The sequence below is a fragment of the Macrotis lagotis genome, chromosome 1, assembly GCF_037893015.1.
Source record: "Macrotis lagotis isolate mMagLag1 chromosome 1, bilby.v1.9.chrom.fasta, whole genome shotgun sequence".
Lineage (NCBI taxonomy): Eukaryota > Metazoa > Chordata > Mammalia > Peramelemorphia > Peramelidae > Macrotis > Macrotis lagotis.
This window is the reverse complement of record NC_133658.1, coordinates 79162901-79234989: the sequence shown is the minus strand read 5'-3', so window position 1 is coordinate 79234989 and position 72089 is coordinate 79162901. Positions and strand designations below refer to the sequence as shown.

Here is a 72089-nt window from a genome sequence, read left to right as displayed (position 1 = left end):
ACTGTTTGGTATTGGCTAAGAAATAGAGTGGTGGACCAGGGGAATAGACTAGGTGTAAAAGCAGGAGATGATTATAATAATCTGCTGTTTGATAAACCCAAAGAGTCTGGCCATTGGGATAAAAACTCCGCCTTTGATAAAATTTGCTGGGATAATTGGAAGTTAGTATGGAAGAAACTGAGATTAGACCAACACCTCATACCCTTAACCAAGATAAGATCCAAATGGTTACAGGACATAGACATAAAAAACAATGCTATAAGCAAATTAGAAGATAAAGGACTAGTCTACCTGTCAGATCTATGGAAAGGGGAGCAGTTTATGACTAAGGAAGAATTGGAGAACATCACTAAAAACCAATTAGATGATTTCAATTGCATTAAATTTAAAAGCTTTTGCACAGATAAAACCAATATAACCAAGATCAAAAGAAATGTAGTAAATTGGGAAACAATCTTTACAACTAATGATTCTGACAAAGGACTCATTTCTAAAATATACAGAGAACTGAGTCATATTTTTAAAACAAAAAGCCATTCCCCAATTGACAAATGGTCAAAGGATATGCAAAGGCAATTTACAGATTAGGAAATCAGTGATCCATAGTCATATGAAAAATTACTCTAAATCATTACTTATTAGAGAAATGCAAATTAAAGGTTCTCTGAGGTATCACCTCACACCTCTCAGATTGGCCAATATGACTAGGAAGGATAATGATCATTGTTGGAAGGGTTGTGGGAAATCTTGTACACTACTACACTGTTGGTGGAGCTGTGAACTCATCCAGCCTTTCTGGAGAGCTATTTGGTATTATGCCCAAAGGGCAACAAAAATGTGCATACCCTTTGACCCAGCAATACCACTACTGGGTCTATACCCTGAAGAGATGATGAAAAAGGGTGAAAACATTACTTGTACAAAAATATTTATAGCTACCCTGTTTGTGGTGGCAAAGAATTGGAAATCAAGTAAATGTCCTTCAATTGTGGAATGGCTTAGCAAACTGTGGTATATGTATGTCATGGAACACTATTGTTCTATTAGAAATCAGGAGGGATGGGATTTCAGTGAAGCCTGCAGGGATTTGCATGAACTGATGCTGAGTGAGATGAGCAGAACCAGAAAAACACTGTACACCCTTATAGCAACATGGGAGTGATGTTCAACCTTGAAGGACTTGTTCATTCCATCAGTGCAACAATCGGGAACAATTTTGGGCTGTCTGCATAGGAGAGTGCCATCTGTATCCAGATAAGGAGCTGTGGAGTTTGAAGAAAGTGCAAGTACTATTCCCTTTAATTTACGAAAACACAGATATCTTATTGTCTGATCTTGTTGCCTCTTAGACTTCTCTTCTCTTCTTTAAGGATATGATTTCTCTCTCATCACACCCAATTTGGATCAAGGTACAACATGGAAACAAATTATAGACTGACAGAGTGCTTTCTGTGGGGGTGGGGTGGGGGGGAGGGAAGCAAGATTTGGGGGAAAATTGTAAAATTCAAATAATATCTTTAATAAAAATAAATTAAAAAAAGAAAATTATAAACCAAATCATTTTAACACATTCTCCAACTGATAAGCATCTACTCTATTTCTAATTTATCACTACAAAAAAGAGCTGATACAATGAATTTTGACTTTTGAGTTTTTTTAAATCATTTTTGGGGAAAAAACGAATTGCTAAATGTAAGGGTATGAAAAGTTTTATGGCCGTTGGAGCATAGTTCAAAATTGATTTTCAGAATATTTGGAATGATTCACAACTTCACCAATATGACAGTGAGTGTCCCATTTTTTCCACACACTCAACATTTGTCTTTTTTCCTTTTCTATCATATTAATGAATATGATAGGTGTAAAGTAGTACCTCAAAGATGCTTCCATTTTCATGTTCCTATTCAGTAGTAATTTAGAGTATATTTCATATGACTAGTGTTAACTAGTAATAATCTTCCTATATCCTTTGATCATTTATCAATTGGAAAATGACTTGATTCTTATAGATTTGGTTCAGTTCTCTATATACTTGAGAAGTGATGCCTTTAACAAAGAAATGTAAGGTGATTAACTCCATACCCCCACTTTTTTGATTTCCTTTAAATCTTAATGGCATTGAATATGTTTGTGCAAAGTTCTTTTAATTTAATGTAAGAAAGATTATCCATTTTACTTTTGAAATGCTCTCTTTCTGTTCTAAATGCCTTTCTCATTCATAGATCTAATAGTAAGATATTCTATGCCCTCCTAATTTGCTTATTATATATTTTTTTGTCTAAATCATTTGCGCATTTTGCCCTTAATCTCGCTATGTGGTGTGAGATGTTGATCTATAGTTACTTTCTGCCAAAATACTTTTCTAGTATTCCCATTTTCCCAGTAACTTTTGTGATATAATGAATTGTTCTCAAAGGTATAGTTGGATTTCTCAAACACTAGATGATAATGAACATTTACCAGGCTATATCATATATCTAACCTATTTCCTTGGTTCACCACTGTATTTTTTACCTCAATATCAGATAGTTTCGATGATTACTGCTGTGTAATAGAAATTGAAATATGGAGCTGCTAGGCTACTTTCCTTCTCATTAATTTTTGTTGATTCTGTTGATATATTTGATCATTTTTTCTTTCCAAGTGAATTTTGTTATTATTTTTTCTTGTTCTATAAAATATTTTCTTGGTATTTTGAATAAATAAATTATGCTGAATAAATAAATTAATTTAGATAAAATTGCCAATTTTTTAAATTGTCTCAACTTAATCATAAACAATTCATATTTTTCCAATTTTTCATGCCTGATTCTATTTTTGTAAAAAATGTCTTACACTTGTACTCATTTAGGTTTTGAGTTTGTCTTGAGTAGGTGACTCACAAGTACTTTATATTGTTTATGCTTATTTGAAATGGAATTTCTCTTTCTACATCTTCCTGATAGATTTTGTTGAGCATATAGTAATATAGTAATATATTGATTATTTTGTTGTTTTATTTTATATGGTTTGATGCAATTAAGAATTTCAACTAGTTTTTGAATTGATGCTGTAGGGGTTCTCTCTGTATTCAAAGTCTGTACAAATATCTACAAAGAATAATAGCTTTTTTTCTCATTGCATATTCAAATTTAATTTCTTTTTTCCTAATTCTATAGCTATTGTTTCTAGTATAAATTTAGTAATGGTTCTCATAATGGCATCCTTCCATCTCCCTGATCCTATTGAGAAGATTTTTAAAGTTACTCCAAGAGCTTGTTGTGGCATTAGATAGATAATACTAATAATTTTAAGTTTACCTTTATTTTATATGTTTTACAGTATTTTTAATAGGAATAAGTATTGTAATTTGTCAAAACTTTTTTCTTCATCTACAGTGATATGATACCTATAATTACTGTTTGTTTTATTATTAATATGATCAATTTTGTTGACAGTTTCCCTAATATTGACTCAGTCCTGCATTCCTGGTATAAATTTTTCCTGGTCATAGTGTATGATCTTTGTGATATATTGCATGATTTCCATCTTAGCATTTTATTTAAACATTTTGAAACAATATTTTTTGAGGAACTTAGTCCGTAGTTTTGTTTCTGTGCTTTTTGCTCTTCCTGTTTTAGTATGAGCTTCACATTTGTGTTGTAAAAGTAATTTGGTAGGATTTTTTTCTTTGCCTATTTTTAAAAATAGTTTGCATGTTAACAGAATTAATTGTTCTTTATGTGTTTAGTAGAATGGATTTGTGAGTTCATCTAGTTCTGGCTATTTTTTCTTTTGGAGATCATTTATTGCTCATTCAATTGTACCTCCTAAAATTTTCTTATTTCCTCTTCTATAAATCTAGATATAGAGTTATTAATTTGTAACTATTCATCAATTTTACTTATTTTTTCAGTTTCACTGGCATATAACTGGACAAAATTGCTCCTAATTGATTGTTTAAGATCCTGTTCATTAGTGGTGAATTCCCCTTTTTCAGTTTTGAAACTGGCAATTTGTTTTTTTCTTGAATTGTACAATTGTTTAGCTATTTTATTATTTCCCCCCCATAAAACCAACTCTATATTTTATTTAATGTTTTTAAATTTTCAATATTATCAATCTTTTCTTTGATTTTCAAAATGTTTTAATTTAGTGATCAATTAAATATATTCTTTTAATTTTTTCCTTTTTACTCCCAAGTCATTGAACTACTCTTTATTTTATTCATCTAAGCATTTAGACATATACATTTTCAATTAAATACAGCTTTGGCTGCATCCCATAGTCTTTATGTGTTTCTGAATTATTATTTTCTTTAGGAAACTATTGATTATGTTTAATTTTTGTAATTTCGGATTAGATAATTTAATTTCCAATTACTTAAAAATTATTTTTTTATTTAAGACAATGAGGGGTGTCTAAGTGGCACAGTAGTTAGAGCACCAACCCTGGAGTCAGGAGTACCTGAGTTCAAATCCAGCCTCAGATACTTAATAATTACCTAGCTGTGTGGCCTTGGGCAAGCCATCCCATTGCCTTGAAAAAAATCTAAAAAAAAAGACACTGGGGTTAAGTAACTTACAGAAGGTCACACAGCTAAGTAATTATTAAGTGCCTGAGACCAAATTTGAACTCTGGTTCTCCTGTTTCCAGGGCTGTTGCCTATCCACTGCACCATCTAACTGCCCCACCCCATTACTTTTTAATCTATGTTTCTAAAGCTTTATATTAAATGTAAATTTTATTGCATTATAATTCAAAAAATTCATTTAACATTTCTGCTTATCTACATTTGGTTGTGGGATTTCTATATCCTAACAAATAACAATTTTTTTGTGCTGATATATACAACTAAGAAAGTGATATATTCATTTTTTCAGTCAGTTTCTTCCAACTCTATCAGATCTAAGTTTTCTAAAATTATATTCATTTACTTACCTTCTTTCTTATGTTTTTTTGTGGTTAACTTTATCTAGTTCTGAGAAAGGAAATTTAAGTTTCCCCAAAAGTATAGTTTTATTATTTCCTCCAATAACTCATTTAACTTTTTCTTTAAGAATTCAGAGGCTATACATTTTGATGTATGTATATATATATATATGTATATATATATATATACATATATATATATAGTTTATTATTGATATTACTGCATTAACTCTGGTATATTTAGCTAAATGCCCTCCTTTGTTTATCTCTCTTAAGTAGATCTATTTTTTGCTTTGTTTTGTCTGAGATAAATCTATTTTTGTTTTTAAGTCATTTCATTTATGTCTGACTCTGTTACCCGATTTGGAAATTTTCTTTTCAAAGATATAATAGTGATTTGCTATTTCCTATTCCAGATAATTTTACAGATGAGGAATGGAAGCAAACATGCTATTTACTCAAGGTAAAATAACAAGTAAATATCTGCCTATTTCTTGACTTTTAATTTTATCTTAGAGTTGGACTCAACTCCTGAGGTACATAAACTATAATCTTGAATTTCAGTTTTTTCATGCTACTAGGTTTTAGGGGTAATTTTGTACACCTTAAAATTTTCCATTTCTCCAAGGCAGTTTGGAGAGTTGTGTTCACTGCTCTTCTAACCTGTGATTGACCACAAATAATCTTTCCTTTCTAAAACCTATGGCCTGCCTCCCTGAGGGGGTGGGAGGGTGAGGGTGTCTGTTTCTGTTAGTTCTCCTCTTCACCCTGGGCTTCACACCATCTATGATCTGGATCCCCTTTGAGTCAATGCAACCAATGCTGTAAGAGAGCTCCCGGTAATCTTTTTTTCTTACCAGTTGTCTGACCCCTTAATTTTCTGTGGTCTAAGATATCTATGAGTTACTAGAGCTGATTCATGTTCCCCAAGGTTTACAATGTCTGACTAGGTGGGGACTGATTCTGATGACCCTGAGTTTTGGAACTTCATTGTTGGGTTCCTGGGCTGCAGCCTGCTGCTGACTTGCCCAGTCCACCTGCCCTGCAATGTGTTCCACCATTATCTCAGTGAAACAGACCTCATTTGTAAAAATTTTGAGTTGTGTTGTATGAGAAAATTGTTCCATCCTGTACTTCTCTTGGTTCTGATGCTCCAGAATTCATTTTGAGGTGTTATTTTATAGTTGTTTGGGGGGAATTTGGGAGTTTAGATGACTTTCTACCTTACTAGTAAGGTGATGAGAGAGAAATTATATCCGTAAGGAAAAAATAAATAAAGTATAAGAGATAGCAAAATTATACAATAAGATAACTTTTTTTTTAAATTAAAGCTAATAGTCCATGTTCTTATCTTCATACTCCACAATTCTTTCTCTGGAATCAGATGGTGTTCACAGATACCACAAAATAGTGCCGAGCTATTCCAAAGTGGCAGCAATGATTCATCTCATTCATGAATTCCCTCTACAGAATCTTTTATGAATACTTACAATAATTAATTGACTTCTATATTGTGTTCTCAGAGACAACTAGGTAGCATAGTGTGTAGATTCTTGGACTTGGAATTAATAAGTATTCTCTTCATGAGTTCAAATCTGGTCTCAGATACTTAGTTACACAGTGACTAAGGTAAGTTACTTATATATGCTTGCTTGCTTTCCATATATGTAAAATGAACTTCAGAAGGCAATAACAAACCACACCACTATCTTTGCCAAGAAAAGCTCAAATGAGGTCAAGAAGAGAGTGAAATGATTGAACAACATATTAGTGCCGTAAAGTCTGCAAAGCAGTTTATATCTATATCTATATTGATATATCTATAGATATATATGTTTATACGTTTATACACACAAACACATGCACGCACACACATTATATATATATATATATATATATATATATACATATATATGATTATAACTATAAAATACGATAAGGTGCTAATTCAATCATTATTAGCCCTATTTTACAATTAAGGAAACAAACTTAAAGATGTGGATAGCTAGGTAAAACTTTAGATCTAGACTGATTCTGGAGTTAGGGAAACGCGAATTCAAATTTTGTCTCAGAAACTAATAGTTATGTGACCATGGGCAAAGTTACTTAACTTTCATCTGCCGCAGTATCCTCATCTGTAAATTGTATTAATAGCTATAAATAAAAACAAAATGTAAATAACAAATGGGATAGTATTTATGAAGTGCTTAGCACAGTGTCTGGTTCATACTAATCACTTAATAATGATTGTTTACTTTCTCTCTCTTTAAATCTGTACTCTGATGCTTATTAATTATGTGATTTTGGTTAAGTTATTTACCTTCATGTTGCCTCAGGTTCCTTATATGTAAAGTCATGTGCCTGGTGATTCTTCTTGCTTTAGATCAATAAGAAACTATGACTTGTCCATGGTCACATGATAATTAAGTGTCAGAGGCACGTCTAGCATCCCCTATATGGCTAGGTGGGATAGTGAATGCAGCACAGGATTTGGAATCAGGAAGAGTAGGGATTAGAGCTAGCTCCCATATTTCCCTGAAAATAAAACTGTATCTTATATTAATTTTTCCTCCAAAAGACATGTTGGGGCTTAATTTTAGTCTATTTCTGTCTATTCAAGTCTTATTATATTTTTTCATATACAGCAATCTACTTTTTCATTTATTCATGCATAAAAATATGCATTTATTCATGTACAAAAGTCTACAGTTATCCAAATACAGTCTTATCATCAACTTTTCGAATGGCATCATAAATCTCAAAACCTCAAATCCCTGCCTAAATTTCTTGTGACTCAATTTCCTGTAGAAGCATTGACCCAATATAAAATGTTCAGCAATAGAGTTTTCCTTGAATGAGCATTGGCATTGGCAACACAACTGTCAGGGATTTCATCCCATGAATTCATCACCCAAGTCATCACTGCTTGCAGGTTCAGGTTCATTAAGTTTCCGTGCTGATTTTCTCTGTTATATTTTCAATGCAGACATTGATTTCCACGTGTAAATGGTTCTTGAATGGCTTGCTTAATGAAACATCAAGAGCCTGGAGATAGGCAGTCATTCCTGCAGGAATTATTGTTTGATCTATTCCTCTCTCTGCAAGGAAGTTCTTCATGTTTTTAGCAGGATGAGAGCCAGATGAATCCCAGACTAGCAGACCTCATTGGCTCCCTTGCAAAAAATGTGGCAACATTTAATTGACTCACTTTCATTTAATTGCTTGTATGTAATAGGTTTTTCCAGTTTCAAGAACATAAATACCTGAAACATGTTCAATCTTAGCTTTTTTGCCCTTAGTGATTAGACTTGGGATTTCATTTTCATTCAGATTTTATCAAGTATGCATGTTATTCCTGCATTGTGTCTGTTCTCCAATTGGTCATTTGACAATAAGTTTGAGTTCATCTTTTTACATAGGTATTTACTTCTCATCCAAAGGCATTGGTTTGGTTATTTACAAATACTTAATTGTACTTTATGTTATAATTTATTTTAAGTAACAATGTTAAAAAATTCCTACTTATCCTTAAGTACATATTAATATTATTACTTTAAAATTCCATGCCTTTCTCATTTTTTGTAATGGATATACTAAATGTGTACATGTAATGATCTTAACTGGAGCTTATTTTGGGGATAGAGATTATATTACAAGCATCCTGAAAAATCATGTTAGGCTTATTTTCCCATTAGGTCTTATTTTGGGGGAATGTAGGGTAGGTAGGGCAATGATCTTGAGTCAGGAAAATCTGAGTTCAAATCTTAACTGAGGCATTGATGTGTCTTTGAGCAACTCACTTCAGCTCTTAACTCAGTTTCTTCAATTGTAAAATACTAGTAATATAAGCACTGCTTATACATCCTGTGAGGGTAAAATGAGATATTTGAGAAGCACATTATAAATCATAAAGCACAAAATACATGCTAACTAATGATGTTATTAACCTTCCTCAGATTTTCATTACCTGTGACACTCTGGATCCAATACTGTAGCAATAGATCTTCATTAAATAGCATTTATAACTTGTTAGTATACTGTTGATACAAAAATTGGTAAAAGGAGCTTACAATCTCATGGGGGAGACACATAAATAATTCTGTACAAATGATCTATGTACAGAATAATTTGGAAATAATATAGTGGAATGGTACTAGAAACAAGAGGAAATAGAAAAGTCTTGTATAAAAGGTGGGATTTTGGCAAGGACTAGAAAGAAGACAGGGAAATCAGGTGACATAAAATATTAAAGAGTAAATGTCATGCATGAGAGACAACAATGAAAATTTCTGGAATTGAGAAATGGAGTATCTTGTTTGAGAAACACTGAAAACAGTAAAAAGGCCAGTGTTGTTAGATTGCAGGATACATTCCAGCACTCTTTCTGTGAAGATAAAGTTATCAATCATTGCTTGTGTGAAATTCCTGCTATCTTCTGCCTCTCTTGTACTGATATATAACAGGAAGAGTTTAACACATAGATTCTTTGTGTTTTCGTTCTTCTGTGCCCAGTCATATTCTTCACTTTCTCCCATAGCCACATCATCAACATTGTCCTTTGAGCTTGCTCTGTCCAGGGACAGTAAAACATTTTCCACTTGTGCTACTAACCTTTTTGTTGTCATCCTACTTTTGGTTACTGCAAGGTCTCTTTACATGAGGCTAAGTCCATGTACTCTCCAGAGAGGGGCAAGATCATCACTTGTTTTTATTTTGCCTTCACAACTAACTTGAATACCCTCATCTATATCCTGAGGAATAAGGAGGTTGAAATAGCACCAAGGAAACTCCTGGGGAAAACAAGGAACACATAAGACATGTCCTACATTGAAGATCATTTGGTAGAAAAAGGGACTACATATGTATAATGCCACCTCAATTTTCTCATCTCCATTATTTTTATTACTTGTGAAGGAAACGCCAAATTGCTGCCCAGCTGCCTTTCTCATAATCTTCATGAACCTGTTTTATAGTGTTTTATATCTTTCCTGTCAACTTTTATGTTAGAGCTTGTATCCTCACCCCCAGAATTAGTCACACATATATTTAGTATTTACTTATATGTCAACATTTTTGCCTTAGGTAGAACGTAATCTCCTGGAGAGAAAGGATTTTTTATTCTATATTTCTATCTCTAGGACATAGACCCATGACTTGCTCATAATAGAATAATAATAAATACTTTGAATTGAAGAAATGACCTCAGAGATCTCTCTTTCTAATAACTCTGTCTCACAAAACTGAGTTTGTGCAAATGGTTTGCTTTGAAGCTATAAAAGCACAATGGCAAACACAAGTGATTATACTCCAAATTCTTTACTCTTTTGTAAACCATGCTATTGTTTCAAAGAAAAAAAGTCATATATATTTTTTAGTTCTGGAAGGGTTCTCTTTGCAAGCATATTCCTCATGATTTGAGTCTGGATACTCTTTTCTTTCTTTTTACTCAATCCCCTTAGAGTTAATGATACCTCCATTCAGATGACTCCTAGATTTATACTTCCTGTCATGATCCCTTTTCTGAATTTCAGTTCAGCTGGTTACTTAGGCAGTTCAAACTAAATAATTTATGGACAAAAAATCTAAAGCATTAACAAATCCAAAATAGAATTCCTTATTATTTACCTTAAGCTCACCCTTCTTCCTAATTTCTCAATTTCTGTTGATGAGACAACCTTCTTCCATTCAATAAAGTTTTCAGCCTTGGACTCAAATTCAATGAGTCAATCTTTCTCTAAATTCAATGGCCATAAGTTGTCAAATCTTTACAGTTGTACAGACACAATGAATATCATATTTATTCCTTCCTCTCTCCTTACAGAATCACTATCAAGTTCATATTCTCATCACCTGTCACCTAGGCTACTGTAAATTAATTATTCCCAGTCATTGTTCTTATTCACCCAGTCTCTATAAAACTGCCAAAATGATATTCCTAAAGTATAGGTTTGAGTATGTCATTCCCCTGTTCAAGAAAAAGCCAATTCTTAGAAATGGGGGGTGGTGGTGGAGCCAAGATGGCAGCAAGAGAACAGCCTTTCCAAGGAGCTCTCTCCAAAATATTCCAAAAACTTTAAAATTATGAATCCAACTAAATTTATGAGAGTCAGAACACACGCAAAGATCCAGTGAGGAAATTCTCCAGCCCAAGATAGCATGGAAGATCATAGGAAGGCTTTGTTCCATGGGTTTGGAGGGGGTGGCAGCACACTAGAGGAAAGGAAATCCAGTCTTCCAGGGACAACCTGTGGGGTACCTGGGTCCCTGGTCCAAGGGTCCCTGGGAGCTCTGCTTCCTTGCCCCTGAAATAATTTCCTGACCTGCCAACCCAAGGAACTCCAAGAACAACTTGGAAGATCAGTGGGGAAACATCTGCCAGAGTGACCTCAGAATGCCAGGCCCCTAGCATGGATCTTGGTGCAGCCCAGATACCAGGAAATGGAAGCAGGCCTGTAGAGCCACCCAGCAGGGAACCACTGGCCAGCTAATTCCAGATCCCTCGACCCAAGGTGGGTAAGGGGGTGGGGGAAACTGTTCAGGTCTCTCCTCTGTCTCTGGGACATGACTCTGGTGCTTTGTCAATATTCAGACCCTGGTCACATCCTGGGCCACCATGCTGTCATAGAAAGGGAACCTCCTCACAGCCCCGGGACAGAGGCATGTGCTTGTTGGTCATTCACAGAGCAGGGCACAGGCATGAGAGCAGTCAGAGCCTCTCATAAGACCTTGAAGGCCCTGAGGTGCTTTGTGTGTGTCCCAATAATACTCAAAAGATTAGAAAGCCCTCCAAATCCAGGGCACTGACTGGGGAAATGAGCAAACAGAAAAAAAGGAACCTGACTTTAGACAATTACTTTGGTCTCATGAAGGATCAAAACATGCACTCTAAAGATGAAAAAGTCCAATCTTCTGCATTTAAAGACTCCAAGTAATATAGAAGTTGGGCTCAGGCTATAACAGAGCTCAAAAAAGATTTTGAAAGTCAAGAAGGGGAGGTAGAGGATAAATTGAGAAGAGAAATGAGATAGATGTAGGAAAAACATAAAAACCAAGTTAGCATTAGTGAAGGAGATTCAAAAAAATTCTGAAGTAAACATGTTAAAAACCAGTTCAGGTCAAAAGGATAAAGCAATCCAAAGAGTTAATGAGGAGAAGAATGTCTTAAAAAGCAGAATATTGGCCAGATGAAAAGGAGATAATAAAGTTCTCTTAGGAAAACAACTCCTTGAAATGTAGAATGGAGCTAAAGGAATCTGATGACTTTGTGAGGAATCAAGATACAATTATTCAATACCAAAAGAATGAAAAACTAGAAGAAAATGAGAAATATCTCATGGGAAAAAACAACTGATATGTAAAAACAGATCCAGGAGAGACAATTTAAAAATTATTGGGCTATCTGAAATCATGATCAGGAAAAGAGCCTTGATTTCATTTTTAAAAAATTTCTAAAGGAAAATTGCCCTGATATCCTAGAAAGAAAGGGTAAAATAGAAATTGAGGGAATCCATCGATCTTCTTCTGAAAGAGATACACCCCCCTAAAAAAATAACCCCCAGGAATATGATATCCAAGTTCCAGAACTCCCAAGTCAAAGAGAAAAAATTATAAGTAGCCAGAAGGAAACAATGCAAATATTGTGGAACTACAGTCAGGATTACACAGGATTTAGCAGCATGCAAATTGAGGGCTCACAGAGCATGTAATATGATATTCTGGAAGGCAAAGGAACCTGGAATACAACTGAGAATAAACTACTTGTAGAGGACCACAGGTGGGTAGAACTCTGACCCTGATGGTTGAACAGACGCTCTCAGTGGAATGAGCCTGTTCTCTGGCGTGGATGGGTTCCCCACTCCCCAGGAAGCTAAGTGGTTATGATGCATGATATGCCAGAACTAACAATACAGTCTGGGAACAAGGAAATATTTAATGTTCTTAGGGGATCAGATAAGGAAGGGATCAATAAAGCAGACTGTCTTTCCCATCTCTTCAGAGTCCAGTCTCTTCATTTATTATTCAGCCTTCAGTCACATAACTCTTTCCTAGATCCACTTCTGGTTAGTGGGGCCCCCAAAAACTACCCAGCAAAACTGAACATCCTCTTCCAGGAGAAAAGATGGGCTTTCAATGAAACGGGAACTTAAAATATTCCTGTTGGAATGACCAGAGCTGAACAGAAAGTTTGATTTTCAAGTACAGGACTCAGGTGAATCATAGAGAGAGTAGAAGAGAAGGGTAAATTGTGAAGGATTTAATGATGATGATGAACTGCGTATGTATTCCTGCATGGGAAGGTGATATTGATGATACTCATATGAACCTTCTCATTTATTAGAGAGGTTAGAGGGAGGGAGCTGAATTTTAAGGTATAATATATTGTAAAAATGGAGTGAATGGGTGAAAAGGAAATGTACTGGGAGAAAGAGAAAGGAGAGGGAAAATAGGCATAGATATTTCATGTAAAAGAGTCTAGAAATAGCTTTTTCAATGGTATGGAAGGGGGGAAGGTGAGGGGGAATGGGCGAGCCTTCATTCTCATCAGAAATGGCTCAGAGAGGAAACTGCATACATACTCAATAGGGTACAGAAATCTAGAAAAAAAAGGAGAGAAAGGGACCAAGGAGAGGGCAAGGGATATATAGGTAATAGAGGAGAGGGTAGATCATGGAAGAGGATAGTCAGATATAGCACATTTTCTTTTTTTACTTTTTGTAAGGTGGTGGGATTGGGTGTCCTGTCCAGGACCACAGGGCTGGGTGTTGCTGGGTCCCTGAGATGGGATGTAGATTTGGAGTCTGCTGGTCGCAGGTGGGTGCACTGTCTGCTGTGCCACTTGGCTGCCCCACAGCACATTTTTGAAGAGGGACATAGTGTAAGTAGAGAGAAAATATAATACATGGTAGTAGGGGGGCATGGATGGAGGGAATAACAATCAGCAGAAGCAACAGTGGAAAAATATGGAAATAAATTCTCTGATGAATTTGTGATAAAGAATGCAATCCACCCCAGAGACAGATTTGATGGCATCAGAACACAGACTGAAGCACATTTTTTTCCACTTTCTTTCACTTTTTTCTCATGAGGTTTTTTCCTTATTTTTATAGGAGGAGGGGGGGATTATGTTTACTCTTACAACGAGAATAATTCAGTAATGTGAAAATAACTAAATAATTAAATAAACAAATAAAAAAATTTAAAAAAGAAGCCAAATTCGTGCTTGCCTCCAAGATATAATAATTTTTTTTTTGTTTTTTATTGTTTTTTTCCTTCTTTTACAATCTGGTTCCAGCCTCCCATTATAGTTAAACAAACAAACAAACAAAACAATACTCATCTTCATCCACCCTTCTTTTCAGCTAAATTGACCTTTTTGTTTGTTTCCTATTTCCACATTCCATAGGACATTCTTTCTACATTCTCCCTGTAATTAACTCTCTGATCCCTTCTATCTTATAGAATCCTGTTCCTCTCTGGAGTTTTCATCTGCTTGAAGTTTATACTGATACGCTTAATTACTGATGTCCTACTCCTCAGAAATTACTTTACAGCAATTAATCAAGTTATTAAAATCATTTAAGTGCCTGCTATGTGCCAGAAATTTATGTGAATAGGCATTGGTCAAGTTTGTTTAGGCTAGAACACTAAATGTGTACTTGTAATCTGCCACCAAGAACTGGAATGAATTATGACTTCTTTGACTATAATCCAAGAATGAGATAGCATCATTGCACTGATAACATCATTCTGTTTTACTGAGTAAAGAAACTCTACATAAGGCTTTGGAGGATTTGTTAACTCTTCTTTTGATGATGACTGGGCCATGAATTCTGATAAGATTCAGAGGCCTGTTCAATACTTCAAACACTAGGGGAGGGGGTGCTGTGAGACATCTTCATCAATGTGAGGGAAAAGCCATCCCATTACTAAGAAATACTACTTAGAAGCAAGTTATCAGTCTCTGCTGGCTTATAGAGAAAACACTGTGCTCCACTCTTTGCCCTGTACCTGAGACATCATCTTGCTCATCCTCTACATGGGAATTGATGGCTATATAGGCAGTTTCAGTGGAACTCAAACAAGTTGACTTCCAAGTCACCCAAAGTACAATTGGGATTCCCTCTTCCTGGAATCTCAGATCTAGATACTACTGCATTACAAATGACTGCCATCACTTATGATGCTAATGGAGTCTTTGGCAGAAAGATTTGAGATTTTGGATATCCACCTTTGGTGGAGTCATGGTTAGTTACATTACTTTTACTGCTTTGCTCAATGATTGAGGTAAAGTTCCTGGAAGTAGCATTCCAATCATTCTGTATATGCTCATATTATAGTGAAAATTGTCCAGGAAGTTAATCATGATCAGTCACACTTGGGAAACCTCTTATCATTAAGGGGAAATGGTGTAACTAATCCCATGCCAAGCATGGCATGAGAGGATTCAGTTAACTACCTGAAGCCATTGCTACTAGTCCACCTCAGAGTTCTCCATTGGACTTGAAGTCCCACTTATATAATCACTTTTAATGTGGGGATTCCACCTCACAGATACCCCTAAAGGAGTTGGGATATGGTTTACCTATATTTCCTTTTGAATAAAAAAGTGGCATTCTCTAACTCCACCAAATATGCATGCCTGGTAAAGGTGGTCCCTCAAAAGGGATGGGTCATTTGTGCTTCTGGAAGGTGAATGGCATTATCCTTTTACCTCTCCAATGAGGCCTAAGATTCATCCTGATCGCTGCAGTCACATACACTGGATACAAAGTCACTACCTTGAACCTTTTCTTGTTTTTAAATTAATGATAACTATCATTTACTTTCAGGGCAGCTTCTTTGACCACATTTCTAATGGCAATGATAACTGGTTCACTTCAATAGTTACTCAGAGATGGATACAGGAGCACTAGAACTCCCTATGGTCCTTAATCTACAGACATAGTGGAAAGATGGAATGAACTCCAGAACTCTGAAAACTCAAAACTAGGTGCTCAATTTCTTGGATAAACTCCTTGAGAAGGTCCTATACAATTGGTTTCTTCCCTTTCCTTTTTCTTATTCTCTTCTTAATTCTGTGCTATCTGACTTTCAATTTCATCATTCTAGTGAAACTGCTGTTTTCAAAATTACTGGTGATCTCTTACTGTCAAATTTAATGGCCTTTTCTCAGTCTTTATTATTCTTAAAGCCTCAATAGCCTTTGAATATTTTCTCCTTGATACCCCTTTTTTCTCTTTTCCCAAGATTCTACTTTCTCCTGGTTCTTCTATTCCTCTGTCTTTTTCTTGTTGTATCTTCATCTAAGCCAAGACCATCAACATCAACCCTTTAAGGCTTTGTCTTAGACCTTCTTCTTTCTCTATATTTATTTCCTTGGTGATGTTATTAGCTCTTATAGAGTTGAATATCTTTATTATGCAGATCATTCACAAATCTATTTATTCTAGTCTCTGTACCTCCAGTCTCACATAGCCAGATACTTATTAAACATCTTGAATTGCATGTCTCATAGATATCTCAAACTCAGTAAGACTAAAACAGAACTCATGGGATGATCTTTCTTTCCTTTCAATTCTTAAGTTTAGTGACACTCACATTTGTGTGACTTCAGTGTCAAAAAGCACTCTTTGTCTTTGCTAATTGTGTCATCAAGTACATAGAAATCTTATATAATGGACATATTATATATATGATAAAGGTGATGTATTCATATGTAGTTGTCTGAATATACTAATAACTTGACTTGTGAGTGGCATACATATATTTCTGATATGTCATGTGGTCCATAATTCTCCAAGGAAGATGAACATTTCTACATTTTGGGGTGTCAGAATTAAATTAGGACTAGATACTTATAGGGCTATAACTATATGTAGCCATGCAATTCAAGTATTGGTAATCTAGAATTGCAATACTTTGAGGTCAAGGATTAATGAATATTACTCTCAATTGAAGGGGAATACTTAGCTTACTACCTTCCATTTTACTCCTTTAATCCACATTCTGGTGACACACTCAAAAATATCTGAAATAATTAGTTAATCAAAGTAAACATTAAGTAGGTATTAAATAGATTTCAGAAGAACACAGAAAACACAAAAGGAAATGATCTCTTTCTTAAGGAATGAGATAAGATCTTAGCTCCTGTTAGAAAAAAAAGAGAGAGATAATAATCTCCCCAGGTTGAGGGAGTCTGTTTTTTTTTTTTTTTTTTTAAATAGTTGATAGAATTGATAGTGCTGGAAGCAATGGGACATTTTGGATGGTGGACATCCCCTACATATCTGTGTCTCAGAGAGTTATTGGTAGTCAGTCAAAAGTCTGTGCTTGTCTTCCTTGACAACCTTTTCCCCAACATTCTGTCACTCAAAATTGAGTCAAGGGGCAGCTAGGTGGCACAGTGGATAAAGCACTGGCCCTGGAGTCAGGAGCACGTGGGTTCAAATATGGTTTCAGACACTTAATAATTACCTAGCTGTGTGGCCTTGGGCAAGCCACTTAACACCATTTGCCTTGCAAAAACCAAAAAAAAATGAGTCAAATTCTCTTTCATATACATAGGATAGTGTTGTCCCCTGGTTCTTTCAGGGAACTGCCAAATTGAGTGGGCAGAGGTATAACATTATTTCTACTGACTGACCAGAGCATCACACACTAGAAGGTACACTACAACCAAAGAAACTTTTTTGAGAAATTAAGCAAGAGAAAATGGACTTCCAACCACCTGAAATTTTTGCCACATGTACCTTTAAACATGTACCAAGATTTCTCCGAGCTCTATGTGGATGAATGGGAAAATTTCTTCCAGACTTTGTGGAAAGTTTTATTAATTGACCCTTTTTAGTACAATACTTAGTAATTACCCCTTCCTAAAGTATAATTAAGTCTGTTTATTAATTTACATCAATTAATAATAATGAAAGGAATGCCTTGAAATAGGGACTTATGTTATAGATTATGAAGACATATATGAGCCCTCCAACCTTATGGGAAGGTCGATTTTTGCTCTGGAGGGCTCAGTTTGCCAGTTCCAGAAGAATAGAATTCATAAAGGCTACACATAGAAGAGAACAAGAAAATCCAAAAAGAATCAGAATGGCAGCATATTTTGAAAAGCTACATGTTGACTTTAGTTATTTAAAAAAAATGAAAGGTATACATAATAAACTCTTTCAGCTCCATGTAAAAATTTATTCTATTATGATATGTATAGTGATATACCTAATTAAATTCAGAATTTCAAAAAAAGAAATTTAAGGGGAAAGCCAGTTTCATTGCTACTTTAATAAATTATTATCATTAAATATGCATTTTGGCAAACATCAAGAAATATTAATATTTCATTATACAAAGAAATGAAGAAAATGGAAATGAAGTTATTAATTTCTATTAAGTATAATTTGTTTCTTTTCCATCTCTATTAATTTCAACACTTTAGAAACAAGCTGGACCTTGAAATATAGATAAGAATTCTAAAAGTTAGAGAAGATTGGAAATGCCTCTCCTGAAAGAGGGAACAGTAATCTAAGAAAAGATCCAAAGTGAGAATGAATGAATTTGACACGTATGAGGGAGACAATGAGATAAACAATTATGACTCAACAATTCAGAATGGTCATTGGAGATAAAATTGGATGTCTCATGACAACAAAGGGGAAAAGAAACAATATACAGGTAAATAATCAGGGCTTAACATCTAAAAATTCTTTGTGGGGAAAGAAATACTGCTAAGAAGGCATAAAGACAGTCAGGCTTGAATCTTCAGTAAAGACTGAAGTTATTCCAAGAGGAAGAGGCATTACATGAACCTGGGCAAGATAGAAAGGAATTGTATGACTCCAGGGATTGTCTTAATCAGATATCTCTGAATGAATCCCCTGAGGAAATCCAAAGATTCCAGTTATAAAATGCTCAGAAGATATATCCCCTTTTTCCTTAGTTGGGACATATGATTCATGTGGATAAGGAGAGAGAGAGAGAGAGAGAGAGAGAGAGAGAGAGAGAGAGAGAGAGAGAGAGACAGAGAGACAGAGAGACAGAGAGACAGAGACAGACAGAGAGCAAGGGAGAGAAGAAAATTAATCTCATATTACAAATGAGGAATTAAAGGTATCAGATCCCAAAGGCTCCTTAGAGGAGTAAATGCTGCTTTTCCCCTCCCATCTCTGGTCTCAGAATGTGCATAATGCCTTTATCAAAAACTGATGGCTTTCTTCAAAAAAATATCCTAGTCTAAATATTTCTGGGGATAAGATTCTGTACTTAACTTCTGTACTTAAGAACCTCTGGTTCTTACAAGTTGAAATGCCCTGGAAAAACCGTTTAACCTCTTTGTGATTCAGTTTTCCAGTTGTAAAAGCAATAGGTTGAACTTAATGACATTAAAGATCTCTTCTACCAATCAAGTTAAAATTTTCTGATACTCTAATTTTTTTTATAAACTACTGCCAGGCAAAGTGAGGTGAGAGTTAATGGTGCTACTGTGTTGGTCCCTAATTGTATTGTCAAATATTATAATTTACCTCCCCTAATCTACTTCTTGCTCCTGGATACAAGCCCATGTGCTAGAAGTCTAAGCATGGAATAAATGCATATCTAGGTAAAGGGATGCAACTCCTTTTCTACTTTGTTTCCACAGTCTTCCAATGGATTGAGTCATTGTGGTCTAAAGAAGACCAGGGGCACCAACAATGTAGATGTTACTGCTGTGTCATATCCACCAAAAAGAGGTAGGAATCTTCTATAATTTTGCAATGGAATTGGGGATTTACTGAAGCAGCACATAATAATTCATTCTTTCTTGTTGCCAGGGCTCAGATCTCCAAGTATCAGGTTGTTGTTGTTTTGGGGATATTTGCAAGACTAGTATAACTAAACATATCCTTAAAGTGTAATGGGCACTTTTCTTTTAAAGGAAAATCCCTTTTAATTATCTGAAGACTAGTATTGGAATGAACTCTGTGATGAATTGATGTAATCAAATATTCTTTTTCTTCAAATTTCTATTTTTTCATGTATTCATTTGATTTACAAAATCTATGAATTACAGTTCACTTAATTCATTTCAGTCACCCCTTCCCACTCAGAATTCCTTCAACAATATTCCTTAGAGGTGGTAATAATAATAATAATATAATATATATAATAATAATATATAATAATAGTAGTAATAAAATGAAGTGATTTTTACTTAGTGTCTCATTTAGACTTTACCACAAGCCAATGATAGAGGAACTAAAGTTATGATCTCTGTTACATATGGAAAAACAGCCTTGGTGTTCAAATGACCTACCCATGGTCATATAGTTATTGTCAAAGTATCCAATTTCAGACTCTTTTGATCCTCTTGTTCATATTATATAGTAGAAAGAACACTGAATCTGGAGTTAGAAAGACCTGTGCATCAATTTTGCCTCAGCAAATAAATAACTGGGCTACCTTGATACAAATGCCTAACTACTTAGAACAGGAGATCTAAGTTTGACATGAGGACTGTGAAATATGCATGAAAAACTTCATGGTAGTTAAAGGCTCATACAATTCCTCCAAGAAAAACTCTCACAACTCCATAAACTCAAAGTGATTGTCAGTGCTGTGTTGACTAATGTAAGTTTTAATGAAGTATTACACATTTTAAGTGTTCAAAGTCAATTGTTATGAAAATATGATATGTATTTGCATGGGGAGTACAACTAATCCTGTGAGAAACAGAGTTGTCATATTTAATTTATCCTTATTCCCAGTCACTATATTCTGTAAATCCAATCACCCAATCCAATAAACATTCATTAAATGCCTAACAAGTGTAAATGACATAGTGTGGTTGAAAGTATGGCTGTTTCAGTCATCCATTCCTTTATCAGTGATTGACCCAGACCCAAACAGACTAAAGTGATTTTTGTCTTGTTTATTGTAGAAATAAATAAATGGAAGCTTCTGATCATAAATATTAAGTGGAAGTCTGAGGGAATAGATCAGGCAGCTCAAGTAGATGAAAGATTTCAGAAACAAAACAAATGACTAAGAGATGAATTATCATGTGATGAGGAAGATCAGAACAGGGAACAAATATTTCAATATTGGCTGCTATATTTCAGACCCCATGTTAAGTGTTTTACAAATAGTTTGCCATTTGCTCTTGACAACTCTGAGAGGTATATTCTGTTATCCCCATTTTTAGATGAGGAAAAGAAAGCAAATAATCCTTAAGTGACTTTCCAAGTGCTACTTAGGTAGTTAGCATCTGAGGTTGGATTTTAACTCAGGTTTTCCTGAATCTGTGCTAATGCACTATATAAGATTCCACTTAGTTACCAGAGGGATTCTTAAAATATATAAAATGTGTGTATATATATATATATATATATATATATATATATATGTATGTATGTATTATTTTCACTCTATAGAAAAGTACTTAGATACCTATATATTGGCATATTATTTTTTGTAATCCAGAGATATTGTTATTTGAACATTATTGATATTCTTTTCAATGTTATTCTCTTCCTTTCTCCTCCAATAATTATATCTGCCAAGTTAGTGCTGTCTTCAATCACAGATCTTTTAGTTCCATTTCATAGCGGCAGCTCCAGAGGATCCCATATGATCTCAGTTTATAACAATCCATACTGGTGTCAAATGCATTGTTATTTTCTTTTTTTCTCTCATCTTTCCTCTATAGCCTGATACAGTTGAACTTTGTTGTATTTTGTTGCCATATATAGCCTTGGATTTGGGGAAGAGGAGAGTCTATGCATAGAGACACTTAGATTTCAAGTATCAAGTTCATGAATGGAAACTAAATTGATGAGTAAATTTTTTCCATCTTCATTTATATTTATGAGAGGGTATTCATCTATAGAGATTCACCACTAATTGGTTATATTGATTTCTAGGGCTTGAATGTTAGTCTTATTTTAGGTAAATATGGTGATTCTGATTACCAAAGGCCTAAATGCATTTCTAGCATGAGTATTCAGAAAGAGAAATTCAACATATGTGTAAAGAGATTTTAATTTTGTTCCATAAATAGTAGGATTTTTTGGAAAGATTTGAAGATTTATTTGTATTGGATATATGAATGATAAATATGGAAGCAATATGAAGGTTAGATTAATAACAGGATAAGACCATAGGAGGCATGAGAATTCTCTAAGAGACTTGGGGAGTTTTTCAAATAATTGGTAATGTACTGGGGTGAGGACAATTTGAAATTGAATGAAAGGAACGAATTGAGACGAATTTTGGCAGGAAATCTGAGAATAAGTGATTATTCATTATAATGATAGTTTGAGGCAGACAGAAAATATGCAGATAAATTTTAAATACAGGATAGTGTATTTTGTTGCAAAAATGGGAAAGTCAGAAGAGGAAGCAGGTTTTGAGTAGAAAGATTATAAACTTGTTTTAAGACATATTGAGCATGATATACTAGTGGATATACATTCAGAAAACAATATGTTATAGGTAGTTTGAAGTTTATGTTTGAAGTTTATGAGGAATGTCAGGAGTAGAATTATTGAATAGAGAACTGTTTCTCAAAGAATTTTACTTGAAGGAAGATAAGTGATTGGAACAGTTGGAAAGAAACTAATGCAGAGAGCAGATGAGACAGAAGTAGGAAGAGATGAAGACAGAGAGAAAGACCAAGACAATTATATAGAGAAAGAGACAAAAGGGAGAGACAAAGGAGGGAAAGTGTGAAAAAACAGAAATAGAGGGGAGAGACAGAGACAGACAGAGACAGACAGAAGAGAGGGAGAGAAGGAGAGAGAGAGAGAGAGAGAGAGAGAGAGAGAGAGAGAGAGAGAGAGAGAGAAAGAGACACAGAGATAGAGACAGAGAGACAGAGTCAGAAAGATAGACACAAAGAGTCAAAGAGATGAGAGAGAGACAGAGACAGAGAAAGAAAGAATCAGAGACAGAATGAGAGGAGGAACCTAGGCCCAGACTTTGAATAATACAAACAATAAGAGATCAGGATAAATGTGAAGAAATGCCAAAAGAAGTAAAGAAGGAGCACTAAGAAAGGCAGGAGTCAAATAAGGAAAGAGTAATGTTTTAGAAATCAAAAGAATTGTCTAAAGAAGGGTTGGACAATGTCATTAAAAACCACAGATGGAGGCCCTTTGGTTGAGTGCTAAAGTCTTCAACTGGTGAGTTTTGAGAGTCCAGTTTTAGTAGAGTGAATATAAATCATACATCAATGGGTTGAGGAATGAATAGGGAAGTCAAGACAATGAATTTAGACTTTTTAAAAAGAAATTTGTGGAAGGAAAGAGAAGAGTTTATGGTAACTACAAAAATTGGAAAGGTTTATAGTGAGTCTGGGTTTTTTTTTGGTTCTAAGTTATTTATAGGGTTTTTTTTTTTTTTAGAATTAAGGAAATCTATGCCTGGAAATCCAAGGTTTTGAATCATGGAGAGGGGAAGACTGAAGATGCATGCTAATTGAAGAGATAGACAGAATAATGAAGTAAGGAGATAATAATTCATATTTATCACTTTAAAGTTTATCAAATTTATCTTCTCAAAAACCCTGTGAGAAATCTAAGGTGAAAGTCCTAAATAGGCAAGGACCTAATCACTGATAAGACATCAATAATTTGGTTTTAAACTGACTGTAAAAATGGAAGTGTGACAGATCACCCCTATATGTTTCAAATAAATTCATTAGCACTATACTTAGCACATAGTGAGGACTTAAAGAGTATTGAATGACTGAAATACAAAGGGTACAAGTTATGACAAAAATTAATCTGTTGAAAAGTAGAAGTAGACAATGCATCCAGAAGATATTTGCAGTTGGAGAAGGGGAAGTTGAAAGAAGCCACTAGGGCTTGGGAAAACAGATGCATGATCAGAAGACCCTTTCACAAGCATAGGGGGAAGACAGTGGTATCAAGGCTCTTTGAGTCATGAATGAAGAGTATTGGGAAAGGGGCTATGATGTTGAATCTCCTTTTCTTTTTCTGTCCCTCCTGTCATCCTAACCCCCAACAACAGACTATGATTTTAGTAAAATAAGAGTCTAGATCATCTGTTCTTAATGTAGAGAACAAACTGAAATTTAGGAACAAGAACTTGAGAGAGTCAAATGGCCATATTTGTCACCTATTGGCCATGTTGCGATAACTAAGTGCTTAAACTTTCTAAGGCTCAGTTTCCTCATCTACAAAACTGAGAAATAATATTTATCCTGACTACCTCACTGTGATTAAGGTTAAGATCATATTATATGATGAATTTAAAGATCTTTGTAACCATAAAGTCCTATATAAAGAAGATCTAATGCTCTTTCAACATTCCTTCTGGAGATCCATAATCAAGATGGAGAGCAGCAACCTCACCTCAGTAACTGAGTTCATCCTCCTTGGCCTCTCCAGCAGACCAGAGCTCCAGATGTATCTCTTCCTATTCTTCCTCCTTGTCTACCTGCTGATCTTGCTGGGGAACCTGCTCATTGTGCTGTTGATATTATTGGATACATGTCTCCACACGCCTATGTACTTCTTTCTTGCCAATCTGTCCATTATGGAAACCTCTTACACATCCTGTGTGATTCCTCAGATGCTGGGGCATTTCTTGTCAGAAAGGAAGTCTATCTCTTTCTCTCGTTGTGTCACACAGTTTTTTACATTCCTGTTTTTTGGCATTGCAGAGTGCTATATTCTTTCAGTGATGGCCTATGATCGCTATATAGCCATCAGGGATCCCTTACGGTACTCAGTCATAATGAACTGGGGGTTCTGTGGAGGATTGGCTGCTGGGTGCTGGGTGGGTGGCTTTATAGCATCTACAGTGGACACAGTAGCCACTTTCCAACTTTATTTCTGCCGGGAAAATGTTATCAATCATTTCTTGTGTGAAATGCCTGCTCTGCTGCATCTTTCCTATACAGATACATCCCATGTAGAGAAGGTCATGAATGTCCTCTGTATCTTCACCCTATTATGTCCTGTCACATTCATCACCTTCTCATATGCTCACATTATTAATGTAGTTCTACACATTCCATCTGCCCAGGGACGCAGAAAAGCCTTTTCCACTTGTTCTTCCCACCTCATGGTTGTCATGCTTTTCTATGGTGCTGCAATCTCACTCTATATTAGACCTCGATCAGTCTCTTCCCCAAAGTATGATAAAAACATTTCTGTATTTTATGTTGCCTTCACACCCATCTTTAATCCTCTTATCTACAGTCTGAGGAATAAGGAGGTAAAAATGGCCCTAAGAAAACTCCTAGGGAAAAAGAGAGACATATAGCACAATAGCATACGTTTAAAAAAAAAACCTATCTTCCTTCAGTGACCCAGCTTGAGACCACTGTCCTAGATCATTTCTCTCTTTTTCTAATGTGGGTTGTCTGTATAATGAAAAAAAAGCTTGACCAGTACTGTTTATGCCCTTCTTCACTTACTTTTTCCCCTTTTTACCTCTCCAAGTCTTGTGCTACCCAGAAGAATCTCCATTCCCAGGATTTTTTTTTATAAAAATCATTGAAATAATAATTTCATGAAAGAAAATAATAATATTGAAGCAAGATGCTAAAGTTTCTAGGATGAAGTAAAAGATGTCCTAAAGTAAAAAAGTGCATTCCTACAAACATACTTTAATAGCATAGGAAAAGGGAAGATTAGCAAACTGAATATAGATTTAATACAATTTGAAGGCAAAAGAATCTTGCTTAAGCATAAAAGATGAGATATTAAATTTCAGAGGAGAAATAGATAAACTATAAACAAAAAATGCTATTGGAATGATAAATTACATTAAAGATCAATTTTACAAGACTATCAAAATTCATAATCATTTAGTCAATTTGATTTAAAATAGTATTAAATGAAATAAAATTAGTTAGCAAAAACAGCAAAACAGATCAGAATCTACTATACAATTATTGCCTAGAAAAATTGAAAACACAAAAGCAATAGGGTATTATCCTCAAAAATATGAAATTCTCAAAATTTTAGAAGACCATGTAAAGGTCTTAAATAACCAAAACTCAGAAAAGGAAACAAATTCATTATAGAGGAACTACTAAAGAAAAAAAACTTTATGTTTATTAGTACACAGAAGTATTATATCATACTTTAAAGAACAATTAACATTCATACTTCACAAATTATTTATAAAAATTAAGAAAGAAAGCATCCTATCAGATTCCTTTTGTAAGAAAAATATAGTCTTGTTGCTTAAACCAGAGAAGGATAAAGCATATAGAAGAAATAAGACAATATCATTTAATAAAAATAATTAAAAAATTTTAAAGAACATCTTTTAAAACAGATTATAGAAATTCATCCAGGAAATCATTCATCTTGAGCAAATCATATTTCCACAAGGATGGCAATGAGAATCCAATACTCTAAAATAATCAGAATAATTAATTATATTAAAATAATGATTCCAAGTTATATGAAAAAGGAGTTAAGATAATACAGTAACATTTATACTTAAAAACCTCAAAAAGTTTGGGTATACAGGAATCTTTTCAATATCACTAAAGTATGTATCTAAAAAATGAAAAGTAAGCATCTTTTATAACTGGTAAAACTAGAACCTGTTCAAGTGAATATGGAAGTAAAAACAAGGATGCTCATGCTCTCCAGTGTTATTTTTACATAATTCTGGAATTTCTACCCATATCAAATAGAGAGGCTAAAGAAATTAATTGCATAAGGATAGATAAAATTACCCCTACATGCTGATGATATTAAAGTTTATTTAGAAAATCCCAGAAATCAGCAAAGAAACCAACTGAAATAATAGCTATAATAAAATTACAAAAATATCTGGGATTCATTCTTTGAAAGCAAAGCAGAGATTTATAAAGATTAAGTTACAAAGGGCTTCTTGAAGTAATTAAGAAAACCTCACTGGACAAATATTCAGTTCTCATGAATGGGCTATATCAAAGTAATGAAAATGAAGATAAAACCAAAGTTAATTTGTAATTTAATGCTTTTCCATAGAAATTATCAAAAGTAATTTCCAAATTTGACAAAATAAATAAAATTTACTTAGAAAATATCTAGAACATCAAGGAAAATTATAAAAAGAGATAGAGATGAGCTGGGAATAATACAGAATTCAATATTACAAAGCAGCACTCATTAAAAGTACCTAGTACTGTTTTTAAAAAGCAAGAATCAGATCTATGCTATTGATTAGACAAGGTAAATAAAACACAATGGAGCTAAATAGCACATTTTTAATAAAGTGGAAAAGAGAAATTACATTTCAATGAACTTCCTAGATAACACAAGGTGTTGAAAAAACTGGAAAATAGCATGGCAGAAATTCCAGTATTTATTTTTATTTTTTTTATTTTATTTTTAAATTTGTATACCCAGGTCTTAAATAACCAAATCTCGGAAAAGGAAATAGAATTCATTGTAAAGGAAGTACTAAAGGGCAAAAAATTCTTTGTGTTGCTTGGTACAAGTTTCAACATTTACTTCCAAAACCTTGAATTCCAAAATTTCTCCCTTCCTCCTATCCCATTCCCTCTATTGAGAAAGCAAGTTACTTTGTCTAGGTTAAAAATGTGTAGTCATGAAAAACATTATTACAATAATTAAATTGTTAAAGTAAACATAACTCCCTCCTCAAAAAAAATGGGGAAAAAAATGCTTCAATATGTTTTCAGATACCATCAGCTTTGTCTTTGGGATGGATAGAATTATTTATCATTAGTCCATCAGGGAAGTGGATGCAAATTTTTTTCCCACAGTTGCTGTTAGTTGTATTTTTCCTCCATTAAATTCTCGCTACTCCCATTTATTCTATTCTCGCTTTTCTTTTACCCTGTCCTTCCTCAAAAGTGTGCTGCATCTGATTATCCTCTTCCATGATCTTTGCTCTCATCTATCACCTACACCCACTCTTCCCCACCCTCTGTCCCTTTCTCCAAACCTTTCCTCTCCTATTTTCCTCTAGGGTAAGATAGATTTCTGTATCCAATTGAGTGTGTATATTATTCCCTCTGAGCTGGATTTTATGAGAGTAAAGTTCATTCATTCTCCCTCACTTTCCCCCTCTGCCACTCCACTGTAAAAGCTTTTACTTGCCTCTTTTATGTAAAATAACTTACCCATTCTGCCTCTTCTTTCCCTTATACCAAGTACATTCCTTTATGCCCCCATTAATTCCATCTTTTTAATTTTTTATAGCTTCAAATTCAATTCCCTCCTGCACTTTTACTATATATCCTACTTCTAACTGCCCTAATAAATGACAGGATTGATAAGTGTTATCAGTATCATTTTCCTATGTAGGAAAGTAGTTCGACTTCAAGTCCCTCACAATTTTCCCTTCCTGGCCACCCTCTCTAAACTTCACCTGAGTCTTGTACTTGAAGATTAAACTTTCTATTAAACTGTGGTGGTTTCATACAGAAAGCATGAAAATTCCCTATTTCATTGAATGTCCATCTTTTCCCCATAAGAGTATGTTCATCTTTGCTAGGTAGTTGATTCTTGGTCATAATTCAATTTCCTTTGCCATCTGGCATATATTTTAAGCTCTGCAAGTCCCCAAAATAGAAGTTGTTAAATCCTGTGCTATCCTGACTTACCTACACAATACTCAATGTCCTTTTCTTTCTGACTGCTTATAACATCCTCTCCCTTTCCTGGGAGATCTGAAATTTGACTTCTATATTCCTGACAGTTTTCATTCTGGTATTTCTTTCAGGAGGTAATTGGTGGATTTTTTCAATTGCACCTATAACCCTGCTTCTAGAATATAGGGCAGTTTTCCTGAAGAATTTCTTGAAAACTGGCATCAAGGTTCTCTTTTTGATCATGACTTTCAGGTAGTCCAATGATTTTTAATTTATGTCTTCTGTATCTGTTTTCCAGCTCAGTTGTTTTTAACATTTTATTTTATTTGTTTTTACCCCAGCATCATACAAAAGCAAGTTTTAACATTTATTTCCAAATCCTTGAGTTTAAAATTCTCTCCCTCCCATCCCACTTCCCCCATTGAGAAATTAAGTCACTTGTATAACTTAAAAATATGCACCCATGAAACATCAAATGTTTTTCCAGTGAGAAATTTCATATTTTCTTCTAATTTTTCATTCTTTTGTCTCTGTTTTATTGTTTATTTTAGTTTATATTTTAAGGAATTATTTTCTTCAGAACCTTTTTTAAATCTCTTTTTTTTCATCTGATAAATTCTGCTTTCAAAGACATTCTTCTCCTCATTGGCCTTTTGGATTGCTTCTTCCATTTGACACAAACTGTCAAATTTAAGTTCTTATTTTCTTCAGTACTTTTTTTGTATCTCCTTCACCAAGTTGCTGACTTGATTTTCACTATTTTCCTACTTCACTTTCATTTCTCTTTCCAAATTTTTCCTCTACCTACCTTACTTGATTTTCAAAATATTTTTGAGCTTTTTCAAAGGCTCAGACCAATTCATATTTTTCTTGGAGGCTTTGTATTCAGAGGCTTTGACTTTGTTATATTGTTTGCTCATTTCCCAAGTTTTTGACTTCATTTCAATTCCCTGTTAAGGTAGGTTTCTGCTGCCAGGGTACATGATGCATTCCCATGTTTTTGAGGGTTTTTACAGTTGTTTTCAGGGACCCCCCCCCCCCTCATCGGACCCACCAGTTCTCAATTACTTTAAGGTCTTGGAGAGATTATGACTGTTTTTTTGGTCTATTCTGTGGTCTGTGCATGACTTCAAATCCTCCTTTCTGCCTTATGACGAAGAGGAGAGTCCCTGCTCCACTCTAGGCAGTAAGCTCTGTTGTGCTTCTACACCTTATCCTGAGACTGAGGCCCTAGACTCCAGCATGCATCTGAGTACAGTCAAAACTAGAGAGGCCTGTCTTTTGGATAGCAAAGAGAACTCTTCCCTGGACCAATTTTCCCATCTGCCTGCTGAGAACTCTGGAAACAGCTGCTGGGTGGCACCTCAGTTCTACTGCTGTTACCTGGGGAGCTGGGTTTGTACTGAGGTCCGTGCTAGACTGGTCTCCAAACTCACTTTGTTGTCCTGCTGATTTCCCGCTGACCTTCCAAGTTGTCCTTGGTAATCCTTGGACTGAGAGATCTGACACCTGCCACTGCTTCCTTTGACCCAAGTGCCCCACTCTCCTGGACCCAGATGCCCCAATGTCTGTTTTTGGATGGCTGCAATCAATTTGTTTCAGCACAATTGGGACTGTATTGCAGGTCCTTTCTAAATCCAGTGTAACACCCTCTTTTTGAAAATCTTTCAAATTGTTTTTGGCTAGGAAAATTGTTTCACTCACTCCTTTTGTGGGTATTGCCATTTTAGAATTTGGTTAGAATCATTATTTAAAGGTCATTGGAGTGGTTTAGGGGAGAGATCGCAAGTCCCTGTATTCACTTGCCATCTTGGTTCTGCCTCCCTAGTGATACTTTAAAAGAAATTATTTCCTATTTGGCCTATATATAGCTTTGCTTTCTATATATTTGCTTACACACCATCTCTCCTTTAGATTACAACCTCTTTAAGAGACCTTTGTCTTTCAGTTTTTCTTTTATCCCAAGTACTTAGCACAAAACCTTGCAAATTGTGTAAATGCTTATTTTATGAATGAAAATCACTAAACCATGCTTACTCTTTGATTTATTAATGCCACTACAAGTTATAGATCACAAAGATTTGATGAGAGAAAAAAGACTTATACTGCATGTTCACAAATATTTGTTGCAAAACTTTATGTTGCAGCAAGAATTGAAAAGAAAATGAGTATCCCTTATTTGGCGAATAGCTAAATAAATTATGATATAAGAATGTGATGGATTGCTATTGTAATATAGCAAATGTTGAAAACCTGGGAAGATTAATGTAAACTTATACAGAATGAAGTTTGCAGGACCAGGAAAAAAATAGATATAATTGATGAAGACAGTATTTTAAAAAAAGCAACTTTTTTTATTTATTTAAAGCAATGGGATTAAGTCACTTGCCAAAGGTCACATAGTTAAGTTATTATTATGTCTGAGGTTGGATTTGAACTCAGGTCCTCCTGACTAGGGTTGGTGTTCTATCCACTGTTGCACCTAACTGCCCTATGAAAGCAACTTCAAAAAATGTAAGAGCTGGGATCAATTTAATCACCAGTCATAAGTCCTGAAGAAAATGGTTAAATCATGTTTCTTGGCAAAGTGGTGGTTGATCACCAATTAAATAAGGCATTCATTTTCATAAACAGACAATATATGAATGTCATTTTCTTAGTTATGCATAACTGTTGTAAGGATCTGTTTTTGTTGCTGTATGGAATATTTAGGGGAGGACTACATGAGCACAGTGATTGTGACACAAAAAAGGAAAGGAGGGAAGTAGAGAACAAACATTAAGCATCTAGTGTGTACCACAAACTGTGTTAAGTACTTTGCAAATATTATTTCATTTTATCTCCATAGGGAGTAGGTGTTATTCCCATTTTACATGTTAGGAAACGAGGTAGACAAAGGTGAAGTGACTTCCCCAGTGTCAAAAAGCTAGGAAATGTCTGAGAGCAGATTGGAGATCAGATTCTTGACTCCAGAAGCAGAATTTTTGATACACAGAAGAAAAGAAAAAAGGGCACAAAAGAACTCAGAAGAAGAAGGTAATACTATAATGCTCAACATATCTAAAACACTGACTCTATATAATAAATTCATTCTTTCGTATATGTGTGTGTATATGTGTCTATATATAGACACATACACATGCATATATAGTATTCTTTGAATAAGGAATATTGTGTTTGTACTTTTCAAATTCTTAGTTGTTTTTAATTTTCAAAAGAAATTGATTTTTATGTCTCAAAATTTATATCCATAAACAATAAACTTCTGTAGAACAACTAGTCCCTATCCTCAAGAAGTTTGAGTTTTAGAACTGTACATAAGAAAAGACAATGAATAATACTAAATTTTGTGCTAAAGACAAAATGACTTGTTGCAAATATAAGTGCCAGAGATTAATGGAGAGGACTGGGTGAATGCTAGATATCAGGGTAGTCTATTTTGACTTGGATATAGTTGGATGAAATGATAGAAGTCAGAAAGTTTCTCTCGGCAGAGAAGTCAAAGAAGAGTCAAAGAAAAAACTTCAAAAATGAAGTAGGCTTGGTATATGTTAGATATAGAAAAAATGACCTATCTGGTGTAGGAATAAAGAGCCATCATAGTAGCATAAATCCTGGAGGTCTTATGACACAAAGTGCTAACAGAAATATTACATATGGAATAGACAAAGAGTAATACAAATAGATATTCAAATACTTTAGGGGAAAGAAGGGATATTATGATATCAAGGCAGTTAACCTGACTTGTTATCTGCCATTTTATATCTTGACTAAGAGGAAGGAGATTCAAGGATAAAGTGAGAATAATCTAAGTAGACTCTGAAGCAGATGTCTCTGAACTGTATATACTTTTTAGAGGAACCTCTATGATGACAGCCATAAATTCCCAGGATATCAAACACATTAGCTACTACTCTCTTTCTAGTCGGAGCATAGGAATCAGGAGCCTAAGTGATAGGAAGAGTTATTGAATAATTACTCTCTTTTTCTCAAATGAGGAGTCATGGGGATCAACTAAGCCCCCCCAAGATAATTGATTATTTCTACATGGAACTGGACTCCCATCTTTTCACCTCTAGAGACAAAGAAAGCAGGCACTAATCTTTCATGCCCATGAACTCCACTAGGAAATTCTTATAGCTTATGATAATCTCAACTTAAAAGAAAAAATGATGTCTGTTTTGTAGACTTTTGGACTTGTATTTGGTCTCATCAAAAGCAGAAAAGTAGATAGAAATGATAAAAATTATCTGAGAATATCACTGACAAGAAGGTAAGAATTAGGGATGTACACAATGAAGTATTAGAATGATTTTAGGAACATCATTAATGAATGACTCTAATTTTACATTTGAGGAAACTGAGACGTAACAAGGTGGGCAGTTAGGTGGTACACAGTGAATACAACAGTGGTAAGAGTCAGGCAGGCCTTATTTCATATCTGGTCTCAGATATTTAAAGTTATGTGACCATGGGCAAGTTACTTAACTTCTGTCTGCCTCATTCACTTCAACTGTAAAATGCCAATTATAATCGCATTTACTATTCTGGAATTAGTGACGATCAAATAAAATAATATTTATAAAGTTTTTATTTTGGTTCCTGGTTCATAGTATGCACTTAAAAAATGTTCCCTTTCCCTCACTGTCTTTCAATCTGTACTCTGATTGTTATTACATATCTGACCTTGGGTAAGTTACCTAACCTCATGATACCTCAGTTTCCATATGAAGTCATACCCCTGATGTCTCTTCCTGCTTTAGATCACAGTAAGGACCTATGGCTTTACCATGGTCACATTATAATTGTCAGGTGCAGTCCTTTCTGATTCCAAACCCAGCATCCCTTCTATATTTAGGTGGATAGTGAATAAAGCATTGGATTGAGAATCAGGAAGAATAGGATTATAGGAGCCTAGGTGTGGCAATGGATAGAGACCCTAATCTTGATTTGGGCAGACCAGAGTTCAAATCTTAGTTCAGACAACATGTGTCCTTGAGCACTTCACTTCAAATAGTATTCACCTCTCCATATTGTTTTGAAGGTAAAATGAAATATTTGAAAGGTATATTATTAACCTTAAAGCACTATGTAAATGCTACATAATGATATTATTTCGTCTTCCTCAGACCCTCATTAACTGTGACACCCTGGACCAGGCCTTCAATTTGGTAAACCTTTAATACATATGACTTAGTACATATTAAGCACCATGAATACAAAGAAACTTGAGAGGTAGTATCTGCCCTTAAGGAGCTCACAATCTAATGGGAGAGACATGAAAATAGCTATATACAAATGACTTATGTATAGATTAACTTGGAAATCACATAATGGAAAGGCACTATAAACAAGAAGGAGTAGGAAATACTTCCTGTGCAAAAGGGGATTTTAGCTAGGACTCTAAAGATGTCAGAGAAGCCAGGAAGCATAAATGAGTAGAGAGAATATTTCATGTATGAGGAACAAACAGTGAAGATGCCTGGAGTTAGGAAATAGAGTATCTCATTTGAGAAACTTTGTAACAGTTTCAGCAGGGCTGATACCCCCATGTTCTGTTCAGTGATTATCCCTGGTTTCTCCACCTTGGCTCTGTAGCCTGAATGGGTACACGTCAGAAATATGACAACTTTAAAAGATATTACCAGCAAATTTAAATAATCAAAAGCATCCAGAAAATTACCAAGTCTATGAAGGTGGCAGCTGTAAAGTAAGCTCGAGCTGAGGGAGACCTGAAACTAGCCAGAACATATGGAGTTGGATCTTTGGCTCTTATAAAAAAAATCGATATTAAGACTTTGGAAGACATGACAAAGCACCTCATTATTGGAGTATCCTCAGATTGAGGATCTATCCATTCCTGAGTTTTTTAAACTAATAAAAAATGAGGTTGCTACCCTCTCAGCTGCTGGCAAGGAAATTAGGATTGTTGGAGTTGATGACAAACTTAGAGGCACACTTAATAGAGCTCTGAGCACTTTTTAGTCACATTTAAAGGAGTGAGGAGGATGCCTCCTACTTTTGGAGATGCATCTGTCATTGCCCTTGGTCAACTAAATTCTGGATATGACTTTCATGAAACATCTATAATCTTTAATTGATTCAAGTCTGTTAGCTCTTATAAGACTGAGGAAATACCCATCTATTAGGAAATATCATTTCAAGTGCTGAGAGTAGGAGTATTTATGATGACATTGATGCTGATATGTTGTAAAATTATCAAGTGTATAGTCTGAAAACATCATCTGTTGCACTCTAAAGGAGTTCATCAGCAGTGAGCAGACTGTAACAATGACAGCTATGGACAGTGCCACCAAGAATGCCTCAAATGATTGATAAGTTGACTGACATTTACCCATACTCTTCAAGTTGTCATCACAAAGTAATTGATTGAAATCATCTTTGGTGCTGTAGCTCTGAATTAACAGATCCAAGTTTTATCTAAATTCAAAAGGTAAAGACAGAAAATATGAAGTAAAGTAATTTACCCTACTTTGGTCTGTTAGAAAAATTCTTATTTTGTAAATTGTGTACAAGGAAGACAAAATATTTTTAAATTATCTTACATAATAAATTATGTGGGGAAAAAGAAGCATTGGAAAAGTGAAAAGGTCATTGTCACATATTTCATTCATGGTGAATGGTTAAATGACAGAAACCTGGAAAAGCTGTTGTATGGAGGGGAGGAGTAGATGGTATTGAAGACTGAATTTCAAACAGAGGATTTTGTATTTATCTTGGATGTGTTAGGGAGCTACAAGAGGCTCCAGAGAAGGGTAGCCAGATGTGCACTTTGTAACCTCTCTCAATCTAAGATACTCAATTATTAAAAAAAGATGAGTAATAGTTGTAACATTTGCCTCACAAAGATGTCATGAAGATAAGATGATATAATGTATGTAAAGGAAACTCTGTAAATGAGGAAACAGTAGTTAGATATAATTAAATATAATTATAATTATCACATTGATTCTCATTGGGTCTCTGAGCATTTCCTTCAATCGAGAGTTCATGCTTTCAAGTGGCAGTTCATACTATTTTAATATTTTCTTCATATTTATCTGATAATAATAAATGTCAAATCTCAGAAATGCCCCTAATTTTTTGAGCCACACACTATAATAGGAACTTCAATGTACCTACTTTAAATGAGTGTAGTAAGAATCTGATGAAATAGATAATACAAAGCACTTTGTAATCATAAAGCTCCATGTTTCCTCAGTAGATTCATGAACAATAGAGAGAGCAATACCCTCATTTTGGCTTGTCCTTCTTGTCCTTTCCAGACAGACTGAGCTCTAGGTTTAGCTCTTCCTCCTCTTCCTCATGATCTACCTAATAATCTTTCTGGGAAACCTGCTTATAGTATTGTTGATAGTAGTAAACACATTCCTCCATACTCTGTATAATTTTTTTCTCATGAATCTGTCCATAATTGCAGTGTCTTATACATCCTGTGTGTTAGCACAGATGCTTGAGCAATTCAAAACAGACAAAAAATCTCTCTCTTATATGGGTCATTCCTGTCCTTTCCCATTGCAGAGTGCTGTTTCCTCTCAGTGATGGCCTATGACCACTTTATTGCGAATCGAGACCCCTTGAGGTACTCAGTCACAATGAATAGGTGTGTCTATGTGTTTGTGTGTGTGTGTGTGTGTGTGTGTGTGTGTGTGTGTGTGTGTGTGTGTGTGTGTGAAGTTGATAACTGGGTCCTGGATGGGTGGCTTTGTGGTATCCGTGGTGGATACCATAACTGCATTGCTACTTTCATTCTGTCAAGATAATGCTATCATATATTTCTTGTGTGAACCATCTACTTTCTTCCACTTCTCATGTACTGAAACATCCCCATCCCACAGATCCTTTTTGTCTTTACTTTTTTGCATCCAGTCATATTCTTCACTTCCTCCTATACCCAAGTCATCAACATTGTCCTTTGAATTTTCTCTGCCCTGGGTCACAGAAAAGCATTTTCCATTTGTTCTTTTACTTCCTGATTGTCATCTAATGTTTTTTCTTACTGTATTGTCTCTCTATATGAAATCCAAGTCCATGTACTCCTCAGAGAAGGACAAGATGATAACTGTTTTGCATTACTTTCACACATACCTTGGGTCCCCTCATCTATAGCCTGAGGAATAAGGAGGTAAAAATATCCCTCAGATGGTAAAAATAAGCACTCATAGTGAAAACAGTGACACATAAAACATGTCCCACATCCAAGACCATCTGTCAGGAAAAGGGGTTGCCACGTGTATAATGCTGCCCAAAGCTTCCCACCTCTACTCAGAATCTCTGAATCTCAGACTTATAAGCTCTGTAGCTTAAACTGTACTTCTGTGTTGACTATCCCCAACATCTTCACATTCATCTGGATCAGTCCCATTCTTTTGGTGTTCTGATTCCATTCTTCCATAGTCTTCTATTGTGCCCCATGAAACTCTGTAAATTTTTTGAACTGTTACATAAAAACTTATATAGTTATTTATACAGAACTTTATCTAGTTACATATATTTGGTAATTATTAATGTCTATAAGTTTGCTTTTAATAGAATGTAACTTCCTTGAGAGAAATATCTATTTTACTTTATATTTCTATTTCCAGGACATAAGCATGAGCCTAGCTTATAGTAGAATCATAATAAATACAGAACTTGCTGAATTGAAGTGAGGGCTTTAGAGATATTTCTTTCTAAGTACAACTCTATCTACAAGACAAAAGTCTTCTATAGATGATGGTTTGCTTGAAGTTATCTAAATAAAACAATTTCAAATGCAAATACTGTGACTCTAAATCCAATATTATCTTCCCTAAACATGTTACTGTTTATAAAAATAATTCCCATACAGTATCATATCTGGAAGGGGATCTCTTTGAATGGTTATTCTTAAGAGTTTGGTCCTGGATCCTCTTCTCTTTTCTTTCTACACTCAATCCCCTTGGAATTGACTATCATATTCACTCAGATGACTCCTAGATTTATACATTCAGTCATGATCCTTTTTTCTGAATTTCAGATCCATATTACCAACTGCTTAATATGCATTTCAAACTGACTGACTCATAGACATCTCAAGCTCAACAAATGAAAAGCAGAATTCCTTATCTTTTCCCCTAAGCTCACCTCTATTCCTAACTTTCCAATTTCTGTTGATGATGCCACCTTTTCTAGTCAATAAAGTTTTCAACCTTGAAGTCATACTGAATTAGTCAATCTTTCACATATTTCATTGCCTTCAAAGGTCGACAAAACTTTTCTATTCTACAACTACAATATTTCTCACATTTATTCTTTCCTCTCTGTCACAAAATTGCTACCAAGTCCATGCTCTCATCACCTTTCATCTAGACTATTGTAATAATCTCTTACATGATCTACTTGCCTTCAGAATGGATAATCCTCATCCATCCAGTCTCCATTTCAATTCCTAAAGTACAGGAACACATCTTTCTCCTGCCCAAGAGGAATCTAAGTTCCTGCTATCATCTAAGATAAAAATAAAAAGAAAATGTTTCTTTGTTTCTATCTTTTTATTTATTTATTTCATTCTTCTTTCTTTCTCCCTTCACAATCTGGTTTCAACCTCCCTTTACAGTTATGCTAAAAAACAGTACTTGTCTTCACCCAACCTAATTTTAGCCAAATTGACCTTCTTGTTTGTTTACCATATGTGATTCTTGCTTCTGTGCTAAACTCAGGATCTATCTCCTGCATGAAGACAATTCTGATACCTTAGTTACTGTGGCCTACTCTGCAGAAATGATTTTGTATCAATTAATCACATTATTAAAATCATTTAAGTTCCTACAATGAGGCATACATTTATATGTAAAGTCATTGATTAAAGGCTAGTTAGAAGTATTTCCCTCCCTGGCCAATAGAGCAATGCAGGATTGTTTGTAATCTGCCAACAATAAGTGGAATGGATACTGACTTCTTTGACTTTGATTCAAGAATGAGAAACCCCTATTGCATTGATAACCTCATTCTGCTTTGACTGAGGAAGAAAACTAAGGTTTTGGAGAATTTGTAAACTTTTCTCCTTGATGATGGCTGGGCCACCAATGCTGAGGAGATCCAGGGCCTGTTAAATGGTCCCATCACTTACAGAGGGTAAACTGTAAGACAACTTCATCAAGGTTAGAGAAAATTCACTTACCATAAATTCCCCCCTACTAAGAAGTAGGTCATCAGCCTTTTTTGGCTTCTAAAGATAGCACTGCCCTCCCCCCTTCCCCTTTCCCAGGAACCTGTACATTGTCCTTCAGTCCCTCTACAAGGGAGTTAGTGAGCATGTATGCATTTTATTATGGGACCTAAACCAACAACTTGTCTTTGAAGTACAATCGGGATGCCTGTTATGGACTGTTCTATGTGGGAATACTGTGAATTATCATCACCTTGTGTCTTTGAGCATAAGAACCTTATTTTACTAAGTACCATGTGAGTGGGAGTGGATTAGCATCTAAGGAAGGATATTTAAGCACTTGTATTCTGGTAAATAAATGGAGCACTTGGAGATCTTGATGTTGTACTTGTCTCCTTTTTTTTCCTTGTCTCCTGCCCCTCCAACTCTTGCCTGGGGAAGATTGAGGGAGCCCAGAAGTGGGACTCAACATAAGAGTCCAGAAAGGGACTCAACATATTGTCCTCTGAACTGGGGCAATAAAGGAGGTGTTATCTTAGTAAAATTCAGAATAAGGACATAATAGATACAAGCAAGTGAACCAGGCAACATCCCAGAGTGGAGGGTTTGCTGGAGAAAGTAACAGGTTGATTTGTTACTTAGGTGGGTGATTTTAAACAGAAGAAGCAGCAAAAGTGAGAAAACAATTAAGTATTTAACAATGAACACTGAGGAGTCAGCTGGAAGCAGAGTCTCCAAGGCAGTGCCCCAGGGGATGAAGCTTCTTGCTCAGCAGGAGTCACATGAATGGGATTCATAGGACCTGCTTGATTCTTCTTTTGCCCTCTGCTGTGGCCTGATTGCATTATGCTGATCATCCAAGCCGCTAAACCTAATCAGTGCCTAAGACCCTGATGCCTTTGATGAATACAGGGATTTGTATTGCCCAATGCAAGTTGGCTGCTGCTTGGACAGCAGAGGGCTGTGAATAGAACACTAGTTGTGCTTCCTGTGTGGAGAGCAAAGGTGTCATATGTTATTGGACAGTTTGTAATGTTGTAGACAACTGTTTAGAAAATGCAACAACTCCAAATTTTACTGTTGTCAACAACTCAAATTATTTCAAATGATTTCTCTCATTCTCTGCTGCCCCTACCCTCTGCAGATGGAGGGAAGAGGGAAAAGGGAAAACTTCCTTTTTGAAACTTCAAAACTCAAACCCATGTCTCAAAAAACTTATTTTAGAAATCAAGGGACCCCCATGCATTTTTCCTGGTTTGGGGAGGAGGGGGGGATTGGGCAATGACCAAGTTGTTCAATAGTTTATTGATTGGGAAGCTTCATGGTTCAATTAGTTAAGAGAAAAGGGGAAGAATTTTTTCTAGGACTGGGAAATTTGGATTTTGTCTGTCAAATGAAGTCTGTGCCTATGGCTTATATTTCTGTTCACTGCTCTTGATTGGTTATATGTGTATGTGCATATTAGAACATTTATAGGTCATTTTAAATCTCTACTGTACTAGCGAGGTAGGAGAATGTTGCTATATTTTGAGATTTTGGTGCCAGCCATGGTGTCCAACAATCTCACTTTGATGTTTGAAACACAAGAGTTGTTTCTGTGTTGAGAGTGTGTTAATGTCTAAACTATGAAATAATTAGGTAAAGTTTAATGTTACTCCTTTTTACTTTATATTTTGAATTTTATTGCTTTGAAAGGTTTTTTGGGGGCAAAAGAAAAAACTTTGTAATCTTTGTAAGTTGGGGAATAAAATGTATTTCAAGGAATTTGGGAATATTGGTTTTGTTAAATTGACATTCGTGTATATTATTATTGAGCTTTTGTTTACAATTAGGTGGAATTAATCATGTAATAATTTTGTTTCAAAAACAAGAAGGGAGATATGTTAGGGACTGTTTTGTGTGTGGAAATATTATAAATTACCATCACCTGGTGTCTTTGAGCATCAGAACCTTGTTTTACTAAGTGCCATGGGAATGGGATTGGATTAGGGTCTGGAAAGGATATTTAAGCACATCATTTTTTACAAAGTTTTGAGTTTTACATTTTTCTCCCTCCCTTTCTTCCCCTCTCCCCTTGACAGAGAGCAATCCGATATAGCCTCTACATTTATAACCCTGCTAAACATGGATTCGTATTGATCATGTTGTGAGAGAAGAATCAAATCCAAATGGAAAAACAACATTAAAAAGGAAACAATGGCATAAGGCATAAGACAACTTTTTTTCTGACTCAGCAATGGGGTTAAGTGACTTGCCCAAGGTCACACAAGTGCCTGAGGCCAGATTTAAAGTCATCTACTCCTGACTCCAAGGCAAGTGCTCTATCCACTGCATCACCCAGCCACGCCTATAAGACAACTTTTTTTTTAATTTATTTTTATTCTCATTTTGTACAAATGTTTTTCTTTACATTAATAAACTATACTTGTGTAGAAGTAAACAAAATACCCTCCCCCCCCATGAATATAGATAGACTTGCTTGGGCGAAAAATTAAAAGGGAGAGAAAAAAATTAAAATTAAAAAAATAATAGTAATAATTGTAGGTATGGTCAGGTGGCGCAATGAACGAAGCACCAGCCCTGGAGCCACAAGCACCTGAGTCCACATCGAGCCTCGTAAACCCAATAATCACCCAGCCATGTGACATGCAAGCCACCTGATCCCCACTGCCCTGCCAAAACCAAAAAGAATAAAAAGAAAAGACCAAAAATAAAATAAAATAAAATAGTAATAATAGTAGGGGTGGCTGGGTGGCAGACAGAGCACTGGCCCTTGAGCCAGGAGCACCCGGGTCTGAGTTCGGCCCCAGACACTCAAAGATCACCCCGCTATGTGGCCCCAGACAGGCCACCCAGCCCCACTTGCCCTGCACCCTCCCCCAAATAATAATAACAAAAAATATGTTTCAGTCTTTGTTCCAACACCATCAACTCTGTCGTGAGTGGATCACATTCTTTATAAGTCCATCACAAAAAATACTTCCATATTTTTCCAACGTTGCCATTGCTGATCGCAACTCCCTCCTTTCTTATTTCTCTACTACCATGTACTATATTTTCTCTCTCCTTTCACTCTGACTCTGCTGTAGGGTCGCTGAGTGGTGCAGCAGACAGATCCCTGGTCCAGGGGCCAAGAAGCCCTGAGCCCCCATACCACCCCTTAGGCCCAGAATCCACCTGACCCTATTGTCCTGGGCAGGCCATCCAATCCCAGCCCCCTGCAAGAAGTAAAAAAGAAAATGTGTTATATCTGGCCACTCTCCCCCCATGGTCCATCCTCTCCTCCTTTATTCACATCCCCACCCCTTCTCCCTGCTCCCCCCTCCTTCTTACTCCAGTTGTCTATACCCCATTGAGTATATATGCTGTTCCCTCTCCTAGCCATCTCTGATGAGAGCAAAGGTTCCCTCATTCCCCCTTGCCTCCCCACTTCCATATCATTGAAATAGCTCATTGTAATAAAACAAAATCTTATTATGTGAAATATCTTGGCCTATTGCCCCTCTCCTTTTTCTTTCTCCCATTCCATTTTCCTTTTTTTTCTATTAACTCCATTTTTACACCATATTTTATCTTCGAATTCGGCTTTCTCCTGTGCTTCAACTATAAAAGCTCCCTCTACCTGCTCTATTAACTGAGATGGTTCGTATGAATATTATCAGTATCGTTTTTCTATACATGCAGTTCATCCTCATTAAGTCCCTCATATTTCCCCCCTCTCCTCCAATCTCCATGCTTCACCTGAGTCCTGTATCTGAAGATCAAACATTCTGTTCAGCTCTGGCCATTCCAAAAGGAACCTTTGAAATTCCCCTGGTTCATTGAAAGTCCATCTTTTTCCCTGGAAGAGGACAAATCAGCCTTGCTGGGTAGTTGATTCTTGGCTGCATTCTAAGCTCTTTTGCCTTCTGGTATATTGTATTCCAAGCCCTACGAGCTTCCACTGTAGTTGCTGCTAAGTCCTGTGTGATCCTGACTGCAGCTCCACGATATTAGAACTGTGTCCTTCTGGCTGCTTGTAATATTTTCTCTTTGACTTGGGAGTTCTAGAACTTGGCTATAATATTCTTGGGGGTTGGTTTTTTGGCATCTCTTTCTCAGGGGGATCGTTGGATTCTCTCCATTTCTATTTTGCTCTCTGCTTCTAGAATATCAGGGCAATTTTCCTGTAGTAATTCTTTGAAAATGATGTCAAGGCTCTTTTCCTGATCATGACTTTCAGGTATTCCAATAATTTTCAAATTATCTTTCCTAAGTCTGTTTTCCATATCAGTTGTTTTTTCAATGAGATATTTCACATTTTCCTCTAATTAGTATTGATTCCTGATTTCTGGTAAATTCATCAATCTCCCTGAATTCTATTCTTTGTCTGAAGGATTTATTCTCCTCAGAGAGTTTTCTTATCTTTTTTTCCATCTGGCCAATTTTGCTTTTTAAAGCATTCTTCTCCTCAATAACTTTTTGAACTGTTTTATCCATTTGACCTAAGCTGTTTTTTAGCATGCTATTTTCTTCAGCATTTTTTTTGGATTTCCTTGACTAAGCTACTGACTTCATTTTCGTGTTTTTCCTGCATCTCTCTCCTTTCTTTTCCCAGTTTTTCTTCCAACTCCCTCATTTGATTTTCAAAGTCTTTTTTGAGCTCTATCATAGCCTGAGCCCAATTTCTGTTTTTCTTGGAGTCTTTAGATTCAGGAGCTTGTGCTTCCTCATCTTCAGACTGAGTATTTTGATCCTTCTCGCGCTCATTTGCAAAATATTTCTCAATGGTCTTCCTCTTGTTTCTTTGCTTGTTCATTTTCCCAGCCTAAGCCTGTTTTTTTAGGGTGCTTCCTGAGCTTTTCGGACACTCCCACAAGGGTCTCAGTGTGTGAGGTTCTGTCCTCCCTCCTGGTCTGTGAATGACCATAAGCACCCCCTTCTGCCACGGGGCTGAGGTGGGGGGGCCCTGCTGTTCTATGGGGGGGGCTAGACTGGGATCAGGAGCTGAATGTGGTCAGAGCCCCAGAGTCCTGTTCCAGGGGCAGAGGACAGAGCTGGGCAGTCTCTCTTCACTCCCCTCCCTCAGCTCAATGGGCTCATGCCCTGGGGGCTCCTGCTTACTGGCTCTGCCTGCTTCTGTTTCCGGGTCTAGGCTGCTGAAAGACCAAGCTGCTGGCTGTGTGCCCTGAGGGCTGGGCTCCATGTGCTCACGCTGGCAGAGGTCCCCCGCTGTTCCCCCACTTTGTGCCTGGTGCTCCCCGGGGTACAGCTCAGGAGACTCCCCCACTGCTGTGAAGTGAGGCTCTCAATGCCCTGGGGCTGCCTCCGGGAGGCTGAAGTTCTTTGGCTCTGGCGGGCCACCCCTCTGGTGGGCCGCCCCTCCGACCCCGGGAGCAGAGCCTTTCTGCTCTTTTCCAGGTTACCTTGAGTGGGAGAACTGCCTCACTGGGTCCCTTTGTGGGTTCTGTCTCTTGAAAGTTTAGTTAGAGTCCTTAGTTTATGAGTTTTTATCAGAGAGCTCCTAAGACTGGATCCCTTCTTGTCGCCATCCTGGCTCCACACCCTTCATGGTTATTCTTGATGGTGACTTTGGACAATTATGTCTCCATCTTGTTTGACTTCTCTCAAGTCACACTCACCATCCACAAAATTAAAAATACTCAACCAGGGACTCCCATCAGAGAATGAAACTTGTGGCTCATATAATTCACAATAGAAATTCCTTCCTTACAAAGGAGGAGCAAACCTTAGATTAGCAGTATGGGTCTTCAGCTCTAGCAATAAAGGATCTAATGGGAATACTGGCATCATTTGAAAAATCTACAAGGAGTTGTAAGGTTTTTCCTTTCTTGATAATCTCTGTGAGAGAACAAAACACCTAGGTGCCAAATGTAAAGGGATATTTTCACAAAGAGATAGCCTAGGGCTCATAGATAATGAGAACAAGGCTCTTTGCCACTAATTAGGGATGTGTATTCTCTGTCCTCTTACATGAGCCACCACCTTCTCATAATTATTGCTAATATAAGTATGTGCATTTTTCCCTGGTCCACTGAACTCTATTACTTATGTCCATGCCTGTAATTTTTTCTGCAAGACTTTCTGCTTGTCATTATTCCAACATTGGGGTATAGGGTGTGTTCAGTGGTCACTTGTACCTCTAGTGAGAGGGCTGCTCAGATGGTTTTACCTTTTGCTTTCTGCCTGATCCACCTAACTCTCCCCTGTGTCTCCAAGGAACTGTACCATGCAAAGCAATGGTAAACCATTTCAGCAGACAGGCAAAACCAGGTCTACGGTAATTGAGGGGTCTCAATCTTGTTGATTATTTAGGGTGTTATCTACCATAAGAATGTGAAGATTTCCCCTGTAGTGCATGAGAAGAATTTGTTCCAATGTTCATGAAGGCAAATGAAACAGATGTTGGGGAGCACTTAGAGCTCGGATAGACATCAAAAATGCCTAGATCTTGTCATAATTAGTTGTCTTGAAATTGTCTTGTCACTGGAATGTGATGACTCTGGAAGTGAGATTGAGGCTGACCACTTTATGCGACATTGTCTTACTAAAATCCAATTTATTCATGAATCACCCATAATATTTTGTCTTTTTTACTTATCTCAAAATCCTATGGCAATAGACCAATGATGACACAGCAGATGCACAAAAATTAGGATCAGTAGTCAAAACAATGTACTTATGTGCCATGAGGTCATGGGGTTGCATTCAATAGAAGCATCATTTCCAAGTCAAAATATATCTAAATATCTCTAAAGACCTGTAAATCAATAGATAGATACAGATAGATATCATTATTTGTATGGACATCTATATAGATGACATATATATCTATCGATCAATCTATTTATCTATTATCTATCTTTCTATCACCTATCTGTTTGGCTTTTTAATGAGTCTTCTGTGATTACTCTTTTTCAAAACAAATTTAATTATTTAAGTCAATGTGGTTAAGAATGTCTTACCCAAGGTCACAAGCTAGGCAATTATTAAGTGTCCGAGGTCAAATTTGAACTCAGGTCCTCCTGGCTCCAGGGCTGTTGCTCTGTCCACTACACCACCAAGCTGTCCCCTTTCCATCTACCTATCTACAAAATATAAATATATACAGAATAAATTAATGTCAAGAGATTAGAGCACTTCTCCAAGGAACAGTTTTTTGCTAACCTGGAGGGAAATTTGAACCCTTCCACATTTGGCAACAGTGTAACCAAAAAAAATTGTTTTCATTCAGAAATTTTGTATACAGCACTGCATTCACTTATCTGGATCACAATCATTAAAACTAGCTTGATGAAAATGATAGTGAAATACAGAAACCATTAAATGAAAATGAAACTCCACAGGGCTTATCAACTATATAATTCATTACACACTAAGAAGGCAGCATTTCATGCCATCAGAAATAAAACATAAGTAAAGCTTAGAGAGATACAGGATTCTTGGCTCAGTAAGAATCCAAATGAAATTCAGTTTTATGCCGATTGTAGCAAACTAAAGTGCTTTTATGATGCACTAATGACATTTCCTTTGATCTTAGTTACAGTGGTTTTGTCTGTGCAAAAGCATTTTAATTTAATTTAATCAAAATCATCTAGTTTGTTTTTAATAATGTTCACCATCTCTTCTTAGTGATAAACTGCTTCCTTTTCCATAGATCTGACAGGTAAACTAGTTCTTGATTTTCTAGTTTGATTATAATATAGTTTTGTATGTCTAAATCCTGTATCCATTTGGATCTTATCTTGGTATAGGGTGTGAGGTGTTGGTCTAATCTAAGTGTCTCCCATATAACTTCCAATTTTACCAACAGTTTTTATCAAAGAAAGAGTTTTTATCCCAATAGATGGACTCTGGTTTTATCAAACAGCAGATTACTATAATCGTTTCCTGCTATTGCACCTCATCTGTTCCACTGATCCACAACTCTATTTCTTTGCCAATCCCATACAGTTTTGATGACTGATGCTTTATAATATAACTGTAGATCTGGTAAGGCTAAGACACCTTCTTTTGCACTTTTTTTTTTAGTTTTTTCAAGGCAATGGGGTTAAGTGGCCTGCCCAAGGCCACACGGCTAGGTAATTATTAAGTGTCTGAGGCTGGATTTGAACTCAGGTACTCCTGACTCCAGGGCCGGTGCTCTATCCACTGTGCCACCTAGCCACTCCCCTTTTGCACTTTTTTCCATTGAATCCATGGGGGTATCTTTTAAGGGAGAAAGGACACTTTTTATAGTACAGTTACTAAGGTATAGCAGAAGAAGGCATAATCTGTGTGATGTGAGATGAGGTAGAAAGGAATGGAAGATCTTGGCATATGATCTCAAGTGAGTTGGAAGAAAATATATCATAGGAACTGTTAGATAACATGAAAAAGTTTGGAAGAGACTGATAAATGGGATAGTGAAACTTTAAGGAAATGTAGAAAATTTTCTTGCCACTGTGAGGACCTACTTCAGATTAGACAAATTTGTAATGGACCATGTCAGCATAGTTTAGAAATATCTGCAGTAATTTTGGTAACCCCAAAATAAGGATTCCCAGGGAAAGATGATCACATTAAAATTAGTGTCTAGGGAGAGACCTCCCCATGTGATAAATGAAATGCTCATATGTTTCACTTAACAGATTCAAAATAGTTACACAGTCATAGCTGGGATTCATTGAGAGTATGTCAGCGTGAATAATAAATAGTCATTGATGACAGGGAAAACAGTAACATTATTTAAGTATTAGGATAGATTTTGACAACAATAGTAGCAGAAAGCTATCTCATTGCTTTCACAGTAAGAACACACCAAGTTCAGGATCCCCTAAACTAGGCTTCTGAAATTGTTTCATTGGAACACTGAAAATCCAAGCTCTTCACTCTGCCCAACTAACCTCTTTCCCCAAGGTTGTGCATCTGAAAGTAGGGAAAAAATCAGTATTTGGACTTAAGGGTGCCCACATATAGCAGGAGAGTTTAAAGGTAGAGCCTTGAGGTTAAGGGTATTAGGAATACAAGGAAATCACAGGAATAAATCTCAGATTAGAAAAACAATGAAACTTTTTGCAAAAAACCGAAAGAGATGACAACTTTGTTAGTATATTGCCCATGGAATAAAAAAAGATGAGCATTATAGAAATCTTCCTTTCCCTTATGCCTCCAATCCTATCCTTAATCAAGTTCTTTTAGGCTCCCTTCCTTTCAATTTACAACAATCCTTTTCTATAATTCAGATTAATTTCCCATTCCTAGGAAAATTGTTTATGTGTGTGCTTACCTATAGCTCATGCCTTGTCTTTTCTGGGAATGTAGATAAACAAGGTGAGAGGGTGATCTAGCCAGTGGTTTCAGATTCCACTAAGAAGAAAAAAATACTTGGAGTGATTCTTTGTTGTCCTTCATTCTCAAAAAGGACCAAAATAATATCACTATGTTAGAGTCAATTGTGTATAATTGTGACTTATTAGACCAATATCAGTTCAGAATGCTCACAGGTCAGGCACAATAGACCTTGTGAACATTTAGGATAAATTTTTGTATCGTGCATTTCAATTGAGTTATTACAGTTCTGGTGTGCTCATATAGTGCAACCACTTCTCTGATTAGGGCACAGCATAGTGAGTGGTTCTCATATCACACAAACAATTCCAAACTTCTTAAGAGAGACTTTGAGAATGTTCTTGTGTTGCTTCCCATCAAAGTTGTACACTGTAATACAATTTAAATACTTGGCAGTTTAGTTCAAGAAAGGACCTCAGTGTCCATCTTATCCTTCCAGGTGATCTTCAGAATCTTCCTAATCCTTCTGGTCAAGATGGCAGAGAGAAACCAGGACTTCAGTTAAGTGCTTCTGAGTTTCCCTGTGGAACTGACATTAATTATCTTTTAACAGATTTTGGAGCAGAAGACTGTTTCAGAGAGCAGAGTACAACATCTCCCAGGAAGGTCTATTGCAGGGGGAGAATGGGCATGCCCAGGGCAAAGAGCAAAGACTTAGTCCAGTGACAGCAGGTTGAGGAGGGGGAACTAACATGAAATCCCTGGCTGTGTGAGCAGAGGATTTCAAGATGGGACTTGATTGCATAGTGAGCAGCTCCAGCACTCAAGGAAAGCTCCAACCCAGGACCCACATTGAGTCTGGTGATTGTTTTGGTCAGCCTTCACCTTGACAAGCAAGTCTCTGACATTTAATCCCAGAAGGAGGGCCTGGAGTTCTGACTTAAATAGCCCAGAGATGACCCCAGATTCTCCCTTTCCCAACATCCCAGGGTGACAATTATTCAACACTGACAGGAGAGAGAGAGAGAGAGAGAGAGAGAGAGAGAGAGAGAGAGAGAGAGCGAGCAGCAGGGATTCCTGTGCAAACAGCTCAAGCTCAGATTTAGCGTCAGGTGTTCCCACCTGTCCCAACAAGGGACTAGACAGCAGATGTCCCATCTGAGAGAGAGCCTTTAGCACTTCTAGACAGGTCAGTGTAGTACAGTGACTGGGCTGCCTGTGAACTATCGGGAGACAGCTCCAGGAGTTTCCATAGTGGGGAGTGGGTGGTTGACAGTCCCAATACAGATGTTCCAGAGAGCCTCAGGCTTCCCTTACCTGTCAACGCATTAATCCAACCCTAGGAATTAACAATTTCAACAGCCCAGGGTATTTAGTAAGTTTCTAAAGTTCTTAACACAGAAGGACTGGAAGTAAGGACCTTGGGATAGGTGGCAAAATCCAAAAGGAAGAAAGACCAGTAAAAACAGGATTCATCGAAAGTTGTCTTGGAGATAAGTTTGGACAGACCACAGGTTCATAAAAAGGGAGCAGAAGGGATATCAATTATGAAGCTATGGAGGAGAATAGAAATTGGACTTTAACCCACAAAGACTTCTTTGAACACCTCAGAAAGGATTTTAAAAACCAAATTGAAAATTGGGAAAAGAAATGAAAGAGAAAATTAACATCTTGCAAAATAAAGTGACAAAAGTAAATAAAGCTTCAAAAATACAATTGACCAAATGGAAATAGAGATGTAAAAGCTAAAAGAATAAAATACCTCCCTGAGGAATAGAATAAGAGTAATGGAAGCTAATGATTTCATGAGAAACAAAGAATCTGTTAAACACAATCAAACAATGAAAAACAAAAGAAAATGTAAAATATCTCATTGATTTTTTTAAAAAATATATTTATTTAAGGCAATGGGGGTAAGTGACTTGCCCCAGGTCACACAGCTAGGCAATTATTAAGTGCCTTAGGCCAAATTGGAACTCAGGTCCTACTGACTCCAGAGTCAGTATTCTATCACTGTGCCACTTAGTTGCCCCCTAAAATATCTCATTGATAAAACAGCTAACCTGGAGAACAGCTCCAGAAGAGATGAGTTAAGAATAGTTGTACTACCTGATCATCATTATCAAAAAAGGGCCTGTACTCTATTCTTCAGGAAATCATCTAAGAGAAGTTCCCTGGCATCCTGGAATCAGAGGGCAAAATAGTCATTGTAAGAATCCACTGATCATCTCCTGAAAGGAATCCCAAAATTAAAACACCAAGGAGTATTGTAGCCAAACTTCAGAATTATCAGATCAAGGAGAAAATTCTGCAAGAAGCCAGAATGAAGCCAAGGATCTGGCTGCATCAACATAAAAGGACTGAGGGTCCTGGAATATGATTTTCTTGAGATCAAAGGAGCTTGAAGTACAACCAAGAATCAACTACTCATCAAAATTGAGTATACACTCTCACATGGAAAAATATGAATATTTAATGAAATAGATGACATTCAAACATTCCTGATGAAAAGACCAGATGTGAACAAAAACTTTACTCTTCAAACAGGAGATCTAAGAGTTACATGAAAAGGGAAACTGGGGAAAAGAAAAAGACTGCTATACAATAAGATTAAACATTGCTTAAAACAATAAGCAATATCTGTTGTAGATCTGTTTGGGCAAGTCTGGGTGAAAGGTCAGTTTATGAATAAAGCCCAGTCTTATGTGACTCTCAAACTAAAGGCTCTCCATCGAACTCTGCCATGATAACACATTTGTGTAATCATGTGGCCTGTAGCTGAACTTCTTGATTTAGGTTACATCCTGCACAAGTTTGAGATACCTCATTGTTTTATCTTGTATGCTGATTTTGTGGGATTTTTGCTACAAAGAACTGTCTGATACTGTGAATGAACAGCTCTGCTAGTTGTCCTGCTAGCATCCCCACCTATGTGTATGCATCTCATTTTTCTCCTGAAGCAAATTAATCCCCCTGCCAGTAAGGGGCCCTATTATTAGGTGCCCCAACATGGGGCTAATTTAGTGACTTGAAGCCCTCTGGAGGCTGAGAGAGTCTTTCAGAAGAAACACCTTGTGAAGCCATGGAGAGTTCTGTGATAAATTTAAGGTAAGGGAGAGGCTTGAAGAGAAAGGGTAGTTTGGCAGTGAAAACAAGGAAGGAGAGAGAGAACACTTTGCTTATGGGAAAGGCAAGACCAATAAATAGAAAGTTTAAAAGTTCTCATTATACCTATGACAATACAAAAACAAGAAATTATACCCACTCTCCAAGTATTGGAAAGAAGTAAAATTCAGAACACCACAGGATCCAGAGGATACAAAAATAAACTAAATTACTCTGAAAGAAGAGGCTCAATTCACAGAACTTTTGATAGAGCTCATGGTAAATGAGCCATCTAAAGGATGGTATAAGCTTAGAGTGTTCAATACTTGGTTAAAGGCATTTAGCATAATGCCTAGGGCTAACATGGTTAGATTGGCAGTCCTAGTGGAAAAGAATAATGAGAACATCTTTTGGGCTCAAGAAATATATATCAAAGACAGACCAATTATGATTATAGAAGTAGAAGGATATTGTGTGCAAGGACTTATAGACACTGGGACTGATAAATCAGTGATTAATAGACAGCAGTGGTCCTGGGAATGGGAGTTGGAGGAAAGTGATATCACTGTCCAGGGAGTCAGGGAAATAAAACAGCCTACTAAGAGCAAATGAAAATTGACCTGGAGAAAGAAGACAAAGAAGGAACTTTTCAACCTTACTGTCTAAACATTCTGCCCATGGCACTTTATTTTTCAGGACATGAGAGTAATTGTTCAATCAATTTTTTTATAGGGGCCATTGCTGAAATGTAGTAGAATTTACATGCAGAAAAGATAATTTGAACAATGTAAAGCCCCATATGAGTTGAGCAATGGCCCTTATCACAGGAAAAAATATGACTGCCATAAAAGATATAACAGGAAAAATATGAGAGGGGACATCTAATAGAGACCAATAGTCCCTATAATTATCCTACTTTTGCTATAAAAAATTCAGACAAATGGAAAATGTTATGAATTTAAGACAGATCAACATGGCAATGGAGGACATGGGTCCTTTAAAACCAAGACTTCCTTTTCTGGCAGATATTCCTAGAGGATGACCTTTATGGACTATTGATTTAAAAGATTGTTTTAATCCCTTAAAGTTACATCTGAAGATGTATTTTCCCTTTTCTCTTCCATCTGTTAACCTTAAAGAGTATTACAAGAGGCATGCTTGGATTGTATTCCCCCAGGCAATGAAAAATAGTCCTACTATGTGACAAACTTATGTTAGTAAAGTATTAAAGAGTTTAAGACAAAAACTTCCTAAAGTCTACATTATATGGATGATATTCTGTGTTCTCACTCAAAAGTACATATGTTAGAAGTGGTATTATAAGAATGCAAATTTGAACCAGTATGGACTTAGAACAGCAGAAGAGAAAGTCCAAAAATATCCTCCATTTCATTACTTAGGGTGTCAAATTACAGAAGAAAATGGAAAAGCTCAAAAAGTAGAAATTAGGAAGGATTCATTTAAGACTTTGAATGATTTTCAAAAACTTATAAGAGATATAAACTGGGAAAGATAATTTATTGGAATTTCAGTTGCAGAATTACAAAGTGTTATCAGATATTAGGAGACCCATCTCTAACTTCACCATGCAGTCTAACAGAAACAGCAAGAATAGCATTAGAAATAATTGAAGAAAAATTACATAGTCACAGGATGGTAAGAATGTGTTATAACCGTCCTTATCAAACAGGGATATTACAAACCAAGTTTACTCCAACTGACTGTAAATGGGTATATTTTACCAATCAACCAAAAAGGAGTGTTATATCTTACCCTGATTGCTTGTAAAGGTTATAAGAAAAACCTGGAATGAACCCAACACTTAACAGGTTATGTCCCAGAAAAGATCCAGATCCCCTTTAATCATGAACAAGTGGAGGATTTAGTCCAAGGAAATTTAGAGTGGAAAATAGTGATAACAACAGTTAAGGTTTCTTTAGATAGGAAGATATTCTGAGGGCTTATGAAATTTTTTTTGAATTACAATTATTCTGAGTTCAGTAGTAAAAAATTCACCTATACAGGATGCTATTAATATATTTACTGATTCAACCAGACATAATAAGGTTTCTATAGTTGTGCCTCAAATGAATGAACTTTTCTTATATAATACTAAGTATGATTGTACTCAAAAGAATTAATTGTATGCTATTATTCTTGGTATAGAAAGCTATAAGATTCCAATTAATATTATTTTTGATTCCCAATATGCAGTAGGGATAGTTAAAAAGAATGAGACAGCAGATTTAAAAATGAAAAACAGGAGAAATTTTTAATTTTTTTTAAGAGACATCAAATTGTTTTGGAAACAGAAACCATCCCCTCTTTATAACTCATGTTCCCTCTCACAGTCACTTCCTGGGATGATATGTAAAGGTAATCTTATTGCTGATCAACTTTTTTATAGCTAATGTTTCTACTGTCAAAGCTTCCCAAGACAGTTTCATCAATCAGCAAAGGCATTAAGGAGACAATTTTCTATCACTAGGGAGGAATTCAGACATATTGTCAAGGAGTGTCTTTAGTGTGTAATTTTCAGTCCCCCAAAAAATTATTGGCATTAACCCTCAAGGTTTATAACCTCTGGATCTTTGGAAAATGCATGTCACACATGAACAATCCTTTGTTAAACTAAAATATATCCATGTTATAGTTGATAGCTATTCATCCTTTACTGTTGTTTCGGCTAGCACAGGAGAACCTGTCAGGCACATTACTGATCATTTATTCTTGTGTTTTTCTATACTTGGCATCCCCTGACAGCTGAAAACTGATAATGAACCAGCTTACATTTTCAAACTTACATTCAAATACTTCAAAAAGTTTTGTTGCTCCTTTCATATACAACATGTTTCAGGGAATCCTTACAATTCCACTGGTCAGGCTATAGTGGAAAGGAAAAAAAATAGGTTGTTGATGACATTCCTACATAAACAGAAAAGGGGGAATTGTGGGGGAACAGACACTGGGGCAATGCCTAAGTAAAGCTCTGTAATGGTTAAATTATAACAATAAAACCCTAGTTGAAAAATCCTTTGGTTACAAAAATTACATAGATTACATAATAAATAAGCCTAAGTGTAGTCATAGAGTTATGTGGAAGGATACAAAAGATGGACATTGGAAAGGACCTGATCAATTACTAGCCTGGGGTCGAGGATATTCTTCTGTTTTCTCCACAGTTGGAGAAAATGTCTGGATGCCAGAAAGGAACATCAGATCGTGAAGACCAAATGAAACAAGTAATACAGAAAATGAATAACTTACACTTATGAAATCAAAAAAGAAAGGATTAGAGGAGAAGGAAGGACAGACCACATAAAAGGATAGCACAACATGGACTTATAGGACAATTTGTGATTCTTACATTAATCATGAACAAATTGGAGACTGAAAAAAAGAACTGAATATTGTACTTATATTCAAAACACTCCATTGGTTACTTTCATACTGCGGGGAGAAGAGCATGGCTGAAGTTGTTTTGATAAGGGGAAGCTGCAAATTATTTGCAATATAACAAAGGTACTACTGGAAATACCAAAGAAGAGATGATGAGAAGAGAAGTTAGGTATAATGTTAACTGTTACAAATGTATTATTTGATCATGTTTATGTAGATCAAGAAGTGGTGAATAAGGAAAAGATAAGAAGCAAAATATTCTCAAGAATAGTCAGAAAATAGTACTGGAACATTAAACCTCAAGAGAAAATTTATGAAAATCCTTATCATCTGATTAGTGCATTACAAACCTCTGTAATGAACACTGTGTTAGGGAAGAAAATAAAGACTTGAGCAAGAAATTGTATGATTGGCTATCTTCTCCACCTGTAACTGGTACATGGTTACATGGCCTTATTTCTGTTTTCAGCTTTTTTGTACTTATGATGTTGATCATTTTTGCTGTTTGCCTCTCATTTTAAAAACTATCTTTGCTCTGAGTAAGAGTGAGGGTCTCACATTCAAAATGTTAAAGTCCTAAGGCCAGTACAAATCTATTTCTGATCATGCTTTTGGTGAACTAATTCAATGACAGGAGAACCTTCCATCTGGAAGGTTTAAGAGATGTATTAGTTTCTTATTTGAAGGTATTATGCCTACATCTCTCATTGCTTCTTCTATATCACTTGCTTTGTCCATATCTAATGTACAAAATGAAGTAGTTCAGGCACATTATTTAGAGGAACTTAGTAAAAATGTAAGTACAGGCTTCCAAAAGCAGGCAAATATTGATATGCAGTTTTTACAAATGTTAGAGTGTTTGAAGAAGATAGTAGATTCTATAGGAGATGAATTAAATATGGTAGAGTTGCGATTATATCTACATGCAAATTTGTGTAACCAGCTTGAAATATAATGATACTCAATGGGAATGGAAAAAGGAACCACATTAATGGATTGTTTGGGAATTCTACTGTATCTTTTGGTATTGTTGATTTGTATAAGTTGGCTAAAGACATCCAGGAAATCTCCCAATGAGATGTGACTCAAGAAAAGACAGCTGAAAAGATAACTGAGTGGTTTCAACAATAGACCCTCTTTGGGCATTGGGCCAAAAGTATACAATTGTGTCTTATATTGATTCTCTTAGTGTTTCGCCTTTGCTGCTTGCCAAGTCAATGAAAGAATTTTATTCTATAACTGGAGCTACTATATATGTTATCAAAAGACTCCAGAATAATATAACCCAGGTTGAACATCAGGTTGATCAACTATGAGTTTGTTGTGTAAACAGAAAAGGAGGAAATATTGTAGAGCTGTCCCAGTAAATCTGGGTGAAAGATCAGTTTATGACTAAAGCCCAGTCTTAGGTGACCCTCAAACTGAAGGCTCTCCATGGAACTCTACTGTGATAACACAACTGCAACATCAGTGACCTCACTTGCCAATAGGCCTGTACCCAAACTTTTCAACCTAGATTACATCCTGCTAGGTTACATCCTGTGCAAGTTTGAGATATATTATTGTGTTATCTTGTATGCTAATTTTGTGGTTTTCTGCTTTAAAGATTTGTCTGATACTGTGAATAAATGGTTCTGCTAGTTGTCCTGCTAGGACTCCCACCTGTGTGTATACATTTCATGTCTCTCCTGAGTCAAACTTATTCTCCTGCTGGTCAGGGAGCTTGTTCGGCAAAAGGATGAGGAATATCAAATATCTATGTATGAGGAACTATCTAATATCTTTTTCCTTAGATATGTCTTGGAATGAATACTCAATTTCTTTAAATGCCTGAAAGACTGTCTTTTTTTTCTTATTTTCTTGTTTTTTTGAAGTTTACAACTTTTTCCCCAATCTTTGGTCTTTGTTTAAACTCTACAATTCTTTCTTTGACTATAGATGGGATTTTCTATCACAGAAACCCTAAAATTGTCCCTGAATCTTGCAGTGATGAAATGAGCAAGTCTGTTATGGTTGATCATCACCCCCATGTAGCTGTTAGGGTGTAAATGTTCTTCTGGTTCTACTCATCTCACTCAGCATCAGTTCATGCAAATTTTTCCAGGTTTTCCTGAATTCCCATGCCTCCTGGTCCATAACATACATATACCACAATTTGTGCAGGCATTCCCCAATTGATGGACATTCATTCAATTTCCAATTTTTTTGCCACCACAAACAGGGCTGCTATGAATATTTTTGTGCAAGTGATGTTTTTTGCCATTTTTCATGACCTATTCAGGGTATAGAGTCAATAGTGGTATTGCTGTGTCAAAGGGTATGCACATTTTATTGTCCTCTGGGCATAATTCTAAATTGCTCTCCAGAAATGCTGGATGAGTTCACAACCAACAATGCATTAGTGTCCTAGATTTCCCTCATCCCTTCCAACATTGATCACTGTCCTTTCTGGTCATATTGGCCAGTCTGGGAGGTGTGAGCTGGTATCTCACAGATGATTTAATTTGCATTTCTATAAGTAATGATTTGGAGAATTTTTTCATATGACTATGGATTGCTTTGATTTCCTCAGCTGTAAATTTCCTTTGTATATTCTTTGACCATTTATCAATTGGGGAATGGCTTGAGTTTTTTTTTTGAAAATTTGACTCAGTTCTCTGTATATTTTAGAAATGAGTCCTATGTCAGAAATACTAGTTGTAAAAATTGTTTCCCTATTTACTACATTTCTTTTGATCTTGGATACAGTGGTTTTGTGTGTGCAAAAGCTTTTTAATTTAATGTAATCAATATTATCTGGTTTGTTTTTCATGCTATTCTCCATATCTTCCTTGGTCATAAACTGCTTCCCTGTCCATAGATGTGACAGGTACTCTATTCCTTGATCTCCTAGTTTGCTTATAATATTGTCTTTTATATCTAAATCCAGTACCCATTCTGATCTTATCTTAGTATAAGGTATGAGATGTTTGGTTAATCCAAGTTTCTGCCATACTAACTTTCAATTTTCCCCAAAGTTTTGATTTGAGGCCCTCTCCCTGTTCGTGGAGAGGGTGGGGGAAGCAGCACTGTCTGAATTATTCTTTAACAATGTGGGCTGGGCCATGGGTGACAGATGTTAATATCCCTAATCAGCTGAGGGAGCTCTGCTGGCCACCCCTTGTGGGGGGGGGGCTGTTACTGTGTTTTTTTTTTTTTGTGGAAGAGGACTCTGCTGAAGTATGGAGCTCATGGCCAAAGCAGAGCAGAAGACTGATGTCCAGCCACACTCTGCAACTCTCTGTGCTGGTTCTCCCCAGACTGCCCCCCCACAGCCAAAGCCTTTGTGGCTAAGGTTGGTTCTCTGGCTTCTCCCCACCATTGCTGCCCTGGTCTGGCTCTCTGCTCTCCACTCCTGGTTCACCCACTGTCCCCTTAGACAGATCTTGTTGGTAGTTCTTCTCCTCCTACCTTTTTTTCCTGGGGTTTTTCAATATGACTTCTGGTAAGAAGTTTCTTTCAAATTATTTCTGAGGGGAAACCAGGAGACCATAGTACAGTACCTGTCTTTTCTCTGCCATCTTGACCAGAAGTTCAAGACTGTCTTTAAAAAAGCATTTTAATGTGTGGTTCAAAAGATCAGGAGTTTTCTTCAGAGTTTAGATTTAATAAGGTTCTGTTATCAGATAATTATAAAGAAAACTTTAGACAGTATGAACTACCACTTAAATGAATGAACTCTTTATCAGGTAAAATGTTCAGAGACTCAATGAGAGTCAATGTAATAGTTATAATTATATTAACTTACATTTAATTACAGTTTCCTGATTTGCAGAGAGTTTTCTTTACATAAAATGTCATAGCTATTACTTATCTTTTTTAGTGGCTGAGACAGAAGTACATAAAGCAGAGATCTGACCACCACTACCCTTTCAGAAACCTCTGGTGGTTCCTTATCAAGTCCAGGATAAAAATATAGAATCCTCTGTTTGCAATTCATCCTTCAATTACTCTCCCCTCCATACAGCAAACTTTCCAGGCTTGTGACATTTTACCACTCACCAAGAATGAAACGTGACAATTCTCAAAATCCTACCTTTTGCAAAGGAAGCTTTTCCTACTTCCTCTTGTTTCTAGTGACTTCCATTATGTTATTTCCAACTTATTCAATATATAATTTGTACAAAGGTACTTACATGTCTCCCCCATTAGATTGTGAGCTCCTTAAGGGGAGATAATTCCTTTTACTTTTCTTTGTGCTTAATATGTCCTATTGTTAAAAGTTTATTGATTGATTGTCTGGTCCAGGGTGTCACAGTTAATGAGAATTTGATGATTTGAAGCTAGCATTTACATATTGCTTTAAGGTGTATAATGTGTATTATAATGTGGGGTGGTGGTCTGGGGAAAACCAGCAGAGAGAGATGTAGAGTGTGACTGGACATCAGTCATCTGCTCTGCTTGGGTCATGAGCTCCATACTTTGGCAGAGTCCTCTTCCCCAGAGAAATACAGTAAACTCCCCCCCCCCCCCCCCCCCCCCGCAGGTGTGGACAGCAGAGCTCCCTCAGCTGATTAGGGAGATTAACACCCCTCACCCATGGCCCAGCCCACATTACTCAAGGATAATTCAGACAGTGCTGCTTCCCTGACCCTCTCCAGCCCCAGGGAGAGGGCCTCAAATCATTTCACTGTTTCAATGTTTCTCAAATAAGATATGCCGTTTCCCAACTCCAGGCATTCTTACTGTTTGTTCCTCATGCATGAAATATTCTCTCTACTCATTTATGCCTCCTGGTTTCCCTAAATTCATTATAGCCCTAGCTAAAATCCTAACTTTTTCAAAGGAAGCTTTTCTTTCCTCTTGTTTCTAGTGACTTCCATTATGTTATTTCCAACTTACTCAATATATAAGTCCTTTGTACAAAGGTACTTACATGTCTCCCCCCATTAGATTGTGAGCTCCTTAAGAGCAAATAATACCTTTTACTTTTCTTTGTATTTCCAGCACTTAATATGTCCTATTATTAAAGGTTTATTGATTGATTATATGGTCCAGGGTGTCACAGTTAATGCAAATCTGATGATTTGAAACTAGCATTTACATAGTGCTTTAAGGTGTATAATGTGTATAATGCACTTTTCGAATGTTTCATTTTGTTCTCACTAGAATGCTGAAAGGTAGATGCTAGTATTAACATTTTACAATTGAGGAAACTGAGGTAGACAGTGTAAAGTGACTTGCTCAAGGATACATTCTGTCTGAGCTAAGATTTGTGCTCAGATCTTCCTGACTCAAGATCAGGGTCTCAATCCAATGGCACATCTAGCTACCTCTAATCTTACTTTTCCTGATTCCAAATCCAATGCTTTATTCACAATCCACCTATCTATAGAAGGGATTCTGAATTTGGACTCAGAAAGGACTATGTCTGACAATTACAGTGTGACCATGGTTAACTCCTTATTGATCTAAAGCAGGAATAGACATTGGGGTCCTTGACTTTTTAAAGTTAATTTTATTTTAATTTAATTATTTTCATCCATATGCACATGTATAATTTTAAGTTGCAAAATTTCCTTCCACCCTTCCTTACCAGCACCACTCCCCCAGAATCTAATAGATTACCATTGTACCTAAATATTTTGATAAACATGTTTACAAATTAGCAATTTTCAGTATGAGGAATTAGGATAAGGGAAAGAGATACTTAATAGATGATTTTTATAAAGTGTTAATAAGATTTGGAAGGGTTGTTTTGTATGTGTGTGTGTGTGTGTGTGTGTGTGTGTGTGTGTGTGTGTGTTTTGTTTTATTTTGCTATTCTTCCCCTGAATGGGGATAATATAGTCCATAGTCTGTCTAATACAGTTATACTAGCTCTCTGGACTGCTGAGCGGAGCTGCTTCCATCAAGGTTGTTCATCTCAGAGTGTTGTTGTTGATGTGTACAATGTTCTCTTGGTTCTACTCCCTTCACTCAGCCTCAGATCCGGGAAATCATTCCATGCTTCTCTAGAGTTTAACCATTTATGCTTTCTTAAAGAACAATAGTATTCCACCATATTCACGTACCATAACTTATTTAACTATTCCCCAAAAGATGGGCATTCCCTCAATTTCTAATTCTTTTCCACCACAAAAAGAGCTGCTCTGAATATTTTAGTACATGTAGGACTTTTCCATTTTTATAATTTCTTCTGAATATAGGCCTAGAATTGGAATTGTTGGGTCAGAAGGTATGAACAATTTTATTACTCTTTGGGCGTATTGGATCTCCAGAGCCACAACTCCACCAACTCCACCAATAATGCATCAATGTTCCAGGGGTCCCAGATTTTATAGATAAGGAAACTGTGGCACCATGAAGTTAAGTGACTTACTTAAAGTCACATAAGTAATAAGTAACAGAGTACAGATATAAAGAGACAGAGAGAAAGGGAACAACTATTTAGTAAATGCTTACTATGAATCAGACTCTGTAATCAGCACATTATAACTATTATCTCATTTGATCTTTACAAAAACTCCAGGAAATAAATGTTATTATTGCCATTTTACAATCATCTAGGATAATTAGGCAGACAGAAGTTAAATAACTTGCCCAGGGTCACATAGCCTGACACCAGATTTGAATTCGGCCCTGCCTGACGCCAGACTCAGTGTTCTATTCACTTTGCCTCCTGGTTGTCCAACTCTTTGAACATCAGTTTCTTCAACAGTAAAAATTATAATCATACATTAATGACATTCCTAAAATCATTCTAAAACTTCATTCTGTGCTCCCATAATTCTTGCCCTCTAGTTAGTGATAATTTCAGATGTTAATCATTTCTGTTGTGCTTACTTTTCTGCTTCAGATGAAAGTCCATACACATCCCAAAGTCTAGGTTACAGATATCTGTTTTCTTTTAAGATGATATGAGTGTTTCCCAGTGGAGTTGATGGACATGGAAGAGTAGTGCCTGGGTTCTTTGTCTATAGAGGTGAACAATAAGAGTATAGGTACATTTAGGAATATGTATTGGGGGCCTCAGAGATTTGATCTCCATGAGTCCTCATTAAAGAAAAAGCACGTAATTGTTTAAATACTTTTTCTAGCACTTGGACTCCTGGCTCCTTTCCTTCCCTAATAATATTTAATGGACTCTGCATTCTGCAAATTTAAGCCTTATATCATGAGGGTTCCTGTAAAAAAGATGTAGTTAAGAGAGATCTGCTTCAGAGTCTCCTGGGAGGCCTCTCATTTCATCCATGAATCTCCTTCCTTTTTAATCCAACTTAGAGCTTTAATGCCAGATATCAAGTTGGGCTAACTGCCTTGAATTCATAGCACCCTTTCTATTCTCCAAGGAATTTGCACATCTATTTGGAGTTCTCTTTTTCTGTTCAACTGTATATCACTTCTCTTTCCACGTTGTGTCATAATAAAGTTACTGCCTGGAGAACCATTCTCACTTGTATGAGTTTATTCAAGTTTATCGAACCTCCAAAAGTCAAGTCAAAAAAGAATACTCTGGAGGTAGCTAAGTAGCACTGGATAGAGCACTGGCCCTGGAATCAGGAGTTCAAATCCTGCCTCAGACACTTAATAATTACCTAGCTGTGTGGGCTTGGGCAAGCCACGTAACCCCATTACCTTGCAAAAAAAACTTAAAAAAAAAAGAATACTCTGATAACTAGAGCCCATCAGTCCTCACCACTAATCTTGGGCACTTAAGCTGGAACAGCTCAGTTCATCTTAAGCACATACTTTTGTATCCAGAATATTGGCAAATTTTTTTTCTATTATATACTTGGAAGACATAAGAATGGCATCAATTTTAAGCCTACTTATTTGAAGCCCAAAGTATGAAATGTTACATATTGTAATAAAATAGAGCCCTCTGGAGTTATGAGGATGAAATGGAATTTAATGATCTGTGACTGAAGACACCACTTACTTGGTAAATGGAATTATTTAAGGAGAAGGAGGACGAAGAGGATAACACAGAAAAGAACATCAATAATGCTCAAGTAACAAACTCTCTGGGTCATTAAAACAGTGTGCAAAATATGCATAGTTATCCAAGTTCTTTTTCTATAGAGTATAAATAATTTTAATACTATTGATAATAATAATGTATATATTCTAACCTGCATAAAGGTTAAATTATATAAACCTATAACTAGGTAGAATAACATATAGAGCATTCAGTATAAAATCAGGAAGACCTGAGTTAAAATCCAATCTCAGACATCCAATCTCAGACATTAACTACCTGAAGGGCACTAGGTAAGTCATTCAACAATTATTTGCCTCTGGTTCCTTTTTTGCAAAATGGGGATAATAATATCACATACCTTCCAGATTTGTTGTTAAATCAAATGGTTTAATATTTGTAAAATACTTAGTATAGTGTCTGACAAAAAGCAGCCAATACACACACACACACACACACACACACACACACACACACACACACACACACACATATATATATATATATATATACATATATATATATATATATATATGTATATAAAAATTAGTTCCCTATCTTGACTTTCCCTGTTACATGATAATTCATTTCCTAGTCACTGGTTTTCTTTCTGAAATCTTTCATCACCCTGAGATACCCAGACTTGCACACTGTATTTCTGATCCGAAGATTCCATTTATTTATCTTTACAATGAAGGAGATCAGATCACCTTTAGCTATTTGGCCCTGGGTTAACAACTGATATGAAAATAGATGACTGGATCAGCCATACTTACTAAAAAAGAAGGGATGTTTCAACTACACCGTGTCATTTACTCTTAGTATGGACTTAATGTTTATTGGATTTGATTATTGGATTTACAGAATATAGTGGCTCTGGATAATGAGAGATCAGATATGAGAATTCTATTTCTCTTAGGTTTAGTTGTCCTTTCCATATAAGTAAAACTCAGATTTTCCCAAAAATAGACTTTGAACAATTCAAATAGGTCTTATATAATAACAAGAATCATCTCAGCATTGATGCTCACTTTCAGTTTATGTTGCTGTGAGTGATTTTCTTGTAAGAAGTAAGAGCCTTTAACTGCCAGTAGTGGTGAATTCTGACTTGATAGTCAAATGGAGATTCATAGAATTTTGTAATTAGAAAGAATCTTACATACAGCCTTTTTTATATTTCAGAAAACTAAGATCCAAAGGGTCTTTCACAAATTACTTTTCTCCCTCTCATAGAAATCACTGACCAGAATTCAGATTGTATGGAAGTGGTAACATTTTATGAATGTTTTGGGCACCAGCCTTATTTCTGAGACAAATACATCCAAAATCTACAAGTCAAAAGGAACTTCTTCTATAACATCCAGACTGCATTTAAAGATGTACATTAAAAGGTAATCAATAACTTCCTGAAGCATTTATTTCACTCACTGATAACTATTCTTTCCAGGAATTTTTTTTCACACATTTAACAAATATCTCAATTTTATACATTGCTTCGAGTTCGACTATCTGGATCTGGGTCTAAGAAGAAAAAAAATAGAATTCTCTCTCTACAAGGCAGTTCTACCAATTCTTAAAAATAGCTATGCTGATTTCTTCATCTTTTCTTACTTAGCGCCTTCATTCAGTTATTATGGGCTGTCCACTTACTATACTGATGATCCAAACACCTGGATAAACAACATTTTATAAATATTATTCTTAAAATGTGATTTGCAGAATTGGAAACAATATTCTAGTTATATTTTGCCTGAGACCCAGTACAGTGGAACTATTAACTCTCTTGTTCTGGTTTCTCTATAGTTCTTGACTCACATACATGGGCACCACCCTGTCTCAAGCCTTATCAAGTCTTTCATGACCTATAACAAATAATTGAGCTTCCTACTTCCAGTATCTCCCATCTATATTTCACACTCCATATAACTATTAAATTAATATTCATAATGAACAGATCTGGCTGCACCAATCCTCTGCTCACAAAAATTCAGTGATTCATTGTTTTCAGAATAAAATATAAATTTTATTCCTATTTAAAGTCCTGTACAACATAACTGGGAACTACCTTTCTAGATTGATTTCCAATTGCTCAACTTCTCCCATTCTGAGTTCCCCAGATCTGGTAGTTTATGGAGACTAGAATAGAGGTAGTGTGTGTGTGTGTGGCAAAGTAATAACAGGAAAAGTAATAATTATGTGTCATTTTATGGTGTTTCAAGATATGTAAAATTTTTAATGCATTATTTCACAATTCTCACATCAACCTCCAGATCTAAATAGATTCAGAAGTATTAAGTGTTTGGTCTGAGGTAACTCACCTATTTATTGATTGAGGCAAGATGGATACCCAGGTCTTCCTAATTTCAGATTGAGTATTCTCTTCTATGTAATGTGACCAAGAGGAACAAAGAAGGCTGGAAATTAAGTTAGGAAAAAATGAATTTGAATCTATATTTGACACTAGCCATGTGACAATGTGCACGTCATTTGGACACTAAGTCTCAGTTTTTCCAAGTGTAATACAGAGATAATAATTGTAGTTCCTAAATCATTGAGTTGTGGTAAAGTCTAAATGAAACATTGAATACAAATTACTTCATAAACTTCAAAGCACTGCATGAATAATAGCTATTATTGCCATTATTACCACTTGTAATATACCACCATGTAAAGTCTGAGTGGGATGTGTGGTTGAAATTCATGCATTTCAGAGATTGTCTAAATCTAATGAATATAAGAAAAATACAAATTTAGAAAAATAAATGTTATTACATTGATTCTTATCAGAATTCATTCCAAAACTGAGGTTTCTAGATAATTAAAAAGGATTCTCCCTTAAAAGTTTCATTTTCTCTTTCAAAACATGTTTAATTCTACTACTCTTGCTAATATCCCCAAAACAACAATGACCTGAACCTTGCAGATCTGTGCCCCCACACTAAGGAAGGATGGTGAATTGTTTTGTGTTCAAAAAATCCTCAATTACATTGTAAAACTATAGGTAGTTCATACCTCTTCTTGCCGGTAACATCTACATTGCTTGTGTCTCTGGTCTTGTTTAGTCAACAATGACTGAATCCCAGGAAGGCTGTGGGAACAAAGAGGAGAAGGAGATTCATCCCTTTACTTAGTTGTGCATTGATTCCATGCTCAGACTTCCAGCGTGTGGGCTTGTGCAGGAAGCAGATCAGAGGAGGCAGATTATAATATCTTACAACAAAAGTAGGGACCAACATAGAAGCACCACTAATCTCACCTGGCCTGGGAGTAATTTATAAAAAGAACTAGGGAATTATAAAATCATAACTTAAGAGTTGGAAGGGAGCTTTGGTATCATTAAGTTCAACCTGATCCTTTTACAAATGAAAATCTGAGACCCTGAAAGTCTACATGATTTGTCCAAGGCCCTCAGCTTGCAAGAACTGGAAGTTTGATTTGAACTCCATTTTTTCTGACTCTAAGTACAGAATCTTATACACTCTACCATTTAGACTAGGGGGAAGTTGTTTGAAGAAACCTCTCAGTTTTTGATAAAGGCACTATGCACATACTGAGTACAGACATGAGAGGAAAAATAACAACATTTACTTCAATTGGGAATCTGTGGGATTTGATAGTGTTAATTCCTTATAAACTACAGGAGATTAATTTTCCTCTCTCTCTCTCTCTCTCTCTCTCTCTCTCTCTCTCTCTCTCTCTCTCTCTCAGGGCCTTGTTCCTATGAATCTTATTCCCCAATTAAAAAAACAGGCATCCAATCGTTATGTCTTCTGGGTATTGTATAACTGGTATCTTTGGATTTCCTGAGGTAATGCATTCGGATATATATGCTTCAGAAAAACCTTGGGGTCTTTCAATTTTCTCCTATCTTGTCCAGGTTCATGCAACACTTCTTCCTCTTGGAATAACCTGAGTCTTTACATCTAGATTCAAGCCTGGCTGACATTATACCTTCCCAGCACTATTTCCCCACTAAGATTTGGAAGATGTAGTTGGGTTAAGTCCTGATTATTTACCTGTATACTGTTTCTCTTCCCCTTTTGTGTCATGAGACCTCCAGGATATTATCTCTCATAACCATTCTGATGTTGATCTGCTCCAGAATGACTTATCTCATTCCCTCTCATGCATGCTAATCTTTGAATATTTTTTTAGATTACAGCTCCTTGTGTCAGGAGAGCTCTTTCCACACTTCACTTTTTAAATTCTTATTCATATTACAAGGCTCAGTTTGTTTCTAAATTTTGAAATTAATATAGATTAAAAAGAAACAAATTATACTTAAGAGAAATTAATAGCTTCACTTACAATTTTTCTTCTTTTCTTTGTAAGGTGAAATATTCATATTTTTTGATGTTTTTCAAAGTCCAAAATATTAATTAACACCAAAATTTTAGAGTAGAAATGAAAAAATGGTTTTTCTTTTAAATTTGTTTTTTGAAATAATGAATGCAATTAGGTATATCTCTATACATATGACAACTGAAAGAAGATTTTACTTGAAGAGGCAGGTATTTGTTATATAAATCTTCTTTACTTTTAAATAGATAAAGTCAACATGCAACTTTTCATGATATACAATCTCTGATTCTTTCTGAAGTTTCTTCTCTGCTCTTCTGTGTGTGACTTTTATAAGCTTTATTTCTCTGGAACTAGCAAATTGAGCCCTCGAGAGCAAAACTCCATCTTCCCATCAGAATTAGAAATCTACCTTGGAGGGGTCATATATGTCATTGTACTCTTATCACTTCAGTCCCTATTCCAGTGTATTCCCTTACTTATTATAATAAATTAATCAGCTAGACAATTATCCTGTAGAAGAGATAGTTACTAAGTATTGTACAAAGAAGAGTAAATTCATAACACCTTCCCAAAAGTTTAGAAGAAATATTCCCATCCATACATTCAGAGCTCAGAGATGGCTCAAGTTTAGAAAGTTCATGGGTTAAGAATAATTTGTGTGTAGATATATGTTATTCAAACATTTGATAAAATTGTTTTAGAAATCCATCCAGAAAAGTGTTGTTTTACTTTTAATTACTTCCATTTGTTTTTCTTATTTTTATTCGCAGTTATTACAGGTACCTGCTTAGGCAGGTTGGATGATCAAAGTCAGCTGAGGACTAACCCTGAGTAGATAGTGTTTCTCAACCCATTAAGATTATTTTTAATCAAAGTGTGATGCAACCTGCCTTTTTCTGTCTTACTCTATCTGTCTTTGTCTCTGTTACTCTGTTTCTACCCACCCCTCACTGTCTTTCTGTTTTTCCCTTCTTACTTTTGTCATTACCCTCTCTGTCTGACTTTGACTCCATTTCTTTCCCTTTCTTTACATGTCTCATGTCTTCCTTCAACTACAATAGCTACAGAAATGATTCTCTACTGTTTAATTTCATTCCTGAACTCCTTCCTGTTTGTCCATAAGCCATAAACTACAACTAGCAGAACATCAATTTCTTAATTTATATCTCCTGATAACTTGACAATCAAGATGTACAAATCAAAATGTGCAAATTTTTTTCTCAAAAACCTGCTTCATTACACCACCTACACATTATGGATGGATTGATATTTGATAAATAGTTGTAGAAGCCTCTCTTGCATTATAACAGTGGAAAACTAGGCTACAACTGCTGAGTTCCTGCTCCTGGACTTTTCCAGGCACTGAGAAATCCTGTTACCACTCTTCCTATCCCTATTCATGGGAGCCCTCCAAAAAAAACTTGCTTATATTGCTTACCATTTGTTCAGACTCACATTTTCAACCATCTATGTACATATTTCTGGTTAATCTATTCAAAGCAGAATTGTTCATCACATCTACCATCTACCACAAGGTCCTTACATATCCATGGCCTAATACTGAGAGACAGGACAATTATCCATTTAACTTCTCTGAGCCTTCCTGTTGATTAAAAATGTGGACACCTATGTGTTAGTTTCCATATCATGGGAATGATATGTAGTTATTTGCTGACCACTTCACTACACTACTGTGAAAACCCTAACATGTGTGGTTCTTCTGGACATTGTGTAGATGGACACAGTCCTGCATTCTCTACCTCACATATTCCTCATTACTCACTTGTTCTTCTGTAGCAGTGACATTCTTCCAGACTTCTACTATGATGTTTATCCTTTACAATAGTTCACCTACTATATCTCCTTCAAATACCTAAGTCATCCTAATTGATGGAAGATCCACCGACCTTTTACATTCTGTCTACATTTTCAGTTCCTATGACTACAGTGGCACTGCTATGTATAGAGTCTGAGTGTTTGTGTGGGGGGTAAGGTAAACAAAGTGCTTGCCATGTGTGGATTCCATCTATGTGTGTTTGGGGTTTGGAGTCCCCAGGCTAGCTAGATATCCAGGGAAGAGATCAAACTCTGGCTATAGTCTCATTCTCTCTGAGGGTTGCAATACTAAATCCTGATATATACAGCCTGCAGAATCACAAAATCAAAGAGTCATTGGCAAGGATATTCATGATCTAATGTCATGATGAAGAAATAATGAGACCATGAGCCCTGTTGAAGTTCTTAAAGCTTCTGACTTGGATTTATACCCTCATTCAAGGAAACATAGAATAATAGAATTATATAACTTTAGAGTTAGTGACTGTCTCATAAAGCTATTATCTGGAAAAACACTATTTAGGATCACAAAGGGTCAGGAATGCCTGAAACAACAGAGCAACAAAAAAGCCCTCTTCCACATGATAATTTTTCAGTATTTGAAAACTACTTATATATTACCCTTGAGTCTTCTTTTTTTCAGGAACATTCCCAACTCCATTGTCCTGTCCTCAGATCATGGGAGCATATGCTTCCTACTTAAGTTTTCTGTTTAATTCAAAAGAGATTCCACATATACTGAATGAAGAGGTGATTTCATGCCTTATGTTGATCAGAATCCCAAAACATCAGTACCATGAAAAGAAAGTTAGCCAAACACCTTCAAAACCAAAGGCAATAGAGAGAATATAATTGTTTTTACCTCTGCCCACTCAGTTTTGTAGTTCCCTGAAGAACACAGCCTTCACTATTCTCCTTGCTTTTTCCTTGATACCCTCTATTTTCTTAATGTCTTTCCTAAAATGCAATGTCTATAACTGAAAACAGTCAGAATATAATAGGATTAGCTCTTCATTGTTCCTGGAATCCCTGACCACCATTTTTGAAGTAAAGATTGCATTGTTTTGCTTTGTCTACTATATTACACTTGTAACTGATTCATCTATTTCCTGAACTTGTATATTTGTTTTCCTTCCCAGAACTCTAGCAATAAAATACATGGAAGTATACTATAGATGAGAATTGTTGGGCTAAAAAAAACCCAGCCATTTTATTTGAGATTTGAGAGGAAAGGGGAATTTAGGTCTGTAATTTCAAGTAAACAGAAAGAGTAACATTCAATTTCATGTCATGTACCTCAAAGATATTTTTCATTTATCTACCACTACTTTGTCTTTCATTTAATATCTTTCTTTTGACTTCCTCCAAGGTCTTCCCTACTATATCTTTCATGGTTTGCATTAATCCTGAATGAGAACTAGCCTTGTTGCACTTTCTGTGATGAATAAAGATTATTTCAAATATTTCACTTTGCATCAAATGACTTTAAATCTTTTCATTAATGTTTCAATTTGCCAATCAGCTAAAATTGGGAATGACCATTGATAAAAATAAAAGTACACATGATGAATTAGACATGGGAAAATGGAGGATCACTTATGAGGATTCCTATTTTGATTGTATATATTTGAAGTTGGAGGGAACTTTTTAAAAAGTTTTAAGTTAACTTCAAATATATACAATCAAAATAGGAATCCTCATTGGCATAAATGACACTCAGTTCTTAAAGTCTTTGGCATGGAGCATAACCTCTGATTGTTTTCCCCATACTAGAAAGGCTTATATAGCAAAGATCAACCATCAATTGTATATTTCTTTTCAAGGTGCAGAATGATTCATTACAATAAGACTAGATTTTAAATGAGGAATAGTTTAGATTGCAGCAATGTATGAATGTTTCAGCTAAGATGTGAAGGTGCTTTGAATTGAATCAGAAGGAATATTGAAATGAAATAAATAATGGTTCAATGAAGTTTTGAGTCCTTCATGAATAAATGAATAAAATAAATAAAAATTGAATTAATGCCTGAATGAGGAGGACCAAGGTAATGAACAAGAAAAAATAGTGAACTTAGAATAAAAAAAAACTGTTTCTATTTTACACTGTGGCCATCTAGCTCTGTGATCTTGGATATGTTATGTCATATGCCTGGGCCTTAATCATACAATGGATTCTATTAGATTACATCAACTCAGTCAGCTCTGTAACCTCACATCTCCATTAAGATGTCCTATATCTTTCTTCTCAACTTATATCTTGGACTTTACTATTTGGTCCCATGAATTTGATAAATGAAATTTCCCCTTACCTTACTGACCTCTGTCCTCAGATAACCATGTTTCTTCCTAGAATGCCCATAAATCATGATGCTGCACACATTCCACAACCCCTTCCAGCCTCCCTTATGGATTATTTTACCCCTAAATTCCTTGCTAACTTTTATTTGTTTCCCCAAAGCCTGGCACTCAGCAATACTTAAGAAGTGATAAATCAATATATGTCCATATTTCTCTATCTAATTATTCATTTAATAAATAGTTTTGTCTATATTACCTACCAGGTACTCACTGTACAAGGTGTTAAGAATGCAAAAATAAACTTGAAACGACTTTTGCTCTTGTGGATGTTACATTCTGTTGGGGAAAACCAACATATGTGTGTATGTATATATATATATATATATATATATATATATATATATATATATATATATATATATACATACATATGGTATGTGTATATGTATATACAAGAATAACTTCAAAATATGTACAAAAATAATGTGTAATCTGATGGAATACAAGCTTGTTGAGGCAAGATACTGTTTAATGTTTTTTGTCTCTATATCCCTAGGGTTTGATAGGAATTCATACTAGTACACATTGCAAGCTTTGGAAGTAAAGGCTCATGACTCAAAGAAGAAGAGGGTAGAAGTGACTCAATTGAGTTCCACTGGAAAAGTATGCCTGGGGTGGCCCAAACACAGAATGGGATGAATGTAGCACTTGTAAAGTTCCTAAATCACTGGAGTTGACAATTATGATCTAGAACAAGTGTCAGGATCAAATCAGCAAAAGATTGTCCCCAGAACACATAGAGGAGTTGTAATTCTACCAAAGAAATCTAGTCAAAAGGGGAAGTTTCAGGACAAAGAATATGGTTCTGCCTTATGCAAGCTGCATTGTTCCAAAGGCAACTGAGGAACATGTCAGAGTCAAATTTGGTACATGGCTGTTCAATAAATTCTACAACCCTGAAATCTTTTGACATATAATCCTTTTTTTAGGTTTTTGCAAGGCAAATGGGGTTAAGTGGCTTGCCCAAGGCCACACAGCTAGGTAATTATTAAGTGTCTGTGACCGGATTTGAACCCAGGTACTCCTGACTCCAGGGCTGATGCTTTATCCACTACGCCACCTAGCTGCCTCAAATCCTTTTCTTTAGGAGCATTAGTCTTCACCAAGGCAGGTTGGAATGATCTACTTAGAATTTGACCAGTGAAACTTAGGATTCTTTGCAATAAATTTAAAAAAGGAATATGAGAATAAAGGTGAACAAGTAGAAAATATCATCAAACTATGAC

General features: G+C 35.9%; 1 long non-coding RNA gene and 1 pseudogene across 1 annotated transcript; both read left to right on the top strand.

Annotated features, from left to right (window-relative positions):
* The first annotated feature begins 19554 nt into the window (after positions 1 to 19554).
* On the top strand, positions 19555 to 63752 carry LOC141513669 (uncharacterized). Its single transcript, XR_012475859.1, has 3 exons — positions 19555 to 19643; positions 23295 to 23392; positions 63601 to 63752. It is a non-coding gene; the product is annotated as an uncharacterized LOC141513669 (long non-coding RNA).
* LOC141513664 (ATP synthase F(1) complex subunit gamma, mitochondrial pseudogene) lies at positions 34034 to 34908 on the top strand (annotated as a pseudogene).
* Positions 63753 to 72089: the final 8337 nt, after the last annotated feature.